The sequence below is a fragment of the Pyrus communis genome, chromosome 17 (genome assembly GCF_963583255.1).
Source record: "Pyrus communis chromosome 17, drPyrComm1.1, whole genome shotgun sequence".
Classification (NCBI taxonomy): domain Eukaryota; kingdom Viridiplantae; phylum Streptophyta; class Magnoliopsida; order Rosales; family Rosaceae; genus Pyrus; species Pyrus communis.
Window position 1 is genome coordinate 203706 of NC_084819.1, and position 68358 is coordinate 272063.

A 68358-nucleotide genomic window follows, 5' to 3' on the forward strand; every position below is an offset into this window, starting at 1 on the left:
AACGCCCCTCCCTGAACAAGCGTCGGGTTCGACCCGTTATCCAATTAGGCCTCAAGGTAAGAAGGCTTCAAAGAGAAAAGGGAGTACTTCCAAGAATGATTATGCAAAGTTCATGGAAGAACTTACTCGCCAAGGTGAATTGACTTTGGTGAGGGAAGTGGCGAAATATGAGGCTGATAAGGCTAGAGAAGACGCAAAAGCTGCAGCTATTGAGAGAGAATTTCAGGCTAATGAGAGAGAAAGAGAGCTACTTAGGCAAGAAAGGGAACATGTTAGAGAAGAAAGACGGGCTCAATGTGATCGTGAGATTATGAACACGCCTTTAGAAGGGAAGTCTCCAAATTCTAAATTTTTTTGGAAGTCAGAGAAAGCGGACGTGGTGCAAAGGAGGCGTGCAAGAGAAGCGAGAGCAAGCCAACGAGTACGATTAAAAATTTTATCGGAAATCCATCCCCAATAATTGTCTTTTTGGATTTTATGACAAGTGGCGCAACGATAACGATTAAAAATCTTATCCGAAATTACAAATAAAATTATTTTGTATTATTTAATAATACTTTGGATAATGACACGTGATGCAACGAGAACGATTAAAAATCTTATCCGAAATTACAATTAAAATTATTTTGTATTATTTTATAAATAAAAAAAATACTAATATTTTATTGCCTATTGCCAGGGTTATTGAAGTGTAACGGTGGAGATGCAAGGGGCGATTACTGTTCATTAAGGGCAGTTACTGTTCATTAAGTGGATTGAATAGTGAATAGCCTGGAAGGAGGGCTCCAACGCTGGAGTTGCTCTTAAGGGATAGAGTGTGAGTTTTAATAGTTTTTTAATATTCAGCTTTTGTTAGTTTCTTTCTCCAATTCTTAAAATTTAATTTAAGAAGTTACTATTCATTTTGTTTAGTTATAGTGTCCATAAAGTTAAGTTAAAGAGTCTCTTGGAGATGACTTTTATGAGTTTGGCCCTTTAAACTAGCATTTCAAGAGATTTAAGGAGTCTCCCAGAGATGTTCTAATCACTTATTAAGTGAATGCTCAGGCTAGTTTTTCAAGAGATTTAAGGAGTCTCCCAGAGATGTTCTAATCACTTATTAAGTGAATGCTCAGGCTAGTTTTGAAGTCCATGCAAAACTTGTTTAGACTGAAAGAAGGAACAAATGCTATTAGAGTATCTCCAAGAGAAACTCTAAATTTTGCTAAAGCAACAAGTAAACAGTATCAAAAAATTATTTTAGTTACTTAGTTTAGTTTTTCATCTTCAATAACACTCACTATATTAACAAATTTTGAATATTTTATAATTAACAATTCAAATCCAAGCCACTTATTTTTTAAAATAACCTTCTCTCTCTTCTTTTTCTCTGTGCTCAAGGTTCCAAGGTTGAGTTTAATTATTTGTTTAATATTTAGCAAGTGAATAGTTGCTCTCTAAATTTAAAATGACGGTTCATTTTGCTATAATAGAGACTTCTCCTACTGCATCTCTTGGAGATGAATTTTTTGAGTTCTGACGCTTTAAAATAGAGTTTTGGTTGTTTTAAATCATCTCTTGGAAATGCTCTCAGAATAGAAATTGTATTGGATTTGCAAAGGTACCTTTAGTTAAATTTATCACACCGATTATTTCTAAGGAAAAAAAAATTAGATCAGAAAGTCATGAATGAATATGAAAGGAAATGAGTATAAACGCTTAAAACTTGCAGGCTAACAAACTAAAACAATTAGCCATTTAGGTGCTTGGAATTGAAACTATAATAAAATAGACTTAGAATTTAAGCGGTTCACTCATCAATGCTAGACTATCTCCAATATGTTGCTCAAAATATATTGATTTCAAATGTTACAAAAAGAGCTCAGCTAAAACATGAATTTACTCTCGTTCCCCTGAAGAAGGGTTCCCACCTCTTTATTTAGGCCCATGTGAACACAACAATCCTTAGGCTCGCCTGCTTTTACTTTTCTATATTTAATGCGTCACTTACTTAGCCTAGCGTGCTGAAAATCTTTTTCATCATTAGTCGGTATTTGACGATAAAGTGACATTTTATCAGTCGGAATTGCATGTCCTTCTACCTAAATATTATCGATCGATTATTGTATTCCGCAGCACACCGACTTTGACCTGGTTACGCTCAAGTTAAGCGAGTACACCTACCACCATGTGTATATAATAAATATGTTGACGATTTGGCATATCTTTTGATTACCCCCAAAAAGGTTATGTAGCACTTTATAAATTGACGTATTCGTTTGTTGAATTGTTTATCATATTTAATTCATTGAAATGTTATGTTTAATTTTAGGATTGATTAGTCGTGCACATTTTCATATAATGAGAAGTTTTTTAATTGATTCGAAACACAAGTTGATTCATCACATGTATGTGATTATAGATTTTAGACTTTTGATACGTGGCACTTTGAGCTGCGAGAATGACCGAAATGTCTATAGCCAATAGTACTTAGGCGATTGAACCAGTCAGGTTTTCCCGTTAGAATTTGAATAAGCTATTCCGACAGACTGACTAGCCGAAATGCATGATCAGACAACCATAGTCCGATAGGCTAGGATTAAAAAATATTACTTGTCTAACGAATAAGGAGACTCTAATTCATGTCATATTAAGATCTCTTGGAGATTAGACAACATAATCATAATCATATGATAATTGAATATCTTATTCTAGATTCCCTTCTAGATAGTTTCCAATTAAATGTGGACTACTAACTCTAGCATGGGTATTTATCTCGGGACAAATATCTATGGGATCTCCGATTACTTCTCTTAGATCATCTAATCAACACATATATTCTCTATACACCGTCTATGAGTAGACATGGATGGTTCATGATGTTATCACACCACTCATTCTCTAGAACTACTCATGTGACTTGATTTTCCAAATTCAGAGATATGTAGGCAGCCTGAATCCTGATCATGGATTTAATCACACCCCTCAATCAAACCCCATTCATCCCTCTCTGGAGATCATCTTGATTATGATCAATACTACCTTGGTATGAGGATATGCACAAATTTAGTTCTAACAAATAAAAATTATTTTTATTTAAATTATAACCATTTCTAAAACGCGGTCTAGGCGACCGCTTTGGCGGGCTCAGTGGACGCTAGGCGGTCTGGGAGGCCTGGAAAAGAAACTTCTATTGCGAGATTCACAACCTTCTTGTCTCCCCAAGTCTCATTGTCTGCCTCTCTGTTTGCTAGAAGAGAAGTCGAATATGGTGAGAGAGAGAGAGGTAGATGAAATTTGTGCAATTGCAGGGATGGGTGAGAGAGAGGTAGATGAAATTTGTGCAATTGCAGGGATGGGTGATGGTGACAGGTTGTAGAAGGTTTGCATAAATGGGTGTGGCGACAAGTTGTAGAAGATGCGTGTAATTGCAAAAAGCTGCAAGTTAGGGTTTTAAGCAATTTGCAACTTTTTGCTTTAGTTTGTGAAGGATTAATTAAAAAAAGAATGCAGGGCCAACGTTTTATTTTATTGAGAGGCCCAACAATATGGGCTTACAAAATGATACAATTTTTGAGCTTTACATGTATCCTCATATTTAACATATATACCTATATATATTCTTTTTCTATTTTTAATAACATAGCATCAATGTTTATTTATATATATATATATATTTTTTTTTTATGTCGTAAATTTGATTAATTTATATGTGGTTTGAATTGTGAACTTGTTGTACATGTGTCATCCTATAATACTCCTCACTAGTGTTATATGACACATATGCTTAATGTGTTTAAAATTTTGGACTTGTTGGATACTCTTTTTGCATTTTATCATTTTTTTATTATCTTATCTATAGATTTGATACAAATATAATTTTTTATAAGTGTCAATATGCATTTATTTATAAGATATACAAAAAATTTATCTAAATATGCCTAGGCGCCCACCTAGACCCCCACCTAGCTGCCTAGGCGCTAGGCTCTATGCCGCCGTCCTAATAACGCCTAACATTTTTAGGAACCTTGACTATAACACATGATGTATCTACTTGTGTTTCATATATATAAAAAAAAATATCTCATGGTATAATATGTACTGAGGGGACGAAGTGACCATATATAATATCCAAGCGTACAGTGAAATATCGAGGAAGAGGCATTAGGAATTTAGAAAGCTGCGCTAACAATATATTATTTGATTGAGATTTCCATTATACATTTTCATATCTTGAAACATGATCATCAAGTGGCCACGTACAACGGTACAAGATTTTGTTACAGAAGAAGTGATTGCATTGAAAAAAAAAAAAAAAAGGACGTACGGAGAGCTCGAAGAACGAATACAATAACCAAGAAAAAAAAAAATACAAAGCCTTGTTTGATGGTTTTTTACTTTCAAGTATAAGCTTAGCTAGATAATTAAGCTGCGGCGGTCTTAGGGTGAGGAAAAAGGCGGACAGGGAGTCCCTTGGCGGGCACGGGCATTGGGTCAACTACCATCTGCTCGTTGGGAATGACTTTCTCCCATTTGAACCTCTTCACCAAGTTGTGCATGAACACTAGGATCTCCAATCGGGCGTACTCTTTGCCGGGGCACATCCTAGGACCTCCTCCAAAGGGCACAAACGTGTATGGTGCTGGACCTTTTCCTTCGAATCTTGAAGGGTCGAATTTGAATGGTTCCGGGAAGTAAGCTGCGTTCTTGTGTGTTGAGTTTGCGCTCCAATATAACTGCAATATACCACACAAAATTAAATACTAAATTCCAGCTCAAATCTCACAAACGAAAGTTGTTGAATTAGAAAAAAGAAAAAAAGAAAAAAAGAAAAAAAAAAGGAGAGGTTATTAGATGCTATATCTGTGTGTTGTGTGTATATGTACCTTCCAGCCCTTTGGAATGCTGAAACCATTGAAGACAAAGTCAGACAAGGCTTCCCTGAAAGCTCCTTGAAGAGGTGGAGCCAATCTGAGAACTTCCTGAGCTACGTTCCATGAGTATTTCATCTTCTGTAGGTCATCCCAATTCAACAACTCCCCTGGGGCTTTTGCGCTTAGGACCTCCATTTGCTCTGTTCATTATATTAATTAATATTATCGTAAGTAATCAATCAGTGCCAGATAAATAAATAATCTAATATTAAGTTATTAAAATAAAAATATGTTAAATATGTAATTGCAGGAGAAGAATCAGCAAGGCCAGCCTGGCTGATCTTTTTTTACTACTATGTGTCTTAGCCTCTGCCTGCCTACCTGCCGTGCCGACTCAACCAAAGTTCAAAGAAAATAGAATATATATATATATATATATAGAGAGAGAGAGAGAGAGAGAGAGAGAGCGCCTCTATTTTTTTAACATTAAAAAAATGTATTCATAATTGAGTTTGATCTTAAAATTGGGATTAAAACGCTAAAATTACGCCTATTAAATTTTCACTTTTAATAAATTTAAAGGATAAATGACCATCTATTTTGATAATTACCCTTGTAGACTTCGTCATAAATATGAGGAAGTTCGGCAAGATACTTGACAATAAAAGTGCACGTAGCGCTGGCTGTGTCATGGCCGCCAATCAGCAGCCCCAAAATCTTATCGGCGATATCGTGTTCCTTCATGTGACTTCCGTGCTCGTCGCACAACAACAACATGTGTGACAATATGTCTTGCGTCGGCGACGCCTTGCCCTCCGCCAAGTCTATCTTCCTCTGCTTGATGATCTTCGTCAGCTCCTCCCTGATGAAGTTGGATGCCTTGATCGCTTTGTAAAACGGAGTTCCCGGGAAATCCAGAGGCATCGATAGGAGTCCAGCGGCCAAAACTGCGAACGGGTCGCCTAGCTTGGCGATTTCAACCGAGTCGTCCAGGCTCACAAACAACCGTGCAGCAAGCCAAAAGGTGTAGCTGTTTGTTCAAACATGCATAACATCCATGATCAGATATTAATATTACATAGTGATACATTATGTGATTGTTATGTTATTAGATTGTTAACATAAATCACTTTCTAATAATAAAATACTAGACGAAGACTTACTTCTTGGCGAGGGGGAAAACTTCAACTTCCTTCTTGTTTTCCCAGCCGTCGGCGAAGTGGCGTCGGGCGACGGTGTCCATGATGCCGATGTATCGCTGGAGAGCTTCGGGCTTCATGAAGTTGGGAAGCATCTTTCTCATCTTCTTGGCCTCCTCCTTGGCGGAAGTCTCCATAGAAGAAGGGAAGATTTTGTTGACGGAGCTGGGCCACCATGCAGTGACGAGCTTGTTCTCGTTGGAGAACAAGAACTTGTTGCAGGCTGCGCCGCAGAAGATGGCGGCCTTCTCGCCCATGAGGGAGGTCTTAAACACTTCGGAAGAGTACTTGGTCATGCGGTCGAAGATGAACTTCTCTGGGTGACCTTTCCATCCTGTGGCCAGGAACTGGTAGGTCTCACCGATCATCGGGTAGCCAACTTTGCCAGGCGGCAGGTTGGTGCCGACGAACTGGGCTCTGTGCCGGTAAAAGAGTACGGAGAGAGAAAGAGTAATGAAGGAGACAAACCCTAAGAGGAGGGTCAGATAGAAGTGCTCCATTTTGTTGTTTAAGAAGTGAGGAACGTGCTTTGAGTTTGTTTGTTTGATGGAGGTGGATGTGTTGTGAGCCGTTTATATAGGCAGATTTTCTGTAATGTGTAAATGGGGTGGAGAGAGAGTGTCTGGGAGTGGCTATATCAAAGTCAAATTAAGCTGGCTCTTACTTGTTGAATTATATTCTGGTGAGCTAGCAGGGGCATTCTCGCATGACGATGAATGTGAAAGTCGCACTGCCAATTATTATTATAAATTTATTTATTTTGTCATGTGCCAACATGAACAAGAACAAGTCCAGTCCCAATTGCACACCTGTACGAGTGTATAAGTAAAGTTAGGCAGACTAGGTTTTAGATCATATTGGTAAATTATATGATGTGGAACTAATAAGAAATAAAGATAATAAATATTAAATAATAATTCAATCATCAACAAACATGTCATGTAAAATACAAATATAAATTAAATTAATGGTCTCCATGTGGAGCGTATATATTTCCTAATCTAATATGTCAACGTGTTTTATCCTAATTTCTATCTTCTTTTTATATACCAAACAAGCAAGAGAATCAGTATATACATATATATATATGCTAGGGTTTGTTGTTTCATGTATGTTTGGGAGCTTTTAGAGTACAACTGTACCGACCTTATACCTTATGAGTCATATGATAAATTCCCTCCTAAATTTGTAGTCTACATCGATGGTTCAGTGGGCAAAATCGTAATTTTCAAAATAAAATCGCAATATTTTCTGTGTTCTTTAAAGACATGGAAATTTAGCCATAAGTAAAGTTTGGGGAGTAATTAGGTAAAATCAAAGTTTAAGGAACAAATTAGCAACGAGTTACAAGTTTAGGGGAGATTTTGGCAAATTACACTTAATTTATTTGTTTCCTAATTTCTCATGCAAGTGTGTTACACGCTCTTGATTTTGGATGTTTACACTGACAAAATAAAAAAGCGCACGCCAATAAATAGTCATTTTATTAGGTCGGCTAATAATTACTATATTATTAGAGGTGGATGATTATAATATATTCGAGGGAAGCGGAAGGCACTGTGAAAGCTTCGAATGATATTTAACTCGTGCAAGTAGTGTCTAAGGAGTCAAATAAATGAAATGAATATTGGTTGCCTTGTGAGTCCACAGTCTCCTCGCTCCTTCCCCTCTATAGGTTTGACAAATAGTTTACAGACCTGCGCACACCACACTCATCGACCATCCATGCTGAGGCCACGGTTTTCCACCCACTTCTCTTAATTTAGAATTCAAACTAACAGGGTATCTTTTCAAACCTAGTATAATCTCTTCAGCTCATATAATTTACGAACTAAATATTTTTATGGTTAAGTAAGAATAACCATTCGACTTTTAAGGGTGATTCTAATTAATTCTAGTCTACTTTTAATATATTTCAAATAGTTACCTAACATGTTAACAATTGGACATTTAATGGTGACTTAACGTATGTTTAATTTTCAAAATGTCCAGTACAAGTAGTTATTTAGAACGTTGTTTTATAATCTTGCGACTAATTTGAAATCACCCCTAAAAATGGAATACTTATATTTAGTTTTAACTTTATTTAAAGATCAAATAGAATTGTCACGTAGTACTACGGTTTAGTAGCATTCCTCTTCACTTGTAAGTGAAAGGTCTTAAGTTCGATTCTCCCTAAAGGCGAATTTGAATCACATTATTACTAACACATTATGAGGCTAAGCTCACTCCCCTCCCTTTTAGTATTAGATAATATCGTTTGTTGAAAAAAAAAAAATCAAATAGAATTGATAATGGTTTTCAGAAGATGCTTACCTCACCTCGAATTTTTATTTTTATCTCAGTTTCATTGAATAATGTCAAATGTTGTGAGTTTGGAATCTCGAGGTGTATAGATTATTGGGCTTTCTTGTTCATCTTCTAAGACCGTCTCTAACCGAATGAGGACTAGATGGCTCGTTTTAGCCATTTGGCTCTCCAATAAATTAATATTTTAATGAACAGTGCAGAGCTATATTTCTTATCATCTCAAACCGAGGGCCCAAGAGCTATAGTATGGAATGTGAAAAATTAAAATAGTAAAATAGTATGGAATAGTGAAAAATATGTGAGAAATGGTGTAGGAAAATTAAAAATTAAAAAAAAAAGAAAAAAAAAAACGTCCAAAAAAAAAAAAAGTGGGATGGGGCATGAAAAATAAAAAGTGGGTTGGGACAAAAAAAATAAAAAAAAACCTAAGCCTTAAACCCTAAAGTGGGCTAGGCAAATGGAGGAAAAAACCAAAAAAAAAAAAAAAACCAAAAACAAACAAAATGGGTTGGCCAGTGGGTTGGCCCTTTTTTGTTATGTGGGACCCACTAGTCCTCTGTTGTAGACGATTTTTAAGCTATTTTCGGCCCTCTGGACCCTTCGATTGGAGATGGTCTAACACGACGTCAACGTCTACTCATACGTTGTTAACAATATATTCCTTTTCTTTTTCTAATGTATATTCTCATATTCATATTTTTGTCATTATAGCTTTCCTATTTTTGTTAACGACGTGAGTTTATGTTAAAATTGATTTAACAGCAGCTCAAACATCTGCATAGCAGATATCAGGAGAGGAGGGTGCATAACATGTGTAATTAAGGTTCTTTAATAGCTGCTGGTATGGAAGTTAGACTTGTCATCAGTTGTCCCAATTTTTTTTTTAAAGGTTCTCTAATATAAATTATTTATATCAATTTAACACTGAGTGAATATATCTAAATGCAAATTATTTCTTGATTTATACGTGTCATCCTTTAAAAATCGTGAAATGATTTGCATTTAGTCCAATATCTTCATAAATATGATGTTGTATTTTTATTCATGCATTTCAAATTCGAAACTCCTTTTCTTTTCTATTATTATAATAATTTCGAAACCTTCTCAAAAAATAAAAATTCAACTTATATATATAACTAGTCAAACCTTGACCATGGAGGAGATTATAGAGAACAATATATGATTTTTCAATATAATTTGATTGATGACCAGGTTACGTCTAACTGTTCTTTAAAATGGTCCACTGTGGTTGGCTGACCATTATTCAGATTTGGTGGGCTACTATATGCATGTCATTCAGATATCATATTGCATAAAAGTATAATTTCTTTACAAATATTTTGGCCGTAGAATATATCAATATAACACATAAAAGTTAGCATTCCAAGAAACAGATATTTTACTTTCCTGTGTTCTTTCTTTTGCTGTTTTCAGTAATCCCTTCATCTTGGATCAAATACACTTCAGTTTTGTGCAATTGTTATTATAAGTTGTCTTTGAATTTCGACAATTTTTTGGAATTGGAACATTGATCAGCTTAGTTTTTAATTAAAACTTGTGGCACAGATCCACAGTTAAAATTTGCTATGCTAGAGAATTTGGCTAAGTTTTCTACAAAAAATGATTTTTGCTTGAATTCTTAAAACATATATTGTTAGAAATTTAATAATTTAAATATTAATATTATTAATATTTAAAATATTAAATATTCAAGTGAATGAAAATTAAAGTAAACATTTGATCGGCAGATTTTCAAGGGTTGTATATGTTTCCTTTTAATTTTATTTTATTATGAAAATGGTATTGGAAAGTTTTGACCTGCAACTTTTCCTAAGAGGTTATGTATAGATGCAACTTTTGGAGCTTTTGGAAACAAATGCACCTTTGCTCAAAGGTTGCATCTTTTTCTTTTGGAAAAGCAGACAAATTGTTTCGGTGGCAGATTTCCAAAGGTTGCATACTTTCTGCCTTAGAAGCAGACACATCTTTTGTGCAGACAGAACCTTTGTCCTTTGGGAGCAGACGCATCCTTCGAAAATGGGGCATATCAATGCCTATAAATAGACTACCAAGTCAAGCATTTTAGATATAATTTTGCATCCAGAAATCATATAGAAATTAGAGTAGTTTAGTGTTCATTAAAGAGAGAGTTTTAAACACTTTTGGTTCGCTGTTCTTTGTGGATTGAAGTGCTACTTCTGTGAAGAGAAAGATCATTGTATCCTGGGAGACATTTGCCAACGCAAACCTTGAGGCACCACTGAGGGGCAATCTTGTCTTAAGGTTATAGAATCAAATTCTAGCCTCGATCTCTTAAGGTTCTTCTATTCCTTGTTCTTCTTGCATTTGTAGAAATTTTATTGTGTATTATTTAATAATATATATAAATAAAATATATATAGCAGTTTTCCATGACTTTTCCAACATATATCATCCCTTATAAGCTCGTCATCGGCTTTGGAACTCGTTTCATGTACTAAACGTTGGTGGATTTTTACTATTGAAAATTTCATTTCAATTTTTGTTTTTATTATTATTACTATTCTTTGTGAAAATTAATTAGTTTTTATATTTTTGTAAGTGGTGGATTGCTCTGGTGCTTATAATTATTTTTTTCAACTCATTGCGTCATGGGTTTATACATTCCCCTTATCTCTTAGGTTGATTACATATTTTGGATTCTATTATTGTTTGGTCACATAATCAAAATAATGGTTAAAAGTTTAATATAATGAGTATTCCTAGAATATTACATCATATGATTAGCTTTTAGGACATACTACAACCTAATATTCTTGACTAATTACAGAAAATCAAACTTAGTAAATAAACTAAAACCCTAAAATTAACAAAATAAAAAAAAAATCACATAGTTTCGAAATACAAAAATTAAATAGTGAAATCCGATGACATAATTTCTTCAGCCAATCCAAGTTTGTGATGACATGCAGTGGTTAAAATTTTGGTTAAGTGCAATTGTTAAAATTTCCCAGGATGGCATATTGTTTGAAAGATGGCTCACAACTTAAGTAATAATAGTCCTCCAGACTACTCCAATTCAACTACCCAAGTCGTGTTGAGATTGAGCTTCAATCACACATCTTGCTATATCATGAATTCTCCATATGATATTAACCCAAAAGAACCCCTACACGATAACACAGTAACTCAACCTAAAACCTTCTAATTCTTTCAAAAAGGTAGTGGGACATTGGGAAAAGGAAGGACATTGCAGGTGCTTATAAGTAATTCAGTCACTTTCCATATTACTAATTGGTTTCATGATAAAACCTCAATTTTTTTCATTGTATCAGACCATGTTGGCCCACGTGTAAAGCCCAACAACCACATCTGCTTTATGCCACCTCAACTTTCTTTTTGTATCAAAGTTGTCCCGCACATGTTCCATGTCACATTATTTGTGTTGTTCACATGTTAGGCTCAAAATTTATCACACATGAGGGGGCGTGTTAAGAGTAAATCTCATATTGGGAAAATAAGGGACTTTGCATGTACGTATAAGTAGTTGGGCTACTCCTCACATTGCCAATTGATTTTAAGGCGAAACCTCAACTTTCTTCAGGTCCTAACTTGTCTCCACGTTGACCTAACAAAATGGTACCGTAAAATTCCATTTAGGATGAAATTACTAAATTACCCTTCAACATCAACACATTAGGCGGAATAACAGAATATAGGCAAAGTGGATTAAATTCGAGTTCCATGGAGCATGCCAAAAGGTAAACATGGCTTGATCTTGCTTTATTTCATTTTCCTTTTATGCTTTCAAGTGTATTTTCTTAAAGTTTATTATTAGGGTCAGTATGGGTTGGTTTGGTTCTATTAGAGCACTTCGAAGGCCCCCTTGGCAATAGGCAACTCAATCCCCTTAAATAAATAGTAACTGTCTGCAATGAACAGTAACTGCTCAAGTGCATCCCCACCCCTAAAGTGAATAGCCCAGACAATTCGTATTAAAATATTAGTATTTTTATAATATAAAATAATAAAGATAACTTAATTTTTAATTTTGGATAATAATAAAAGATTTGTTGAAAGCATTTGAAAATATTGAAATGAAGTGTAAAGTGGAAGAACATGGTTAGGTATTTATAGAAAAAATTATATATTTTAATTAGTTTTATTTATTTATGATTTTTAGTAATTTCTATAATTTTTTAATAATTTAAATTGTGGTTGACGTTAGCCTTACATTACAAATGGGCGCTGGGTTAGACAATTATTGTCTGACTTCTCCATCGGGCTCACCTTGGTTCCAATTGCCCGAATGGGCTGGAGTGTTTTGGGGAGGGGAGAGAGTGGATTGGGTTAAATGGGTAATGCTAGGAAGATTGAATTTGTAAACTAAATTTTGTGAACTTAATGACATGATGAAAGTTGATTATTAAATTATTACTTAATTGTCGATTAAGCGTTTTTTATTTATTTGTAACATATTATTTAATTTATAAATTTAGTCTACTGAACATTTCTCTTTTCAAATCGATAGAAACCAGTTTATTTTTCTTCGGATGGGTTTTAAATCGAAGTTGAGAATTAATTAAAACTGCACCGAACCAGAGTAGTTTGGTCAAATTTTCCGTCTAGAATGCCCAGCTCTATTTGTTAGTTTTGAACAATGTTAGTTCTTAAAATTAAGATTTCTATTATTTTACGTTTCCGTTTAAGGATTGTGCTCTTGCTCTAAAAATAGAATACTTAAAACTAGTTTTATATATCTCTTCGTCTATATAGTTATGAGCATATAAACTGCGAAAATGTAATGTCTTTAGCATGATAGACATATAAAAGAATTTAGGTGCACAATCATCTAATTTAGAGGTCATGAAACCTTCTTTGTCAATCAAAAGAGGGTGAAAAGACAAGTTAATCTTCTATCACACAAAAAAATTGATGAGCAATAATGTAATTTTACATGTCCAAATTTTATTTATTTATTTTTTTATAGAAGCCTCACCTACAAGTGATGTTAAAATACCTCCAATATTATAAATAAATAATAAAAAAAACTAAAAACAAAAATCTCCCACTCCCCCCCCCCCACTGTTCTCTCTCTCTCTCTCTCTCATTTTCTAAAAAAATGTGTTCATGTAGGCAAATGCTAGTTTAGAGGTTAGGAAAGGCACATCTTCACTAACACACTACAAGTCTTTTGGCAACCTCCAGTCCGATTTTACATTCCTTAAACATTGCTTATGTATAAAATAAAATAAAAGAAAAAAACTAACCCCTACTTATTTCGCTTGTATAATAATGGAAAAGGGCTTTAATTATATGTAACTTTTACTTGCATATTGATAGGATTTTTAGATACATGTGCAAATAGGTTAAAATCACACAAAATATTTACAAGAGAACAAGGTAGTTGTAGTATAAACGGCTCAAGTAAAGTAGGTTTCCACAGGGATTATTTAAACAATTTATGAAAAATCCTAATCTTAGTTAATTATCTTAAAGTAAAGATTGGAAAAGGTTGATTTTGAATTTAAAAGTATTAAAAACGAATTTTAATAAAAGTAATTTAGGGAAAGCAACTAATAACCAATTAAAAAGGAAACAAATCAAAGAGAGAAGATTTTGAGAAACAAACGTGGAAAAGCACTAGGGTTCCGCCGTCACCCTAACAATCCTATGTAGTTCTTCTAATTCCTCATGAATTACACATGCATATTTTGAAGATTAGGTTTTCCTAAAGTATGCCCTACTTAGAACCCCCAACATAGAACATATATCTAACATGCAACCCGTTCGTGGCATCTAGATCGAATGTGAACATGTAAGACTCATTAAGTTTTGTGAAAACTTTTTGAAAACCATATAACTTCTAAGACGTGTCGTCCATCCTAAATAGTTACACATGTTAACCACAAGAAACCTTAGTCAATTTTAGGGACAGCCCTCCGCCAAAATTGCATCAAATTACTTTTCTAAATATCCTAATGGTTGCGAATCACTAAGACAAATAGATAGTTTAAAGCACAGTGATTAACAATTCAAAACTTGCATGCATAAATTCATAAGAAAATTAAAAAGAAACTACATATTCTTACTAAGGATCATGGCCGCACCCTAGCAAAGAAAATTAGCTACGCATATTCATAATTAAAATCAACATAATTATATTAAACTAGAAAAAGAATGAAAACACATGAAAGTTTAAGTCTTGAAATCTCTAAGTTTTAGCTAAAATCTTCTTCTCAAATCCTGCGTGCGTTATAGAGAGGAGCCCCTAGGTCTGCGAAAAGGCTTATTTATACTACTCTAAATAAAATCCTCCTAGTGAAAGGTCTTAGAATGAGACTAGGAAACTAATAAATTGAAATAAAATAGGAAACATAAACCTAAATTGACTTGGTAGATTCGCCAAAAAATCTGCATAGCCACGTTTTGGATCCATATTAGCCCCAAAACTGGCCCAAAATAGCTGGATTCAAAATTTGGACTACTCTGAACACTTCTTCAAAAGGCCATGAACCCATCTGAGGTCATCTTGCAAAAAAAACAATTAATTTATTATAGCTAGCCTATTATTAGACTTAGTCCATTCTCCTACCTTTAATGTAAATAATATTGTATGTATTAAATGTTTTGCTCTTTTACTGTCTATGTATGTTGTTTTATTTGTTCCATTTTCAAACTTTAAGTTGTCGAAAAAAAGTTGTGACATATTAACAATAGTGTCGACTAATTTGATGTAGACATGCGAACGTTCAGCCTAATTATACAAGATATCAAAACAAATCTTTGGATGTAAAATATATATAAGTATATACATGCGCTAGGACTTGGGGTACACAATTTTGACGCATATTTTGATACACATTTTTATGAACATCAATTTATAATGTCTTTCAATTATCCAACTATCTCTATTTTATGTCTTACCTCAAAGATCATATTTACAAAAAATCATCCAAATTCGAAACTATATAACCGCGAGATTAAATTTAGTATTTATTTGTAGAACTATATTTGTTCATTTTCTTCACTGCAAGGATAATTTATGAATATGTACTAAAATTTAGATCATTCCAATTGTTGAAATACATTACAAAATAGACTCTACAAAATGTGTGTCAAAAGCGTGTATTCTCGAATTCTAATTATATATATATATATATATATATATATATATGTGTGTGTGTGTGTGTGTGTGTGTGTGAGATTAAATTTAGTATTTCTTTGTAGAACCATATTCGTTCATTTTCTTCACTGCAAGGATAATCTATGAATATGTACTAAAATGTAGATAATTCGAATTGTTGAAATACATTACGAAATAGACTCTACAAAATGTGTGTCAAAAGCGTGTGTTCTCGAATTCTAATTATATATTATATATATGTGAAATTAAATTTAGGATTTCTTTGTAGAACCATATTCGTTCATTTTCTTCACTGCAAGGATAATCTATGAATATGTACTAAAATATAGATCATTCGGATTGTTGAAATACATTACGAAATAGACTCAACAAAATGTGTGTCAAAAACGTGTATTCTCGAATTCTAATTATGTATGTATGTATGTATGACTGACAGGTTAGTCCGTATAAGTATATAAGTTTTAATTAATGTGGTTTCAAATAATGCAAATGCTTGACTTAGTCTACTTTGTTACAATTGAGGTAGGGGGTTCCAAGGCATTTGACTTAGTCTACTTTGTCACACTTGAGGTAGGGGGTTCTAAGGCATTTGATTCTTTGATTGCATCTATTGTTTGACATCGGATTTCGGACGTGATTGAATCCATTGATGCGAACGTGGATATTGGCCGGTTGCAGACATGATTGAAAAAACGAAATAGCTTCAGAAACTGATGTAATTTTAATAAGAGTAGTGCTTATCATTTAAACTATTTATATTTTTAAATTATGTGGGGCAATTTGTCGATGGTTATATTATTACTTAAATATTAATTAACGTGTTTATTATTTATTGGTGAAACATCATTTATATATAGTCTAATAACATTATTGTTTTGGTAAAGATAACAAATTTTTATATGATATAAGAATATGAATCAAAACCGTTTTTAAGCTTTTTTCTTTTAAAAAAAATTAATGTTCTCCAGTAAAATCCTTTGAATTAAGTAATTAAACGAATCCACAGTTCAACCAATCATGATTATGTTAGTTGAACAATTCAATAATTTAATTAGATTATGAGGGAGAACGCATTGGTGACTACATGAATGCTCTTCTAAGGTCCTCTTTTTAAGGACCTGTGAGGACCTCTTTTTAATGTTTCTCAAATCTTTGTCAATACATCCATCATTTGCAATTCCACCTGCCTCATTTTTCATTATTCTAAATTGTTGACTTGTAGGTACATTTGCACTACTTAGTGTTTCCATGTAAAGCTTGTTTGCCTTCGAAACTTTTCAGTGTGCAGGTAATAGGTGTACCTTTGTAGGTGTTGAAAATATATGATTATGACACTCTTCAAAGTTACAAATACACCACTTCTTCTTTGACTTGTCACAAGAAATGCTTAACTTTGCCTTACAACCCACACGTATTGATCCAACATTCCTTTCTTCCTTGGTTGATGTATTCTTCTTTGTTTTCTGATAAGTCTCATCCAGTTCACCTTCCTCTGAGCAAACAAATTGTTTCCAAGTGATTTCATTGGTTCCTTTTTTCTTCTTACTTGAACCCATTCTGACACTAAATCCAACTTCTTGAGCATATTGATTGTAAAAATCATATGCTTCCGTTATTGATCCGAATTATTGGCCAACTATGGGATTACATGCACCTGCAACTTGTTTGAGGTGAGGTCCCTGGGGAGATTGTTCTTCCATCGTAAAGCAATTTGCAATTAAAATTAAAAGTGAAGAAAAAAAAAATGGGGCTAAAGGTTGAACCACCACCACAAACGCAAATGCAATATAATCAATTTTTTCACGCACTAAACATAACATATAGTTATTAATTAATCATAAGAATCTGTTGGTTTGGAGACAAAAATTGAGCAGTGAAACGGAAAGGAAAATTACCTCGGAGGCGATCCAGCGCGAAGATCTCGAACTCTTCAAACTGCAACAGTTGTTGGTTCTTGAGCGTGAATCCTATTTTTAATTTTGGCGTGTTTTGATTTTGTTTAGGTGGTAAAAGATTATATAAACTCATTAATTTTTGTACCATTAGATTAATCATGTGGCTTTAATAAAAGAGGTCCTCACAAAACCGCAATTAAGAAAAAGTTAATTAGTATGCTAGACTACTAGTTACTTGGTAATCGTGCACTTAATTTTGACAAGCGTAACTCTTTTTTTTTTTTTTTGACAAGAAATGATAGAGTGGTATTTCATTAATCATCATAGATAAATACAAGGGTATCAATGGGTACATAACTATAGTGACTAAAAAATTGATTTGGAGTGAATTTGCACAATTAAAACAAGAATAAATCCCTAGCAATCTACCATAAGCACAAACGCACAATTGCCAAGCGCGTAATTGCACCAATACAAATATGTTTCAATAAACGATAAACACAACAAAGATATATTGGCATCCACATTAGTCATCGCTGAATAGCGAGGCCATATAAAATCATTGCATTAAGGTTAGACCACGTCAAGTCATCATTGACAAACTAGAATACATAACTCATTGCTCAAAGGTGAAGACCAATTTAGCCAAAATAATAGCACGACCACGGCCCTCGCAAGGCGAGTGAAGCACAACTACACTACTCCGGGAAAGGAACCACAAGCCAACTGCAATTTCACTGGTTAAGTGAGATTCCGGTATCCAAAAAATCAAGTAGCACAACCAAGTCGCATAAGGCAGTGGAGCCGCCTACGCACAACAACCGAGAGTTGCCAGATATGTGCGCACAAGTCGGTGCGGCCACGAAATTAGTCAAGGAAAGTACCACTGTCATGGAAAACGAGTTGACGATAGTGAATCCAACCACCTGCAGCCATGAATCCAATCCACACCAAGAAAACGAATGCCAAATCGAAGGAGAACCTTGAAAGGGTGTGACTCGGATCTGGGTATGAGATTGAAATTCATGGAAAATTGCTCACAAAATGATGGGAGAGAGATGGGAGGGGAAGATGACATACATGAAGATTGGAAAAAGGGTGGTCGGTGTGAGGCCAGGGGGCTGGGTCGTGGATGGGAGGGGAGGGGAGAGAATTCTGGGGAGGGAGAATAGGAAGAGAGGATGAGAAGAAGGGCTAGGAGGAGAAATAGGGAAGCTGCCACCGACCCCTAAATAGCTAGAGGTTGGGGGCTATGGAGAAGAGAGATGGTTCTGTAAAAGAGAGTTCATTGACAAGCATAACTTTCCTTGGTACAAAATTACAAATTCATCATAAACAAATTTGTTTAAACAAAAATGTTTGATTGATTCATCATCTAAATAGGGAGTAAAGGGGTAGGGTTTGAACTCTGAACACAATGGTTTGAAAAAGAAAACCCTAATATATATATATATATATATATATATAGGTGAATTGTCAATTTAGTCTCTGAATTATCACTTCAGTGAAAATTAGGTCACTAAACTTTTTTTTTCCTTCAGAAAAATTAGTCATTGAATTATAAAAATCTGCCAATTACATCCCTATTATTATATTCGAAACTACTATATTCAATTTTTCGTCAATTTGTGACGTTACTTGCATGTGATACACATTGGAAGGTAGATTAGTAGTTTTTCATAAAAAAATAGTGTATGGAGTTAACTTTGAAGGGTAAATTGGTAATTTTTCATAAGAAATAGTATAAGTTAACTTCGGAGGGTAAATTAGACATTAAATTCACAACCTACATGAAATGTTAAGGGCTTATAGACGAGAAAATGATGGTATTACATTCTAAAGTGTGTCAAGTGATTTAAGTTAACGAAAAATTGGTAAAATAGTTTTGGATATAATAGTAGGGATGAAATTAATAATTTTTAATGAATTTAGGGACTTATTTTATCAAAAAAAAAAAAATTTATGAACCTAATTTTCACAAAGGTGATAGTTCATGACTAAATCGATAGTTCATCCTATATATATATATATATATATCAAATGATAACTTAATAGCTAAATGATGTAGATTAATTACTCGAAAAGAAAAAAACGCGTGAAGTCAAATGATAACTTAATAGCTAAATGATGTAGATTAATTACTCGAAAAGAAAAAAACGCGTGAAGTCAATAGTACATATTTGACTCACCAGATGTAGACTCATTTTATTTGTAAGTTGGCAATGATATATGTAGTGTGAAACTAACTTAATCAGTAAAAAGTACAAAGTAGTTAGAGCTAAACGACATGCAAGAGGTTGGTGCAATGCAATAAGCCATACAAGACAGCCATTTGGGATTATTTCGACTGGTTTGGAAGATCCACGGTTGGCATCTTGAGAATTTGGAAGATCTACATCTATATATATATATATATATATATCAAATGATAACTTAATAGCTAAATGATGTAGATTAATTACTCGAAAAGAAAGAAACGCATGAAGTCAAGAGTACATATTTGACTCACTAGATGTAGACTCCTTTGATATATATATAACCGAATCATTTAGATTGTGCCATCTGTCGTTAATACAGTGACTAGATTGAAGGATATGATTGTGATATCCTAGCTGTAATAAGATCAAGACAGTATATAGCTAAGATTCTGTAAGAAGATTGTATGTGGAAAAAGTAATAAAGAAAATGAGATTTCTTTTTCTCTCTAAAGTCTTCTCTCGTCCTTTCTCTTCTCTCTCAAGCTTTCTTTCTTCTTGTGTTCTATGTTAATGGCTTCTGTGTGATATGGTTAACATGGTGTGTGTGTGTGTGTGTGTATATATCAAACGATAACTTAATAGCTAAATGATGTAGATTAATTACTCGAAAAGAAAGAAACGCGTGAAGTCAAGAGTACATATTTGACTCACTAGATGTAGATTCATTTCATTTGTAAGTTGGCAATGATATATGTAGTGTGAAACTAACTTAATCAGTAAAAAGTACAAAGTAGGTAGTGTAAACGACATGCAAGAGATTGGTGCAATGCAATAAGTCAAACATACAAATTTTGTACAACAAAGCTTCCTTCATGTCATGCATGGTTGGCATTGCGTACACGCGAGACAGCCATTTGGGATTATTTCGATTGGTTTGGAAGATCCACGGTTGGCATCTTGAGAATTTGGCTAACCTTGAGAACTTGAAATTTAGGAACTTCAAACTACTTTCGCTTACAAGCAAGGAAAATTCTATTTGACACTCAAAAATATCTCTGGACACTAGATTTCTTTGAACATGCCCTACTCTTTATTTGGAAAGTCTTTGGTATCCCATAAATTACTATTCATATTACCTGTTACATCCCGATCTCGACATACGTTCAGAATCGACATGTGACGTCATCCAAATACTCGTATAACTCACATACCCCATCTCAGGAATATGACAATCACAATTCAAGAATCAAATTGCAAAGAAATCTTTCGTTTACCTTCTGGCTGCATCTAACCTCCTCATTAGACTGCCTACGTACCCTCAAATAGGGATCAAGCCATTCGTAGTTCATTTCCACAAAACTAGATGTTTATTCTACTAAGTTTAAGCAGAGAAGCATAGCATTCCTCAATAATTTATTATAACCTGACAACATGTAATTCCTGGACTCAGGCTACATAACCAACCTCCATGAAAACATGATTTCTCTCCCATCCAACATATAAATCATTATGTCTCATCGTGATATCACAATTCACAACATATATCATATTTAAGAACCAATGAAACACAAAACCATTCTCTAGCCACATTAATTAATTAATTTGATCAAAGTAATAACAATCATTCACATATCTTGTAAATTCATACCTTATGAAATCATAATCGAATCATGAAAAATCCCGAAGGAGTCACTCAAACGTCCAACATCTTTTCTAACTCAATTCACAAGACTCTTGAAACCATTGACACAAATATATATATAACTAAGGCTAGAGTTACATAGTTAGGCCAAGCCTACTTCTCCAAACAATGGGATTTTAGGCCACTCCACGAAATTCAACAATCTCAGGTTTCAGACCACTCAACGGAACCAAACCAAATATGATCGCCTAAACATGTACCATTTACAACCAATCATTAGCACCTCTAGAATGTGTATGGTCCCCCATCGCGGATATACCAAGCAAGACCATCCATGTACCACAACTACGTGGTGCAATCTCATCATCACATATTAAACATAATTATACGCATACCTGTTATTGATTCCACATATCAACCAGCATCCAACTATATGGAACACAACACAAGGAATTCCCTTAATTACTAATTCTACTAAAAATCTAATAAAGTACCCAACTCATCTCCTGACTTCCATCTTCATCTCATGCTAGGTAGTAATGCCAAGTTCACATAGGTATTTAGTTGGCAAGCATATCCAAATAATTATCAAACAATATTTAGATCCCATAATTGTCATAACATTCATCATAATTATCATTCACATTATTAAAAAGTAAATCAAACATATATATATATATATATATATATATCACAACATATATATATATATATATATATATATATATATATATCACAACATCAATACACAAGCCAAATCATAGTTAATTAGCATAGGTCTATGGCTAAATATATAAAATTCACATTTCAATAGAAATCATAATTATAATACCAATTCATCGCAAATGATACTAATATAAGAAATTAAGATAATAGCCATATCACATATGTTAAAGTTTGGTGATGTTCCAACGGTCGGATCGTCGATTCACACTTTTACCAATTAACGTATCGTAGAGAATTTAGGTTCCAACCATCAACTTATGTCATACAATTACCAAAACTGAGCTCAAGGCATCTAATTTAGCTTAAGAGTGACATCAACGGCCCCCTGGCCACGCGCCGCCACACACACTGCCGCCACACGCACTGCCGTGGGTGGCGGTCGGCCGCACCGACTCGTCAGAAAAATCCAACTATTTCAAAAAATTACTAAAATTTACAGGAATGAAGATCTCAATGAGTAGAGTAAACTTTATACCTGTGGCCAAGGCCAATTTGGCCGGAAAACACTCCAAACTGGCCACGAACCACCGAAACCCTAAGGTGGGTGTGCTTCGAATTCGACTTCCAATCGACTCCGACACCTCCAACAGCGCTTGGGCTTTGTTCCTGGGGTTGAGGGGAGTCTTTTGGTGGTGGTCATGGACGGTGAAACTTGCCGGAGCCACCGGGAAAAAGGGATAAAGCCGCCGGAACACGCGTGGGTTTGTGGCTTCGAACTGGAAAAATGGGAAAGAAATTGGGAAATCTAACACTACAAAGATGTAGGGCTCGTCAAGGGCTTTCCATGAACACCAAGATCACCCAAAATGGAGTTCGGATGAAGGAGATATGGTCGGGTCAAAATTGGAGTTTCGCAGGTAAAAAATGACCCAACTCGGGTCTCTCTTTTTCCCCCTCCTTGCCCTTCTCTGATTGGGCTGTTTCCCCTTCCATAAAAATCTGATTGGTTCCCTTTTTCCATTCCCTTTAACCCACAATCTATAGTTCACAATTTCAAACGTCCGTAACTATACCGTTATAATTTGGACTTGCAAACGGTTTTCGCCTATGCGTTTGTGGGTTCGAGATCTATTCGAAAACATTACTTGTGACTTCAAAAGGTCCACGAGTAAATAATAATTTTCCAAACTTCACTCTTCGTAACTAGTTTAATTGAAGTCTAGTTTCAAATAAATTAGTATACTTTCTCGAAAAATAATACAAAATCTCAATAATACAAGTACGTAGATTATAACAGTGTAATTCGGGAACGGGATTTCACATTCTTTCCCCCTTAAAAAAATTTCGTTCTCGAAATTTCAGTATCAATTCCATATTCACCAATGCCACATATTTAACAAATAACGATGCTAGAATGACATTCACACTTTCATTATACTTGAATTTGACTACCATCAAATTCGTCAACATCGAACCACAACTCACAATTTCAATTATCTTCGTTTCAAGATGATCTCAACACCAAATATTGGTACAAGCACAAAGAGTGTCACATTTAATAAGAATTCATCAATATACTCATGATTCTGCCAACCAACCAACCAAATTTATAATTACAAACTTTCCCCATCCTTCCATTTATAGTGAATAAAATCATAACCTTAGTCTACAAGTTTATTCAAGCTCAAAATCAATAAATTAACGGATAGATCATCATAATTCTCACACATATACTCAGATTCCCAGCAACATTTATTGGCAGAATAAATATTAGAAATTCTAGCCATACACTTTGACAAAATATGTATCAAACATCAAGCCGCAATCCGAATCGGCTAAATAAATACCAGATTATCAAACCACATCTACCATTGGCTAGAAAAATACTATCATAATGACCACACGCATTGGTAAAACCACTTACACTCATTGACTATACATAGCCTTTATCACGATTCTTCCTCAAAATTTTTAGCCACACCCACTAGTGATACCAATATCAGAAAATTTTCACCATACTCATCATTAGCCAAACAAATATCATAAATTCCAGCCATAATCCTCATTGGTCAAATAAATATTAGAATTTCAAGACAAACTATCAGAATTGGCAAATCACATATCAAAATTTCCAGCCAAATTCATTCGAATTCCAAATCACAAATATTCACCACTATATATTAAACCAATCATAGCCTCGGTTTGCGATTTCATTCCCGCTCATAAAATCATCATACACATCACACATATTTATCACTTCGATAATTTATTCTCGCAGCCCACACATGGCGCTTCCCCCCATAACATTGGGTCTTAGTGCCCACTCATCCAATTCTCACATTCCACAGCCTTTTCGCCCAATTCAACATTTCTCAATTGCACAGATATAATACAACCTTTCTATTTACTTATCACAATTGCACAATCATCTTAACGTTCAAAATTTTAATATCGCATAACATAGTATCAACCAAGAGCAATGTCACATAAGCAACACAAGCCTTCAAACCAACAAGATCAAACTGTTAAGTAGCGTCCCGTCAAAGTTACACATTACCTTACCCCAAAAACAGTTGCAAGCCGATTAATGAATCTCACGTTTAGTCAAACCCTGTAACTCAATTAAATTCTTTCGTCCTACCAGTACAAGAATATATCAACTTTAAATTTGTTAGTCAATCTAATATCATGTCATCAATCCCCAGAACTCAAAACCATTGGCTATCTAACAAGAAACACATAGTTGCAGAAACACTTCATGGAATTCAACAAGTGTGAATCATTAGATTTCAGGGCTACACACAAACCACACGACATTCAAAATTTCCATTTCATCGTTAAGATAATTCACTATGGTTCAACATAATACCATGATTCATAGAATGTAACATATTAAAGAACCAACGAAGCATAGTCTTATTCTCAAGCCACATTGATCCACCAATCTATTCACAATAATAACAATCACAACATCTCATAACCATATTCTCATACAACACAATGAAAAGTTGGGTTAGAGCGACACAGTTTGGCCGAAACCTACATATTTGAAGCTATCTCAATCCAAACTCAATGAAACCCAAGGTGGATACGATCCCAGACCATCACTCAATGGAATCGCATAGTAGAGTATGAGGGATTCTGGACCATCACTCAACGGAACCCAAACCAAGATACGATTTCAGACCATCACTCAACAGAATCGCATAGTAGAGTAGGAGGGATTCCGGACCATCACTCAACAGAACCCAAACCAAGACACGATTCCGGACCATCACTCAACGGAATCGCAGAGTACAATGCATAACAACCAATCAATGAAATAACACATGAATCAAGTTACTCAAGTTATAAAGGCTCAACGAAACAAGAAACGAAATAATGAAACGAGGGGTGAAACACGCTTTGAAGCAACAAACCCTATGACAATGGGTTAACGGTCCACTACTAGCTCTCACCCTTCATCAAATCGAGCCAATCATGCAAAACAAACCATACTTCAATATATACACGTCAAATCTCATTTCATAAACCTAAATCAATGGCTAAGCATTAAAAATAACAATTCAATAGAAAACATATTTATAAAACCAGGGTGATCACCAATATCACATATATTAAAGTCACTCACCGAGACAAGTCCGCAAAACTTCACTAAGTCTCTAGTAATACTAATTTTAGTAATTCAAATGGTTCAAGACCCATTGACCAAAGTAATACCAATGCAAATCATAATTCCCATATATATAAACATATATCACATGAATGCATTTTTATGCAAAAAAAATTATGAAATCATGTAACCACATGCATATCGTAGTTCACGCCAGCGAGACTCAAGAGGGTTGCATATCATAGAGTAGGATCATTTGCTCTGATACCATTAAAGTTGTTAAGCCCCGATCCTGACATACGTCTAGGATCGACACGTGACGTCATCCAAATACTCGTATAACTCACATACCCCGTCTCAGGAATATGGCAATCACAATTCGAGAATCAAATTGCAAAGAAATCTTTCGTTTACCTTATGGCTGCATCTAACCTCCTTGTTAGACTGCCTACGTACCCTCAAATAGGGATCAAGCCATTCGTAGTTCATTTCCACAAAACTAGACGTTTATTCTACTAAGTTCAAGCAGAGAAGCTTATCATTCCTCAATCATTTATTATAACCTGACAACATGTAATTCTTGGACTCAGACTACATAATCAACCTCCATGAAAACATGATTTCTCTCCCATCCAACATATAAATCATTATGTCTCATCATGATATCACAATTCACAACATACATCATTTTTAAGAACCGACGAAATACAAAACCATTCTCTAGCCACATTAATTAATTAATTTGATCAAAGTAATAACAATCATTCCCATATCTTCTAAATTCATACCATATAAAATCATAATCGAATCATGAAAAATCCCGAATGAGTCACTAAGACGTCCAACATTTTCTAACTCAATTCACAAGACTCTCAAAACCATTGACACAAATATATATATATATATATATATATATATATATATATATATATATATATATATATATATATATAAAACTCAGGCTTGAGTTACATAGTTAGGCCAAGCCTACTTCTCCAAACAATGGGATTTTAGGCCACTCCACGAAATTCAACAATCTCGGGTTCCGGACCACTCAACGGAACCAAACCAAATATGATTGCCTAAAAATGTACCATGTACAACCAATCATCAGCACCTCTAGAATGCGTATGGTCCCCCATCGCGGATATACCAAGCAAGACCATCCATGTACCACAACTACGTGGTGCAATCTCATCATCACATATTAAACATAATTATACGCATACCTGCTATTGATTCCATATATCAACCAGCATCTAACTATATGGAACACAACACAAGGAATTCCCTTAATTACCAATTCTACTAAAAATCTAATAAAGTACCCAACTCATCTCCTGACTTCCATCTTCATCTCATGCTAGGTAGTAATGCCAAGTTCACATAGGTATTCATTTGGCAAGCATATCCAAATAATTATCAGACAATATTTAGATCCCATAATTGTCATAACATTCATCATAATTATCATTCACATTATTTAAAAGTTAATCAAACACACACACACACACATATATATATATATATATATATATATATCACAACATCAATACACAAGCCAAATCATAGTTAATTAGCATAGGTATATGGCTAAATATATAAAATTCACATTTCAATAGAAATCATAATTATAATACCAATTCATATTCGCAAGTGATACTAATATAAGAAATTAAGATAATAACCATATCACATATGTTAAAGTTTGGTGACGTTCCAACGGTCGGATCGTCGATTCACACTTTTACCAATTAACGTATCGTAGAGAATTTAGGTTCCAACCATCAACTTATGTCATACAAATACCAAAAATGAGCTCAAGGCATCTAATTTAGCCTAAGAGTGACATCGACGGCCCCCTGGCCATGCGTTGCCGCACGCACTACCGCAGGTGGCGGTCGGCCGCACCGACTCGCTAGAAAAATCCAACTATTTCCAAAAATTACCAAAATTTACAGAAATGAAGATCTTAATGAGTAGAGTAAACTTTATACCTACGGCCAAGGCCAATTTGGCCGGAAAACACCCTAAACTGGCCACGAACCGCCGGAACCCTAAGGTGGGTGTGTTTCGAATTCGGTTTCCAATCAACTCCGACGCCTCCAACACCACTTGGGCTTTGTTCCTGGGGTTGAGGGGAGTCTTTTGGTGGTGGTCATGGGCAGTGAAACTTGCTGGAGCCATTGGGAAAAGGGATAAAGCTGCCGGAACACCCGTGGGTTTGTGGCTTCGAACTGGAAAAATGGGAAAGAAATTGGGAAATCTAACACTACAAAGATGTAGGGCTCATCAAGGGCTTTCCATGAACACCAAGATCACCCAAAACGAAGTTCGGATGAAAGAGATATGATCGGGTCAAAATTGGAGTTTCGCGGGTCAAAAATGACCCAACTCGGGTCTCTCTCATTCCCCTCCTTGCCTTCCTCTGACTAGGTTGTTTCCCCTTCCATAAAAATCTGATTGGTTCACTTTTTTCCTGATTCCACAAACCTTAAGAAAAAACTTCAACCTACAAAATGAGGGCTCGAGGCATAAGTTGTTTGTTTTGCCACTAGATTTGAAACATGTAGGTGTTGGATAAGTACCAAAGCTGTTTGTGTCTCCACCTCAAACGTGAGCCCCATTTCCAGTGATTGTGCAGCCACCTAAGGAGCACTTCATGTTGGTCTATCAGTCTTCATTATGGAAAACCCTAAATCTGAGCTAAAACATTGTGCCAAAATGTAGACGGAAGCACAAGCTAGGGTTATGGCACGCTTGAGGGTAGCTATAAATGTGAAAACAGGGCTCATGTGGCTACCCGATAAACCGTCATAAGGAGAAAAAGGAAGGCTATGATGAAGACAACAATGGGAACAAGCAACTTGGTGCCATAAAACTGAAAGCAATTGTTGGATTTGAAATTCTAGGGGTGATGTATAATTCTTTTTGGTCTTGGTTATATATACTTGTTGACACGCTTGACCCTGATATTCTCTAAACACTAGGGTAGGCACGTGCTGGCCAACATCCGAAAGTGACGAAGCCGTATTAGGATGCATGAGAATTAGAAACAATTAACCGACTAACTAAAACTTGTAAATTTAATTATAATGAATATGCACTTATGGAAAGTGTTTAGAGCATACAACTAAAATGAGACACTAAAAAGGATTAATATAAAATTGAATGAACAAAAGATGGGTCCTACACCGAAAGGACTTGAATATGCCGATGCGGGAGTGTCTTGACACCGAGATTGTACACCTCGATTCTAAGTCCTGAGGGGGGCAAAACAAAACATGAGTGGACCAAGTTATATATAAGTAATATTGAAACAGTTATTCATCAACGTACTAACCCCTAAAGTTTATGAAAACTCAATAGTTTAATATGTAATAGGTTTTCCAAAAACCCTAGCATGCCATAAAACCTTTCATAAAACATATATCATATATAGAGTGCTTAGTAGTGGCGTATATATAAGGCATATACATATATATAATATTTCATTCGTCTGAAGGCATATATAGAAATATCATTTGCCCGTAGGCAGTATCATTCATTTGCCTGTAGGCAGTATTATTCGCCCGTAGGCAACACCGTTTGCCCCTAGGTAGTATCATCACCTGTAGGCAGGACATTCGAATAACCACCAAGTACGTTATATATATATCTATCTATCTATCTATCTATCTATCTTAACTGGAGTTTAGTAGGTAAAACGTCATATCGTAAAACCTATTCGTAGTATATAGTCATCAATCATATATACTACTAAGAACATAAAATTGATAAAGCATGAATATCATAAAGCGTAAATCCAATTTACTTATAAACGTTTCAGAAAACGTAACCATCAAATCATGTTTTTCATGTATGCATTTCTAATAGAAAAATATGCATTTTAGAAGGGTTCCACTCACAGATACTTTGCCGTCGAAGAGCCACGCAAACTAACGAAGATGGAAACGCCACAATAAATGCACCTAAGCACATAAAGGTACCAATCAATAAAACTCTATCATAACTATTGAATATGGGAAAACAGACATCAGAAATGGATTCAAGACGTCAAATGATCCTAAGAGAGGTCCTCGGCAAACTTCGTAAAAGTCAACAAAAAGAATATTCCAGAGAATGTTCCCTAACGGAATATTTCACAAAATATTTCCTAACAGAATATTCCCTAACATAATATTCCATCTGGGTTGGGCCGGTTCTACTTGGGTTTTTGGGTAATGGGTTTGGGTTTGCCAAAAGGGCCGGTTCCATGGCCCAAAGGCCTGGGTTGGGGTTTGGGTTACCTCGGGCTAGGTTTGGCTCGTTACACTTGTGGGTCACCGAACCCTATTGAAGAAAAAGGCCGGATTTCGGCCGGAATTTTCCGAGCTCCGACAGAGATCAAATCTCAACTAAAAGTCACCATATAATATACCAAAATGAAACCTGTGAAGCAAGGAATCGAACCATACCTTCCTCGTGGCCAACCATGGCTGGAAGATGGTTGGAAGACGCCTGCAAACCTTCCATCTTTGTCGAAAAATTGGGGAGAGTCTCCTCGAGTTGGTTTCTTGGTCGAAGTCGGTAAAGCTCACCGAGAAGTCCAAGCACAGTCACTGTGTTACCATAACTAGAGGGAGAGAGAAATATGGGAGAAAAGATGGTGGTGATCTAGGGGTGTGGTTCGAGGGCTTGCTAGAGATGGTGAGGTTGTGTGGGTGGTGGTGCCGTCTGTGTGTGTAATTTGGGAGGGAAAAGAAGAGTGTAGAGATGAGGAGAGAGATGAAGTGAGATGGATAGTGAAACTCACGGAAGGGAGATGAGTAAGGAGAGTGGGACGAGGGACAACCCCAAAAGCAAGTGGGCCCCCCTTGGGCACGCCTATTAAGACCCAAAAACAATATTTTAAACAAATATCCCATAATCCAAATGAATTTACCAAAATACCCTTCTGTTCCGTAAAATCTGGGCCAGGTTGTTACACTTGTTGCTCTCAAATCCATCAAAATTCATCTTCCAATAAAATCTTAGCAAATCTTTGAAATTTTCACTACACCTAGACTTGTGTGGACTAATTTAAAATCATAATCGACTACCTATGGATTTGGATATATTTTTTAAAATCCATTAATATCCTAATATGACTACACGATGATTTCAAAATATTTTAAAGTCTATCATTTAAAATCTTAATTGACCATAACCCAATTTTAAACTGTATTGAAATCCTATCAAATCATAATTTGACTACACCCTTCTTAGAATATATATATATATATATTTTTTTTTTTTTTATCAAAAACATCATAGAATAGTGCAATTGATGGCCAAAAATGACGATTTAAAATACAATGTGAATATCGGAAATAAAGGTTGCATCTTACAAAAAAAAAAAAAAAAAAACGCGGCCGAAACAAACAACCGAAAAACAAGTGGGCCTATAGAATAAACTTCCAAAAAAAGACACACGAAACAAAACTTTAGGGTATATGCATGACACAAACTAGACATCAAAAGAAACGCCCAACGGTTTTTCTATCTCCACCACACAACTCTGCTTACCAACGGCAAGAGCCTATGGCCCATCAGACCAGGGCACCAAATTGTTTGAGTTGGGCCATATGCATGTGAATATGTAGGCCCATCAGACCAGGGATTGCACAAACTCTTTGTAGAATGAAATAAAGCTTTTGAACACCAAGTTTCTGTTTATATGGATACATTTCATGTACGTTTTTACCATATTTATGAGGCACTGTATACTAAATTACGGAGTTTATCGAAATGTCTTTTCCCATATGGGCTCTCGGACAATATCATCGACGAATTCTACTTGATAAATCTTTAGCTAACTGATCGAGGAATAAAGAGCATAGTTTGTAAAATAATGTTTTCCTTTGTCAACAAGAAAATAAATAAGGTTTCCCTTCACTGGATTATTTTGAAAATGAATTTCCACTCCAATTAAGCATGCATGTTGAATACTTTGAAGGTGCAATTTATGTCCCCACTCTTTAATTGCAACTTTCGTCTTCCAATATTACGGTCTCGTGATATTCCTTTATATTTGTAAGTAAGTGATCTTAGGTTCGATACTGAATTTGAACCACATCACACATTATTATGATGTGAGGTTTAGCTCACTCTCCTACCCCTTAGTGTAGATAATATTATTTATTTAAATTTTTTTTTTTTTGCAACTTTGACCCTTCGAATTAGGGCTAGTTTGGTATTGCTGTGCTTTGAAAAAAAGCTGCTTTTGCTGTGCTGTGAGAATAAGCAGCTGTGAAATAAAGCAGCAGAGTGTTTGGTAAACTTTTTTTTAAAAGTGCTTTTGAAAGAAAAAAAAAAGCAGTATTACAGTGTTTGATAAACTTTTATGTAAAACAGATGTGAAAAAAAGCTGGTTTTTTAAAACTAGGTTTTGTAGCTTCTTGTTTTTGGCTTTTTTTCATCCAAAACTGTGAAAAAAAGCTGAAGCTGAGTGTTTACCAAACACAAAAACAGATCCCAGCTTTTTTTTATAGCAGTTTTTTTCAGAATCACCTCAGTACCAAACCAGGTCTTAGTAGTCGTTGAAAAATCATCCATACATAGTTTCTCTCTCTTTCCAAACGATTGTGCAGTGGACCGCTCCGACGACGACCTTCGGATCGGTTGTATCTAGGTTTTTCTCTCTCTTTCCAAACGATTGTGCAGTGGACCGCTCCGACGACAACCTTCGGATCGGTTGTATCTAGGTTTTATAACCTCTGAATTCAAAAGGTAGCATGGCATCTATAGACCTTAACCAATTACTTTAGTCTAAAGAAGGAGGGGAAATTGCACCGTACAAATGAACAGTGTTTTGGACGATATTTCAGTTTATTTACAAGATTGCCACTAAGGTGCTTTTAGCTTTCTTCCTAAAACCCTTCATTTCTGTAACTCGAGAGCTTCGGTGAGATGAAGGAAAGGAGCAGGGAGGTGGGCTCGAGTCCGCGAACGGCGGAAGAGATCTTCAGGGATTGCAGTGGTCGGAGAACCGACGCCGTCCACGCTTTAACTAACGGTACTCGGATCTCTCTCTCTCTCCCCTCCGTTTCTCTCTTAATTTCCTTTTGGTTTTGGAAATCTTTGACCTTTTGGGTGATGTTGTTTTCTCATGTGGACAGAGAGAGAGAGAGAGAGGTCGAGCAAGGTTTCGTCGATTTCGGTCAACTTGGGCTACCCCCAACGTCCGGTAAGGTATCAATCTCTTCCTATCCTCACACATCTCTGGTTTTCGCTTTGATTTTTTATGGAAGGTATGAGATTTCTTTAATCATACAATCAGTTTGCCCTTAATTATTCTTTCACTATATTTGACTGTTGTAGTCCTCTTTTAGTTACTCAAATGACACAATAAAAATCCCAAGAAATATTTTCTCACTCTGTAATTTCCTTCAGATCCCTCGCCGATCCCTACTTTCGCCTATGTCGTCTTACTCCACCGTTTGCGTCAGGAAGGCCCGTGCGTGGTTTTTTGGGTGGGGATTACAGATTTGAAGGGGGAAAGAGGTTTCTATCGTGCCGAGCCTCTATCTGCAAATTGAGGCCCCGGTGAAGCATAAGCATTACAGGCTTGCGGTAAGTTCTAGGTCACATCCTCCGTCTCTGATGAGCTCTCCTATATACATCAGTATTAAAAGAACAATTTCCAATATTTAATTTCACCATTTTCTCACACTTCCCATTGATTATCCCTCGAATTTGCAGGGAAAGAAGAGGAAGGAAATGCCGCGAGGTACGTCACCAGGTCACAAGCTGTCAAGCAACTTCAAGTCAGTCTTCCTTCAGGTCTGCCTCTGGTATTCAAGTTGTAATTTCTGTATTTTCACATGATTTACGTAATTTATGTTTATCTAGGGTTTAGGGTTTGTGCATTATTCGGATTTATCGGTTAAATTATTGTATGATTGCTTAATACATGTGCATGCTGTTGGAAATTATAGGAAATTGTGTATTCTAAAGGGCGTGTTCCCTCGGGAGCCGAAGAAAAAGGTGAAAGGAAATCACCATACCTATTATCACTTGAAAGATGTTTCTTTCATTCAGCATGAACCACTACTCGAGCGGTTGAGAGAGATAAGAGCATACGAAAGAAAAGTAAAGAAAGCCGATGAGAAGAAGAACAAGGAACGGGCTGCTTTCCTGAAAGAGAGAAGACCCACTTACAAATTAGATAGAATTATTTTGCAGAGGTTTTCTTACCGTGAAAAAGTTAGAGTGGCAATAGAGAATAATGTGAAAAGATTTGTTACGGGTTAAAGGTGAATCCGAGGTAAGTTGCTGTCCAGTTTTTTTGACGAGGTTTTCTGAGTTTCCGGTGAGTTTCATATTTAATTTTCGTTGTTTTTGCAAGGAACCAGAGCAGGTCCAGCGACAGGAAAGGCCATGAGGCAGCAGAGCAAAATCCTTCCCGCCTTTTCCATACTCTTAAGTTCGCAACCTCCGCCACTTTCAGCTCCAGACTCAGATCTGAAGCCCTTATGTGTAGATTCGCTCACACTTCTCCTCTCATTTCCATGCTAATCATTCCAATTTTCATTTTTTTGCCAAATTCTAAATTTTAGAATTAGGGTTTAGATTAGAACCATGTGTTATGCATTTGGGATTTTCAGTACAGTTAGTATTTCATGTTTTCCCTTTTTTTTTTTTTTTTTTTGAGATAATCAACTGTTATTAAGCTGTTTTGGTAGTGATTAGAACTTCCTTTAGAAATAATGAATCAAGTGGAGAGATAAGCTAATCGAAACAGTACAAATATGAAGGAAAAAAGGCTTTGCTTTTTGAAGGTTTCAATTTTTTTGAAGTTTGGAGGCTTATGTCAATCTATAACAATTGTTTGAATGGTTGTATCTAAGTATGCATTATACATTCAATTGAGCCGATGATGCATGTGTGCCAACGAATTTTGAAGAGTTCAGCTTGGTTTTCTCTCTTTGGTCTTTAACACGAAAGGTGAGGCACCTGTTCGTTGACTAATTGAGTCCCTTCTCCAAGTTTTTAGTATATATTGGGTTGCTGTAATTTGCTTTTATGAGCACATTTGTGACTAAAGAAAATTTAAGCTATCAAGTTCCCAAAATGTCTAAGGATTTATCAAGTTTAACAAGTCACGAACTGTGATCAATCAAAATGCAATGAAATTAGGGATTTTACACTAAAAAACTTAGTTAACTTTAGACCGTAGGATTAGCATTTTACACATGTGAGTATCATTAACCTGCTCATTTTGTTTTTCTGGATAAGAAACAAACTGTCATTGAAGGGAGAAGACACTGTACAAAAACAAAGTTTATGTAAGATTTATATACGTGAGATCTTTTTGCTGCTATAGTTTTTACTTGCTATGTATACTGGGTCATAGTGGATAGCTGAGATAACCTCACAATAAGTACATATTCTTCTTCTGTATAATCAATTCTATAGCCGTTGTTTTTTCCTGATCCATATTTGCATTATACATGTTATTTTTGTGACTGACTTATCAAGTCACTAAGCAGCAAGCGGATGTGCTGTTTTTTATTTTAGTCAAAGGGAACAAACTAATGGTCTAAGAGATTGCCTAAATGGATCCTAGAATAGTAAAAGGGGGTGTGCTATCCACACACCCCATTTTACTTCTCACACACCCCTTGATAATTTCTATCCGTTGATCTTCTTCAATTCATCTGATCCGACGGCCGAAAATTAAAAAGGTGTGTGAGAAGTAAAATGGGGTGTGTGGATATCACACCCCTAGTAAAAAATGCATAAAAGTTTGAAATAAATTGAGATCCGATATTATGAGTTGATTATCAGTACCATACATAAAACAAAGGTGCTCTTCTTGATTCAAAGGTGAACCATTTCATGAAATTATGATATTCTGAACAATGAATTTGTGTTTTCAGGTAAACAAGAAGCCAAAGCGTAATCAAAGGATTTGTCGACCTATTGTGGAAGGTGAGATGTCAACTTTGTTTCCCAATACTTATCTTTTATGGAAATTTTAATATTTAATATTTTGAAACTCTAAACTGATTGTCCTTCACATGTTTTATGTAAATAGTTTCACATCTATGCACAAATGCTTACAATCAGTTCATCCAAATCTTGGTTATTTAAATTCTTAAGAGATGCCTATGTTGATTTGTGATTTTGTTGGATTTATTCTGGTAAAATATGTTTATTTGGATTGGTGCATTTAAGGTTGGGAACTCAATTAGTGCACCAGTAGTTATGCAAATGTCTGAATATTGGTGCTTTTCCAGGAAACAATGCTTTTTGTTTTCTGGAACCATTTGGAGAGTGCACGACTTGAGGATCTCAGACCCAAGGTAAAAGGTAAAAGGTAAAAGGTTAAAATCTCTGGCTTCCTTTACTGATGTAAGGTTGCTTGAAAGAGAGAAACAATAACCAAAAATTTATCTGAACTCGTGTGTTTTTAAGTTTTGCTTGGTGGGTTCAGATTCATTTGGGTTTATATGTGATTTCCAGTCGATTATTTTTTTTATTAGTTGCAGATCATATTTACTGTGGAAGTTTGAATCTTTGTGGTTGTTTCCGTGTAGTTCTTGGGTACACACACATTTATCCAATAAATAACTTAATGACATTGTTTTCAGGGGATGGACAGAAGTCCCAGGCAGCAATCTCTTAGTGATGATCGCCGGGAAAATATCATGGTCATTTTGAGTTCGGATTCAACCAGCATGTGGTAAGTGTTTCTTTTCCGATTACTTTCATTTGTTTATTTGTGAATCAACAACTTTTTTAGGAATAATGAATGTCACAATTGCTGATAAATTGATACTTTGTTCGGAGCTTGAATTGTAGATCTGTGCAACATATCCATATATGGATCAATGCTATGGACATGGACCTCAAATTTCAGTGCGTCTTCCATCATTTATCCTACCTCACTCTGTAATGTATGGAGCTATTACATTTGCAATCATATTAATTCCTTGAAAACAGTATTTATATTTCTCTGTAAACTACAAATTTTGGAATATACTATCGTTTCCTTGCTGGTACATTAAAATGAAAATACTCAATCTCGCCCGTGGGTGTTGCAGGTTGATTTGATGCTACGAGGCTCTTCGTTTAGGGCTATCTGAGGGAGAGGTGTTGGGTGTCTGAGACAAGGGGTTTCAGGATTGGGTTTGGGTAGGATTTCAAGGATTAGGTTTTGGTGGGATTTGAATGATTAGGTTTGGGTTTTTGTTTGTGCGATTGGCACAGAGATGAGGGGGGTTCAAGATAGGATTAGGAGATTTGGTTTAGGGTTTGCAGAGTTAGAGATCGGGGGTGTCCAAGAGAGATGTGGGAGGATTTAGGCGAGGGATTTCAGGGATTTGGTTTAGGGTTTGTTTTCTGCAATTTGCACAGACAGAGAGATGGGACAAGGGTGAGAGAGATGGGAGGATGTTGTGCAAGGGTTGAAGGGAACGGGTAAGGGAGGTATGGGTATGGATTTGTTGTGATGGGGTTTAGTAATTTTCAATATTGTTCGACTCTTTTTAATCTGCAAAATCAAATTACCTGTGGAATTTATAACATGCTATCAGTTTCTTTTTAGTTGAGTTCAAATAATGTTGATTGCGCTGTTATAAAGCTCTTTTTTATAGTTTGGTTGAAAATCATATCGATAGATTCTTTATTTATTGGTCCAGTCAATTATATCTTAGATTCTTCTGGAAATAGGCGTCCTGCATGTTTTTTACTTTGCACGTTTGTGCTTGAAAACTTAGATGCTTGAATAAGAACGAAACAATTTTTATGTTTTTTGTCAACTGCTCAAACATGTGCCTAACCTAGAGGATATATATTTTGCCACATTGACTGCAGGGGCAAGATTTGTGTGAGCTACATGTTACTTCTGTTTATTAGGGAACCAAAATGTTCAGTTTCGTCCTGTTAATTGTACAATGTCTTTTTATGTCAGTTAAGTTGAATGTATATAAAAACGAAACTGCATATCTTATCGACTCCATTTACTCATCTATCCTTCTCTTCATTCATGATTATATTGAATTTATTCAAGTAAAATGTATTTTATTTATGCAGTTCAACGTGATGCATTCAAGTTCCTGCACCATCATGCGGGCATATTTTCTAATGTGTCCTAAAACAAAAAAGATTTACCAAATAAAATGAACTTTTACCTGCGACAATAAAACGAATGCCACTTGCAAAATAATTTTCATGTCTTTATTATTTTTTACAATTTACATTTGAACTTGATTTGTCATTTAGCTCAACAAACCGCCAAATCCACCGTATCCATCGATGATAGGACATGTTGGGTCGGTTTTGATCTTATAATGTAGAGAATTTTCACGAAAAACTTTCAGTATTGTTCACTTTAACGAAAAATCATATTTTTATATTAAAAAGTCAATCATAGTACTATTTACTTTACCTTTATTTTGTCCTTATTATTAAAATTTAAAGTTTTCAAATATTTTTTATTAATTTTCCTTATAATTTATTGTATTACGATTATAATCCACCCACCCAGCTGCCTATAAATATTCAGTGAGCGGTGTTAAAACATTTAACTCGTAGAAAACTGACCTGTCCAAACTCACTCATGTTAAGGGGTGTGCTATCCACACATCTCATTTTACTTGTCACACATCTCTTGATAATTTCTATCCGTAGATCTTCTTCAATTCATCCGATCCGACGGTCAAAAATTAAAAAGAATGTATAAGAAGTAAAATAAAATGTGTGGATGTCACATCCTAATGTTAATATAGTTAATGCGCACAGAATCAATTCATATTTTTATTGGATCGTAAAAATCTGTCCTTTTCCTTTCTCAGATTTTTTTTTTTTTTTTTCCCACAATCTCTCTCCTCTTTCTTTGTTTTAGGTTTTGTTTGTAAAGTTTTGTAAGATGCGATATCTTTACATTAGGTGAAAGGAGAGTTCGGCAGGTCACAAAGTTTAAAACTCTAATTCATTGGTAACGTGCAAATCCGGCCAACTCGAATTGAAAACAAGTTTTCATGGTTGTCCGGTCGGCAATAGATTCCATCAGACGATAATCCAGGCAATCTCTTAGGCTTACGGTCGAAGTGCACAGTGCACACTACCCGTAGCATCGCAGGAAATGAATGGAAAGGAAAGGTTTGCCAACCAAGCAAGCAATAAAAGTTAAAAAACAGCTTCCCTTGGCTTGGCATCCTGCCACGTCTTCCTCCAAAGGCCAGTAATGAGTAGGTCCTTCCAACGCCTCTCAATATTTAATCTGCCAACCCACATTTTCTGAGTCCACTTCTTTCTTTTCTGCTCTGCTTCCACGCACACTGACACAGACACACGCACGCTCTCTCTCTCTCTCTCTCTCTCTCAAGAAAGAAAGAAAGAAAGAAAAAGAAAGCGTCTCAAATCGGCTCCGCCCGATGGGCGCAGCGCCACAGCTGGTCTGCAGCGGAATCGGCATCTCCACCTCCAAACATTCATTTCCAAACACAAACACTAGAATTCGCATTCCCAAACGACTTAACCGTATTTTAGCGGTTGCCACCGACCCCAAACCCGCTGGCTCCGGGTCGCCAGGCTCCTCCAATGGCTCCTCACGCACTCCGCCATCGAAATCTCTCAACAGGGTTTCCAACGGCTCGCTGCCCAAATCTCCGCCTCCAAACTCCGTCAACGGCTCCAAACCTATCAATGGAGTTGGAGTTTCCACGGTATTAATCAGCGGTCAAATCTTGTCTTTGCTTTGTTGTAATTTTCTCTTTCGTTTCTTGATCGAGTTGGTCGGTGATATTCAGTCATTCAAATGTCTGTTTGGTTGATGAGAAAGTGGAAAAGAAAATGAACGAGGCATATAGTTCAATTCAGTCTGGGGGAGTGCAATTTCATGTTTTCTTTAGAAAACTCTGGATTTAATTCTAAAGTTTGGTTAACAGATGATTGATTTTGGAAATTGGCAGAGAATTGGAGATGTTTCAACTGAAATCAAGAGAGTGAGGGCACAGATGGAAGAAAATGAAGACTTGGCAATACTCATGAGAGGTCTTCGGGGACAAAATCTAAGCGACTCACAGTTCGCTCAGGATGACGTTGAGCTTCGCCTTGTTGAGGTATTATTATTCTCAATTTTATTTATTTATTTTTCTGTGTGTTTTATATGAAATTGGTTGAAAATGGTAAGGGTTGATGCCCGTTGTACTTAAACAACATCATACTCTTGAAATGGTGCTGAAAAAAGTCATAAGAATAATACAACAGCTGGATACTTAGTGGAAAACTGCAGGTGTTTTTGAGTCATCACTTGCTATCAATGGATGTAATCACTTTTCTGTTCCTTAATGCTCTTTCCAACTGAAGCCATAAATAACCGAAGCTTTATTTTTCGAAACTTGGTGCAGCTGTTGTATTGCTATATGTTGGTTTTTTATGCTATGTGATTTCTTTTTGGATCTATAGGTAGACGAAAGCAGTGAGTTTTTGCCTTTGGTGTATGATCCTGATAGTATCTCTGCTTATTGGGGAAAACGGCCACGTGCTGTTTTGACACGTGTAACCCAATTACTCTCTGTTGCTGGGGGTTTCCTCTCGCGTCTTGTGTGGGATATTATAAACAAGAAGGTCAAGGAGGTGAGTCTTGCAGCTCTCCTTTCAGATACTGTTACTTGCCCTTTGTAAAATTTTAGTCTGCCTGTGTTGTGAATGTTCAATCTTTACCTTGATTTTTCAATATTTTCTTGATCAGAATGAAGTTGCTAGAGCCATTGAATTAAGGGAAATTGTAACCTCTTTGGGTCCCGCATATATCAAACTTGGGCAAGCTTTGAGCATTCGACCTGATATACTGTCACCTGCTGCAATGACTGAGCTACAAAAGCTTTGTGATAAGGTAAAGGCATTTCTTCTTATACCATTTTAATATTTGGAGTTGGCATTGTTACTTTTCACAAAGTTTCTGTCGGTGCATAGGTGAATGTGAATGCGATACATTTAGCAATGTCATCATATACATAGTTCATGGTATCTTTTTCATAGCTGATATGTCCAATTGATGATACATGAAGGTTCCTTCATTTCCAGATGATATAGCTATGGCTCTCATTGAGGAGGAGCTTGGTCAGCCATGGCCTAACATCTACTCTGAGCTTTCTCCTTCTCCAATTGCTGCTGGTAGGAATCATGATACTATTTAATCATAAGAAAAGACACTTTTTTTTCTTCTTCTTGTGATTATATCTACAACATCTAGCTTCTGAAGTTCCATGCTCTAATAGATTTTATCTTCTTGTGGAATATCTGTTGCAGCATCTCTCGGGCAAGTATACAAGGGACGGCTGAAAGAAAATGGAGATCTCGTGGCTGTTAAAGTGCAACGGCCTTTTGTTCTTGAAACAGTGACTGTTGATTTGTTTGTCATACGCAACTTGGGTTTGGTTCTCAGGAAGTTTCCTCAGGTACATCTCCAACTTATGGTGTTGTTGCTTCTTCTGTTGATTTATAACTTTCTTTCTAAGGCTGTGTGATTTCCTCCTTCCCTTATCTTGCCAGATCTCGATAGATGTGGTTGGATTAGTTGATGAATGGGCTGCTCGTTTTTTTGAAGAGCTGGATTATGTTAATGAGGGTGAAAATGGAACAATCTTTGCCGAATTGATGAGGAAGGACCTTCCACAGGTGAGTCCGATAGCTCTAACTTCGTTTTGTTATACACCCCTCTTCCCCCCATCTCAATACACGCACGCAAACAGACATACGCTACTGTCTTGACTAAATAAATAGCACTTTCTTCCACAGAAGGGTGGAATCATAGTCTCTGTATATTCTTGCACTTGCAGCTTCACTATACATGCTAAGAGATGGCTTTAGAATCCCTTAAAATGTGCAAATGTGTGAGCTGGCTTCCATAAATAGCACTTCAGGACCTTTTCCAAACAAAATTTATCTCCCCTATCTAGTTGTGATTCTTCTTATGTGTAATAGTATCTGCTTAAGAATGTGTAAACTATTATGCATTCATGTTTTTCAGGTAGTTGTACCAAAAACCTACCAGAAATATACTTCAAGAAAGGTTCTTACTACAGGATGGATAGATGGAGAAAAGTTATCTCAGAGTACTGAAAGTGATGTTGGAGAACTGGTTAATGTTGGAGTCATATGTTACTTGAAGCAGGTAAAGTACTATTATTAGATTTGCCGCTTTTGTATTTCTAGAGGCAGATAATTATAAACAGACTTTCAGTTTCGGTTGACCTTTTATACTTCATAGTTAAGCATGGTCATGAAACAGTTGCTTTCTTCCTGCAGATCTGGCAATATTCTTTCCTGCTTGATTAACGTACAATTAACTTTTGTAAATTGGTTTTCTACGTATTTGGCATGTGAAAGTCCGCTTTATTGTGCTGTTTACACAGTGATGATTTTCATAAGTTAAGGTTTTGTTGTTGTATTTGTTTAGAAATACCGCTCCAGTGTGGCTTCGCGTTTCCTTTTTCACTTTTTAGAGTAATTTTTGGGCAAGGAAATGCAATTGCATGCTATTCTTTTTTGGATGGGCTAAATTAATGTAAATGATAATTAGCACCCTTGACGTCTTCTAGCCAAGTTTTTTAAATTGTCATTCTTCACAGTTGCTTGATACTGGAATATTTCATGCTGATCCTCATCCTGGGAATATGATTCGCACTCCAGATGGGAAGCTTGCCATACTTGACTTTGGTAATATTCTACTCATTGCAGTATTTTCCCAAAGGTCATGTTTCCATTTGGTTTGAAACATCACCTGCATACTGTATTAAATTATTTGGTGCAAATTGGTTTCATGTGCTTCTGTGAACTATGTTTAAACTTTTATAAGTAAAAGAAATATATGATTAAAGAATATACCTATGTCACATATCAATAGATAGAAAAAAAAAATTATGGTAAAAGATAGCACGTCAGTTTTCTTCCATCCAGTGGAGTTTCTTCTACTTTGGTTTATCATGATTTCATCTTACTATAATAAAACTCAGATCCAATCTTAAGTCAATGTAGACCGAACCCTACAACTGTTAACCTTAAACTAGGTATCCTATTACAATAAATTTCGAAACTTTGACATGAGAAAAGTCAAAGTATGCTTTGACATGAGAAAAGTCAAAGTATGCTGACTGTGAGGTCCATTAATCTTGCAATTGAAGTCATGAACTAGCAGGAAAATAGACATGGGACCACTGAATAAAAAATTGAATGATAGATTCACAAATTCCCTCATTGCTTATAAAACTCTCTCCTTAAAATGCAGCATGCTGACCTAATATGCGCATACGTTCTATAACAAAGGTTCATTCCAATTTGTGACTGTGATCACCTATTATGTATGCTTTTTCTTCAGTTCATCGTCATTGGTGGGGTATTTATCTTAATATAGAAATGGCACTCCACATGTACAGGTCCGACACATTTTTGTGCCCTATGAGCATAAGTTGCATAACTCTAAGGAAATCCTGTTGGTTCCTTAACATTGCCTATCTTGAACACTCCAAATGAAACGTTGTACAGAAATATTACTAACTTCTAGCTGTCAAGTAGAATTCATGTTTCCTAAATATCACTTTTGTTGTAATAGGTCTCGTCACTAAATTAACTGATGATCAGAAGTATGGAATGATCGAGGCAATTGCTCACCTTATCCATCGTGACTATGCTGCCATAGTTAAAGACTTTGTCAAGCTTGGATTCATTTCAGAGGGGGTTAATCTAGAACCTATTTTGCCAGTTCTGGCCAAGGTTTTTGATCAGGCTCTTGAAGGTGGAGGAGCAAAAAATATCAACTTCCAGGAGTTGGCATCAGATTTGGCTCAAATCACATTCGACTATCCATTTAGGATACCCCCTTATTTTGCTCTTATAATTAGGGCAATTGGGGTCCTGGAAGGCATAGCTTTAGTAGGAAATCCTGATTTTGCCATTGTGGATGAGGCCTATCCGTATATTGCCCAGGTATTGCTCATGTATCTGATTCTTTTTGGCATTTAGCTTTGATATCACGTGGATTAAATATGCTAATGGTGGTGTAAATGGTCTCTTGGTCGGTAATAAAATTATTCGCTCTTCCATATTTTAATTTGCTTTTATGTCATAAATGAGTGTTCGTTGGACCATGCGATTGTATGAAAAACCTCTAGGGATACCTGAGAAATGCTCCATCATTTTATCTTTTGTTGTTTTATGCTAATGAAATGCTCCATCTTTTTCTGATTTTCCGTTCTTTTTGTTTCATTGTTAGAGGCTCCTGACTGATGACTCCCCACGGCTAAGGAGTGCGTTGCGTTATACAATATATGGGAAATCTGGATTGTTTGATGCGGAGAGATTTATTGATGTGATGCAAGCCTTTGAAACTTTCATAACTGCAGCTAAAAGTGGAGGTGGAGAGGAACTGAATGGTGAAATGGCTGAACTTGGTATTCTGCAAGGTCAAACCGAGTCACCCTTTCCCGCATTTATGTCAAATGGCCAACCAATACAAACAAGGACGGCTTTAGCATTTTTACTGTCTGATAAAGGGAGCTTTTTCAGAGAATTTCTTCTGGATGAGGTACTTCTAGAAGATACTTTTAAAACAAACAAGTATTATTTGATTAGCTTACTATCCTATCCTATCCTTAGACTGTGGAAATGGTGGTGTTACTTTCCGACATTGATTGCAGAGTTGTTTCCCTTTTTGCGACAATATGCAATGGAGAAAGTTAACAAATCAAGTCTTAGGGACTGAAATTTGTTATTGTATATATCACCTGATAGTTTAGTGAAATTTTACTGGTACCGCATAAGAAGTATTTCTCTTTTCACTCCCTCGGCTTCTGTCTTGCTGCCCTAAAACATATGGGATTTCACTAATCTGTCTAACTGCATGTATTTCCTTTAGTTAACAGCTATATTGTCCAATGCTCTGACAAACTAGAAGTCTATAGCTGCGGTCTCTTAGTAGTATGCACATCTAATGAGCACTGTGCACGGTTTGATTTAGAATTTAGTTTGCATAAAATGCTTGTAAAGCATACTAAGCATACTATCTGTATAAAGTATTATATTTCACCTGCAATGCAGATCGTGAAAGGCATTGATGCAGTTACGAGGGAACAATTGGTTCGTACGATGGCTATTCTTGGATTGGGGAATCCTACCCCAGTTTTCGGCATGGTTCCTACCTTTGGGCTGTTCAAGCCAGCAGGACTTGTACCAACAATAACCGAAGAGGATAGAGTTATATTGAACAACGTCCAAACAATACTCGAGTTCCTGACTGCGGGAAGTTCCACGTCAAGGATATCAAATCAGGTGCTTAATTACAACCCTTATGCTCAACACCTGTCAATAGCTTGTCGCATATGACGTTCCTTCAGGATACTAATTTTTATTTTGTGCTGTATTTATGTGGTTTTGGGGACGTGTGCAGGGTTTGAATGTGTCCCAGGTTATCCAAGAGCTTCTTCCAATTTTGCCGAGCATCTCTTCCAAAGTGCTCCCTGAAGTGCTCAGTCGATTGTCTTCACGGGTAATAGCACGCGTGATTCGAGATACAATTTGGTAACAAACTTTTTGTAGGCTACCAGCTTGAACACCTCAATTGTGCATATATTAAAATGTATAAGATACAAGTCGAATGTCTAGTCTTAACCTTGTCTTAGGTGCATTTCTTATGCACAACAGTTGCCAAACACCGAAATTGATGTTGTATATAATATTTTTGGAAGAAATGAAGGCATACTAAAAGTCGGGTTGAAGCGAAGGACAAGTTTCTATGTGATAGTTGAAAAGAACAAAGAAAGGTAGAAGTTGAATGCAAAATATTCAAGATTTGTTTTTTCAACCCAAGTCTTTCCATTCGACAGTTGAAATGCCGAAAAAAGGCCGTGATACCTCAAAAAATGAAAAGTAGGAGGTTCTGAGGATGCTTTCCCTCCCATAGACTCGTACAAACACTTGTCCCGTCCGTAACTAGTGATGAACTAATATTGCATCCTCTTCATGTATAACCGAGTGACAGCAACCGCTTTTCTCCTCGTTATTTTTCACGTGAGTCTAGTGTTCAGGTCGTTAATCTATTTGAATAAAGTCTCTAAGCAAAATAAAAAAAGATGGAAGTCAGCCGACTTCAATTGTAAGCTTCTCCTCTCTGTCGAATACACAACGCTCAGCGCCGCCCCACCAACCCAACCCCACCCCCCACAAAAAAAAAATGCTTGGACATGCCAAAATTGGGGCCAGTCTCGGCCCGCCCACTCATCGACGCGGCCCGCCTCCACTTCCTCGAACCCAACGACTCTTTTTCGGATCGAACGGCCAGCATTTAAGGACCGTTGGTTGATCAAACGGTCCATATTCAAAGTTTATTTTTGAAAAATATGTTATTTTCAAATACATTGAATCCAACGGCTGAGATCAAATATAATAAAATCTAACGGTAAAAAAAAAAGATCTAACAGCTCAAATTTAAATCCAACGGCTAAAATAATTAAAAAAATTTATTGAACTCAAAATTCACCCAAAAACTCTATAAATACCTATGTATTTGTTCAAACATCCACACAAAACTCAATTTTCTCCTACAATTCTTCCAATTTATCTTTCTACCATTTCTTTCCATTTCCAAACTGTTCAACATGGCAAGAGAGCATATTGGAGGTCATAATTGGACTTGTGAGGAAGATGTTGCTTTATGCTTGACATGAGTTTCGGTTAGCGAAGATGGTGCATTTGGCACAAATCAAAATAAAAAGGTTTTGTGGGATAAAATCATTACAAAGTTTCAAGAAAACTGCAACGGTGGCGGGCTGGACAGTGGTGGTGTTTATGACCGGTGGAAGACCATCAACAAAGCATGGGCACCACATAAATTGTGAGTTTTTTTCTTGATATTTTATTTGGGGAATTGCTATTAGCACTCCAAAAATCTCATTCTACACTCCAAACTTTCTATATTGGGAAAGAAAAATACACTTGTGAGGAGTGTAGAATGAGATTTTTGGAGTGTCAATAACACTAACCTTTATTTGTCATGTACATAATATTATTTTGCAACTAATTATTTTTATGTATTTTTTTTAATAGGGTGACGAAGCAATGAAAATTTACAAGACAAGAGTAACACAAAAAAAATCAAGTTTTTAAGTTGCAACATGTTTGGGACGTCCTCAAGGATTGTTTGAGGTGGGAAATTGATGCGGACCAACAATGGGGAAGATTATTTCACCGTGAAGCTGCATCGAGAATTGCCGGAGATGAAGGTGTTGATGAGATATTGAGGATTTTTAGGAAATAAAAACTCTTTGAAAGTTAAAAGATTGGTGAATATAGAAGATGATTGAAGGTTGAAAGATTGTGTGATCAACTAATATTTGGACCTGTGTTTATATAGAAGATGATTGATGAAAGTTGAAAGTTTGGTGAAAGTTGAAGACTTGCTTTGTGGAAAATTTAGTGATTTTTCAATATTTATCGGAATTTAAATATTTTTAGATTAAAATGTTCATAAAATTAATTTACGATAGTCTACATATTTATTTATTTTTTTTTAAATTGATTTAAGAAAAAAATTAGCCTAAGTTCATTCTTTAAAAAGTTTAGGCTAGAAGGGTTGGAGCAGAAAAGCTGTTTCTAAGCTAAAAGATAAATTTTCCAGATTAAAAATTTTGGCTTTTAGCCTAAAAATTGGAGATGATCTAATGAGGGTTTTTCTTTTTCTAGGAGAACAATGGCCACTACTTATATAGACAATTGATCCATATAATTCTCCTATTAGAAAGGACGACGACGACCACAGCAATGGCCTTGCCTAACATGGAGTGTTTTTTTCTCCTTACAGTAATGAAATACTATTCTCTCTATTTGGTATCTGCCGAGTTCCTTTTGGTGAGCTAAATCAATCCTCTTTACATTAGATCTCTGTCTCCGCCCTCACTGACCTCATTTTTGGTGACTCTGACTCTTCCCTTTCTTTAATTTGGTAACCCATCTATATTCTGACGGAATGGCAAACGGGTCTTGAATAGGGCGCTGGCAAGGAGCTCTTGTCGAACCTGGGCTCTCCCTGCCAGTGGGGCTTGATGGCGGTGTTGCAAACTCATCCGTTGAAGGCAATTCTTCAAGCTTTACGAAGGTGACAATTAGTCTGACAGTAGGAACCACTGGGATAGCAACCTAGATGTAGACACACACAGAATTAAGCAGAGCCACCGAGTTAGTTCAAGAAAGCATCACTTGATGACTTAAATAAACACGAGTACAAAAATCAACTGGGAATAATAACATAAACCGTAAACCAGACAGGGCAACAAAGTGATAATGGGAGGGTGGCACTGGCATACCTTGACTGGAAATGTACCCCTCGGAAGTTTGGTTGTAAGCAGCTCCCTCAAACGACGAATTGCCTTGATCTTGTTTGATAAAATATCAAGTAACGGTAACAGTTCCTCTGTTTGTAATGGAAAGCTTGGGGAAAGCCACAGTACTGGCCTTAATCCTTTCTTACACTCGTTCTCCTTGCTAGTATCCTTGTGACGATTCTCATTTTCGGGACTTGCGGAAGAAGATGCTTTCATATCCCTTCCTCTCCGGTGATCACCCCCCTTCCTCCGTCCGCCGAACCATCCCTTCTTTTCCTGCTTATTCTCTCCATTTCTATCACTACTAACATCTTCAATAGGAATCTCCCTGTGCTCATAACAACCACCTTCAATACTCCCATCACCATTTTCGTTTGATAATTCTGACGAAAGTGCATTTTCAAGTTGCCTCATCTCATCCTCTGTCAGAATATCCTTAAACTCCTCGCTCTCTGTTTCATTTTCATTGCAGGACGAGACGAGCTTGCCATCTGTCATAGCCCCGGGAACCCTTCTAGATTTCATACTCACAACCACATTACGCATGTCGTATGCCACAGCCTTCCACGGGCCAACCATTTCTGTTTTCTTCTGCCGCTTCCAGGTCATTTGAGGAAAAAGTACTGCCTGAGTCACATCAATCCTACCCCTGGACATCACAGTCCGAGACATTGCAACCACCTTTTGCCGAACCTTTTCTTCAGTTGGTTGAGAACTAAAACCGGCCAAAGCATTCACCACCTCCTTATCCTTGTGTGAGGCCATGCAAAGTGACCCGGGAGGCACCTTACCATCCTCAGACCCATCACCCAGGAAAAGAACACTCTTATCATGACGCTTAATTCGCAAGCCATCATAACCAGCCAACGACATATCTGCTCTCAAATTTGCACCCTTTTTCCAGATCTTGTAAGTATCTGATGGGGCAATCCTCGAAATGAAAGGTACAACAGAACTCTCAAAGTGGAATGTAATTTCCATGTAGAAATCCCTCATCCTCCGCATTGTTCCAACTAAACGAGGTAACCTTCTGCACCATTTTGCCCAAGACAGTGCCCGGGAGTGCCTAACTATGATCATGGCAATTGCTTCTTCTCTATTGCAAATTGCTTCCTGGAGTGCACTCCATCCATCTTTATTTACCAAGTTCACATCTGCCCCGGCAACCATAAGCATTTCGGCCGCTGTCTGGTCACCAAGTTTTACAGCCAAGTGAAGAGGGGTCTCACGGTTTGGGACATCTCGCCGATCAACGACGGCAGCAATGGCATCAGCCTTCTCTTCCTCAGCTAATGAAACTAATTCAGATCGAATCTCTGCAGGCTTACAAAGCCGCGGGAGATCAGATAGAATCCTCCTGAGACCGGCATAATCCCTCGTGACTATGGCCTTGTGCACAGGGCTATGATCATACTTGGACACATGGATTCCAGCCATGCCTCAGGAGTATATAACAGCAATCCGAACTAATACACAGAGCCAGTAACCAATCAATTATCCAATACCGGAAGCACATTCAAAACTTAAAAATACCCTACAGTATAACCATAACCCAGAACCTAATTGTTGATTATAAGCAGTAAATTCTAAAAATGAAGCAGACCCAGTTCAGAGTTGGTCAAGAAATTAACGAATTCGTTGCAGAATGTTTTTTCCAGAAACGAATCGAACCCAAATCACATTAAACTGAGATGGCACAAGAAAATCGAAAGAGATAGTAGACGCCTAAGAAAAAAAATCAGGGGTGGGCGGCCAAAGGCAAAGATGAAAGGAGGGCAAGAAATCTCAACTTCTTATGCTGCTTTTTGGTTCTTCCGTGACAGTGACCCCCCCCCAAATGAGAGAGCCAACAAAACCCACCGCCCACAACTCTCTCTCTTCCTCACTCTTTCTCTCTCTACAATTACGAACACCTTACGAGAGCCATTTATATACCAGCTACTAATGGCTTTCCCTTCTTTGGGGTAAACCATTAACAAATTACTATTAATGAGAAAATCAAGGAATAACTATTAACAAATTGTTGTTAACGAGAAAATTAAGGATTAACCTCATGCATGCAAGCAAGACATCAAGCATGAAAGAATTGAGCGAGATTCATAGTTTCATCTATATTCAGGCACATATGAGCTATGTTCATATTCAAATTTGTGTTTTCGTTAACATATCAACTGGATTATCCACAGTTAGAATTTGTTAAAGAATTTTTTTTTTATTATTATTTTTTTGTTGATGAAATGTCACGAATAAAATGAAACCGAAGATCAATATGTTTTGACCTCGAATGATAAACTTGGTATTTACACAAGTGAATAGCACTTTGACTATCACAATGTAGCTCAACTTGCTTATGATAAATCCCTAATTCTTTATCAACCCATGTATCCAAATTGCCACCTTTAAGGCTTTTGTAATAGTCATATATTTGGGCCTCCGTGACTGACAAAGCGATAGTCAATTGTACCATGGACCTCCAACTAACTGGCTCTTTGACCATAGTAAATAAGTTGCCAATAGCTGATCTTCTTTTATCCAAATCTCCAGCATGGTCTCAACGTATCTAACCACAAAACTCTCAAAACTAATATCACTTGGCTAAAAACATAAGCTGACATCTCTAGTCCCATGTAGATATCTTAGCAACTAACAAAATCAACAGCATGAGCGATACCTAGTCGAGAACATAACATACATCAAGCCACCAACCAAATTAGAATGTGTTCTTCATCTGCAATTGGTTTTCGAAGATAACACATCACTCAACTTAAAATGAAGAGCCAATGGAGTACTTACAAGGTTGGTGTCACCAAGAATATCAAAACATTGAAGTAGTTTACACAAATATTTTATTGTGGGAGATACACCAAGTCTTTCTCTCGATTACAAGTACTTTCCATACCGAGTATCTTTTTTGCTTCACATCTAACACGTGTTATTCATCTATGCTCTCAACTCGTCAATCTTTTTAACATTTTTCAATGCAATTAACATAGCATCAACATACAATAATAAATAAAGGCTTTTTAGCCAAAATGGTCCCTTAGATTTGCATAACTTCTCATTTTGATCCATGAGATTTGAAATCGATAGAATTGGTTCATAAGTTTGTCCACAATTAATCATTTTGGTCATTATGTGAAAATTTCCATAAAATAAGGATAAAATAACAAAAATACCCTCAATTTTTGTCAAATTGTTTTAGCCTATTGTTTATTATATTGAGGGTAATCTTGTCACTTTGATCTTTATTTAACATAATTTTTCACTGAAGGACCAAAATGATTGATGGTGGACAATCTCAGGGACTACTTCTATTGATTTCAAATCTCAGAGACCAAAATGAAGAGTTAGGCAAATCTCAATGACCATTTTAGCTAAAAAGTCATAAATAAATAAAAGACCCATTTTGTAACTCTTGGAAATAAATGCAATAATACTTCTTAAATAGTGTTGACCTCTCATTAATTAATCAAACTTCAAATATCACTATCTTGGAGATTACTTCAATTCATACAATGAATTTTTCAAATTTTCCATTTCTCTTTTCTAGTCAGGTTGAGACATGTTTCTTTGTCAAAATCTCCACGTGAGAAATTTGTTTTAACATAACATCAGGCCATCTCCAACCGACTCGACCAAATGGCTAAAAATAGCTCGGAATGACACAAAAATCGTTTCCAACCAAAGGTTAGGCCAAAGGACTTGTGGGCCCCATCGAGCCAAAACCCCTAAATCAGGCCAACGGATTGGCCATTTCCAGCCAACCCTCCAGCGGCATAATGTCAAGCTTAACTTTGTGGCAAGTGCAACAATATCATGCTTTCTTCATTATTGTGGCAAGTGACACTCAAAATACGTGAGAAAATCTTATTTTAATATAGTAGTTTAATTTAATTAACTATATTAATTCAATTAAAATAAAAAATTATTGAGGAGATTATGTTTAAATTACTAAGGGGGTTATGTTTGCCTATGGTCCTTTGGCCCGTTCGGCTAGAGATGATATAAAATATAGTCTAACACTGTTCATTAAAATATAATTTTTTGCAGGACCATAGAGCTAAACATGGCCTTTTGGCCCTCCTTCGGTTGGAGATGGTGATCTGTTCATTCCAAAATCATGATTTTGAAATGATAAATTTCACAAATTCCCATTTTTTTTTTTCAACGTTTTGGATTCTGAAAATCTGCATAAATTCCATCTGAGTTTTGTTCAAATTGATAAAAAAAAAACCCAACCTTTGTGAAGGAAAGAATTGAAGGAGATGAGCAATCCCCTGACTGTAGGGAAAATGTGGGTAGGCGAGACGAGTGAGGATGACGAGTTAGTAGTGACGATGGCCTTGTCGTGGAGAAGAGTGGGGAGGCATGATACGGGCTTGAAGAAATGGAGGTCGGCGAAGGTGGGGTGTTGCGGAACCACATGGTAGGGTGACGTTGGTTCATTGCGTTGTGTTGTTGAAATCAAATTCGTGCACATTTGCGGACGAAAGATCAAATTTGTCAGAACTGCCCATGAACAACGTGAATGGTTGAATAGGGTTGATTGGGGGTGTGATTGAATCTCGATCCGGCTGCCTACATATCTTCGGGGAGGAGAATCAAATCACTGATGTAGGAGTACGTATGATGTGTGCAACATTGGAATACATCCTTAATGGGTAGTATATGGCGGGGCGTGTGGGGGATGCCTTTTCATGTCTACGCATAGGTTAGAGTAATTATAGGGATCTTAAGAGTTCTTGTAGGAAGAGTAATCCTACTAAATTTGGAGACTATATAGGAGGAAATCTAGGATAAGATATCTAATTCTCGTAGAATTATGGCTACATTGCCCAATCACCAAGATATCCTAATTTAACATGAATTCGAGTTTCCTTACTTGGAGAAATTAATCTTTAATGGGCTTTGAGTCTAGTATGTCATACTAGGGTTGTCGGACTACACTTCTAACCAACCACCCTGTCTGATTAGTCTGATTGTCTAAGCTTCATGAACTATGGACATTCTTGCCACTTAAAGTGCCACATGCTCTGGTGCCAGAAAATTATAGTCCCACAATTGCCCCTAATTATGTTTTTGGGAGTACACTATGTTGAAGAATGAATGCCTACTAATGGACAAAATTGCCCCTAATTATGTTTCTGAGAGTACACTCTGTTGAAGAATGAATGCTTACTAATGGACAATCTTTGCAGAATGACCATTCTAGAATGAGTACCAGAATGACCTTCGAATTTCTTGTCGATCTAGAGCTAGCCTAGTTTGGCTAGTTATATTTGCTTGTCTCTTAAAGATCAGATCTTTTGAAGTTCTGAACCATATTGTAGACCCCTAGGTGGAGTTTCGAATGCATGGCTAAAAAGTGGGATGCATGGCCTTCCCAGATTACTTCTCGTTCTCTTTCTTACAATGGATCATCTTATGATGATGGCTTAACTATGTTTTTAAGTTGCACATACCTCTTGAGAAGAAATTTGACCAAAGTGTAAAAACTGAGAGAAAAAAAGAACAATTGACTAAACCAAAAAAAATGACTCATCAGCTGAATTAATACAAGGTTCTGCTTCCATTCCAAGAGTATAAAGCAGCCACTATTGACTGTTGAGTATGTTCTGAATCAACCCCCATATATGCAAATCAAATGAATAAAGGTAATCAAACCGTATGTAGCAAGAATCACAATATTTTTCCTAAATTTTGTTCCCACCCCCACAATAATTCCAGTACAACTTTTCACTTGTCAAATGACGGCGACGATTCACTTGGATACCAACTCAAAGCCTTCTCTAACATCAGTCTTTTTTCTCTCCTTACAGTATGGCATGAAATACTATTCTCTCTATTTGGTATCTTCTGAGTTCCTTTTGGTGGGCTAAATCAATCCTTTACATTTGGGTCTTAGTCTCCACCTTCATTGACATCATTTTTGGTGACTCTGACTTTTCCCTTTCTTTGACTTGTTCTTCTCCTGCATTTTCTTTTTCTTTGCTTCCACAGAAACCCATGTATATTCTGATGGAATTGCAAACGGGTCTTGAATACTTTCTATCTTACTGAAAGAACCAGTAGGGGACGTGCTAGGGCGCTGGTAAGGAGCTCTTATCCACTGAAACCAAGATGAACTTGACGATTGCATCGAACTTGGGCTTTCCCTGCCAAGGGGGCTTGATGGTGGTGTTGCAAACTCATCCATTGGTGGTAATTCTTCAAGCTTTGTGAAGGTGACAATTACTCTGATAGTAGGAACCACTGGGATAGCAACCTAGATGCAAACACAAAGAGAATGCTCAGAAAATGGATTCAGTAAAGACTTAATGACCAAAATATACGGTTCGATCAAATCCACAAAAATCAACAACCACCACCACAAAAATGAGGTAACCATAAGAGTATAAGATTCATAAGTTATGCAACAAAATTTCTAAATATCGTCCAAAAATAAAGATAAGTGCAGAGTTGAATATAGGTTTATGCAACAAAGCAGGCGGCCAAGAGGCTCCTATCATTTTGCCACATGCTTGAAAACACTGCAGTAAATATCTTTCTTCCAACACATCAAAGCATGTAAATAAAAATTCATCTTCCTTCATATACAAACTACAAGTACCTAAAGTGGTTCCAATCGCTTATCAAAAGCAGTAATTACACAAGGAAGCTTACTACTCTGCATATGCATACATGGCTTGTTCGCGAAGAAGTTCAATAAGACCCATACCATGCTCAAAGTTGTTGGATGAACATCCCTTGGTTAATAGAATAAAACTTAACCGTATGTATTTTTTAATTAAATAAACAATAGAACATCATTGGTGAACAAAATGTCCACTTCAAAGAAAACAACCTAAAACACAAAACTACAGTACAGACGCTTCCCAATTAAACCAAATGATAGAAAAAGAAAAAGAGAATTCTATAATTTCCGAAGCCACTGATACCCACAGAGAAACCCAAAATTTTCCCATAAGCACTTACCTCCTCATCCATAACATTCTAAAAAAACTCTCTTATTCCTCTCTCCCCATAGCACCCAAAAATAGCCACACTGACACACTTTCTAGCACTACCCCCCTCTTCTTTCTACCAGAAAACTTAAGCTTGTCACATAACAGTATGTATGTTAACAGCATGTTTCCTATTAGTTATTCAATTTTCATCCAACGACTTGAGAAACAATACGTTTTTCACTCAACCACTCAGTAATGGATAAACATTACACATATATTCATATGGAACCTACTATTTTAGACCTGTTCATAACTAAAAATGAGAAGAAAACACACTGTAAACTCAACAACTTCATATAACTTAATACTTCTGATAGCACTTATTTGGCCTTTTCCGATGCAAAATGAACAGTTTATGATTTTCACACACTCATATTATTGAGTACAAGAAGCTGCAATGGAGTGGTAGTAAGGTTTGCCTTAAAGGCTTAAACTATCAAACCTTAAATTATTGAGTACAAATATTCTGAGTGTGTTTATTACATATAAGATGATCTCATTATAACACACTAATCTATAAAAATAAGGATCCCTGTTTCCAGCATTAGTCATAGTGCATGCCTCATGCACCCTTCCACAATTTTCAATTACACATATGGTAAATTTCTAGGAGACACTGGTGATTTAACTTTTTAGGTACAGTACATGTTGAGAGTATTCAAAAACTATCAAAAGAGAATTTTCACAAGAAGGATAAGATTTGATAGCCTCATAGAGTTGGGTTCGTTAATTTATTCTTCTCTTGAATATATGGTTACAGCCTTCCAGGATTCTATATGCTATCATTTAATAATTACATTTTGAGTAAAACATTCATGCCTCTGCAAAACATCTGCATTTTACTGAACAATATTTGCATTGTTTTAGATATATTATTATCTTAAAGATGACTCTCTAACTTTATCTTGTCGCAGATAGATCTGGCCAATACAAATTTTGGCCCTGACAAGTCAATTTAGTCTGTTATTGGTTCATTGAAAACTTCAGCTCCGATAAGTTGATTTTTCTGATTGCTCAAATATGAAATTATAGGGAAGTCACTTGCAGTATCATTCTTTAACAATTAAACATTGTCTACCATTATATTGCTCAATCGCAGACCAAATTCAAACCTAAAAGAAATTAATTATGACAAATCCAGCAGAGCCACTGAGTTCATGAAAGCATCAATTGGGGACTTAAATAAACAAGAGTACAAAAATCATACTAGGTTCATTTGGTAAAGGTCAGGTGGTAATCAGACAATAAAGTTCAATTGTCTATGACAACATATAGATATATTAACTAAAGTTTACAACATGCAGATCTCATATTATGCAATAACTACAATGCGACTCCCCATTTCTTCAAAAGTTGACAAATTCTCCTCGGTTAGGTTAACCAAGTAGGTTAAAACATCACCATGTTTCCAAGGTGCCTCAGGCTCAAACAAAAAGCCCTATAAAAGCTAAGCAGTCCAATGTGAGCACATCATACTCTTACAGTTACAACAGAACCAGGCAGGGTAAAAAAGGAAATAACAAAATGTTCTTCAAACAAGTTTGATAAATTTTAAAAGATAACAAAGGCCATCTAGGAAAATAACATAAACCATAAACCAGACAGGGTACAAAGTGACAATGGGAGGGTGACATACCTTGACTGGAAATGTACCCATTGGAAGCTTAGTTGTAAGCAGCTCCCTCAAACGACGAATTGCCTTAACCTTGTTTGCTAAAATATCAAGTAATGGCAACAGTTCCTCTGTTTGTAATGGAAAGCTTGGGGAAAGCCAGAGGATTGGCCTTAATCCTTTCTTATACTCATTCTCCTTGCTAGCATCCTTGTGACGATTCCTGTTATCAGAACTTGTGGAAGAAGACGCCTTCATATCCCTTCCTCTCCGATGATCATCCCCCTTCACAACAATGTCCACACTATTTCTTCCAGGTCTGCTTTGATTTCTTGAAGGAGAATCCCCTAGCAGATCACTCACCTTCTCATCTACACAGAGAGAACTTCTAGGCGGCACAATCTTTTTCTGCCCTTCACTTTTAGTATCCCGTTTCCTCCATCCACCAAACCATCCTTTCTTTTCCTGCTTATTCTCTCCATTTCTATCACTACTAACATTTTCAATGGGAACCTCCCTGTGCTCATAACAACTACGACGATGCTCAATAATCCCATCACCATTTTCGTTTGACAAGTCCGACGAATCCAATTTAAGTGCATTTTCAAGTTGCTTCCTCTCATCCTCTGTCAGAATATCATTAAACTCCTCACTTTCTGTTTCATTTTCATTGCAGGTTGAGAAGAGCTCGTCATCTGTCATAGCCCCGGGGACCCTTCTAGATTTCATACTCACAACCACATTATGCATATCATATACCTTAGCCTTCCATGGGCCAACCATTTCTGTTTTCTCCTGCCGCCTCCAGGTCATTTGAGGTAAAAGTACTGCTTGAGTCACATCAACCCCAGGCCTGAATATATTAGTCTGAGACATTGCAACCACCTCTTGCCGAACCTCCTCTTCAGTTGCTTGGGATCCAGCACCATCCAAAGCATTCATCACCTCCTTATCCTTGTGTGAGATCATGCAAAGTGACCCAGGAGGCACCTTACCATCTTCAGACCCATCACCGAGGAAAAGAACACTCTGATCAGAACGCTGAATTCGCAAACCATCAAAACCTGCCAATGTCATATCTGCTCTCAAATTTGCACCCTTTTTCCAGATCTTGTAAGTATCTGATGGGGCAATCCTCGAAATGAAAGGTATAACAGAACTCTCAAAGCGGAATGTAATTTCCATGTAGAAATCCCTCATCCTCCGCATTGTTCCAATTAAACGAGGTAACCTTCTGCACCATTTTGCCCAAGCCAGGGGCTGGTAGTGCCTAACTATGATCATCGAAATTGCTTCTTCTCTATTGCAAATTGCTTCCTGGAGTGCACTCCATCCATGTTCATTCTGCAAGCTCCAATCCGCGCCGGCAACCATAAGCATTTCGGTTGCTGTCTGGTCACCAAGTTTTACAGCCAAGTGAAGGGGGGTCTCACGGTTTGGGACATCTCGCCGATCAATGACAGCAGCAATGGCATCAGCCTTCTCTTCCTCAGCTAATGAAGCTGATTCAGTTCGAATCTCAGCAGGGTTACAAAGCCGCGGGAGACCAGATAGAATCCTCTTGAGACCGGCATAATCCCTCGTGACTATGGCCTTGTGCACGGGGCTATGATCATACTTGGACACATCGATTCCAGCCATGCCTCAGGAGTATATAACAGCGATCACTAACACACAGAGCCAGTAACCCAATCAATTATACTATACCGGAAACACAATCAGAACTTAAAAACAAAGCCCAAATTAGAACTTAAAAACACCCTGCAGTATAACCAGAGGTCCAGAAGCCAGAACCCAATTGTTAATTATAAGCAGTAAATTCGAGAAACGAAACAGACCCAGTTCAGAATTGGTTAAGAAATTGATGAATTCGCTGCAATATTTTTCCAGAAACGAAGCGAACCCAAATCAGATTAGACAGAGATGGCACAAGAAAACCGAAAGAGAGAGTTGACGCCTAAGAAAAGAATCAGGGGTGGGCGGCCCAAGGAGAAGATGAAAGAAGGGTAAGAAATCTCACCTTGTTGTGCCGATTCTTTATGGTCTTTTGTGACCCCCCAAAGAGACCAAGATTGCACAAAAAGAGACTCGGCCACTAAACCCCACAAACCACAACTCTCTCCCCCTCTCTCTTCCTCAGGCTTTCTCTCTCTTACGAGCTCCACTGCAAGTTAAAGTGTGATCCAATCCAGATCAGAACATGAATGCGTCTGCGTCAAACAAACAAAAATGCTATTAATTTCCCCCAACAAGAAGGAGAAGAATAAAGGGGAGAGAGTAAGAATCTGGGGAAAGGAAAAGGCAAAAGGAATAGAGGAAAGCAGCGAAGCAAAGGAAACAACAAGAAAGGGGAATCAAAGCCAATATTTTAGAGAGAGAGAGAGAGAGAGAGAGAGAGAGAGAGAGTTGAGAGAGTTTACCTGGTAAAAGTATGAGGCTTTTTTCCTTTGCGAAAATTGATTACGATTTAGGAGGAATTGGAGGAGAGAGAGAGCAGGAGCAGCAGCAGCAGCAGCTCTGTCATTTTTCTTTAATTATTTTGTTATTCAATTTGACTGAAACAAACAAAGAAAGATAAGAAGAACGCAGGTGAGAGAGAGAGAGAGAGAGAGAGAGGGTCCAAAATCAAAAGAGGAAGGCAGCATGTGACCAGGAACAAGGGAGGGAACTTGCTTTCCCCTTTCCTCTTATTATTATTTTTCCTCTCTCTTTAGACCAACTTCAATGGTGGGCTAAAAACCAAATTACCTCCCAAAATTTCTCCTCAAACCCACTCCAACCCAAGGGAAAAATTTGGGCTAAATGCTAAACCAATGCCAAATTCTCCCCAAAATTTAGCCCATAAATCGGAGTGAACTCCACCCAATATTTATCAAAATTAAAAATTTTTTTTTAGATTAAAATATTCATAAAATTAATTTACGATAGTTTACATGTTTATTTAAAAAAAATTAATTAATTTAACAAAAAAAAGAGCCTAAGTTTATTCTTTAATAATCCTGGACTAAAATTTTAGGCTAGAACGGTTGGAACAGAAAAACTATTTCTGGTCAAAAAGCTAAATTTTTCGGGCTAAAATATTTAGCTTTTAGCCGAACCATTGGAGATGGTCTTAGTTAAAAAAAAAAAGAATAATATTTATGTTTCTCCATTAATAATATAAATGTTCATTTAGTATTGTTTAATTAATGTTTATAGAGCCCCATCCAACATTAAAAATGTTATAAAGCTCCAAATCTGGGTATTTAGTTAATTCTAATTAAATAGGTTTTTATTTTGATACAGAATTTAATAGTTTTTTGAACGGTAGAATACGGAGTAGTAGGATGAACCTTTTTAAAATAACATCCATATTTAAGCTACTTAGTAACAAAATTCTCTTTGTACAGTGCAATAATGTAATTTTCCACAAATCAATTTGGTCGCCTATCACTAAATAAAATCATTGATAGTAATATAATTTTACACAAACTAAATTTTACTGCTTTTTTTTTTCTTTCACATATCTCTCAAACTTCTCTCTCTTCCGTATGTATATTTAAATTTTTCATATTTACATGTGCACTTCATGTAGTTATTATTATGGGATGAGGAGGTTTGAAACTACTACATCAATTTAGAATAAGAGTTTCAAACACGGGACACATTTTTTGTTTTATTTTAATACAAAATTGAATAGTTTTTAATTTGTAAAAGATATTTGAGAAATTCTATTTGTACCCATATTTTGTTGTTGAACACCTCATCTTTTATTCACACCTTTCTCTAAACATCGGCTTAAATTTACAACTAGTCTTTCTACACATTGCAAAATGCTTTTTTTTTTTTTTTTTTTAATTACAATGTGATATGCGCGATTTAGATATTTAAATATATTTATCAACGTAGATTGTTTCACTTTTTTCATCATTTCATTTCCTTAAACCATCTTCAATGGTTGAGCTAAAAGCCAAATATTTTAGTCTGGAAAATTTAGCTTTTAGCTCAGAAACAACTTTTCTGCTCCAACCGTTCTAACCTAAAATTGTAGCCCGGGATTATTAAAGGATGAACTTAGGCTATTTTTTTTGTTAAATTAATTTTTTTAAAAATAAATATGTAGACTATTTGTAAATTAATTTTATGAACATTTTAATCTAAAAAAATTTAAATTAGATAAATATTGGGTGGAGTCCACTCCGATTTTTGGGCTAAATTTTGGTGGGAGTTTGGTCTTGGTTTAGCATTTAGCATTTAGCCCAAATTTTCCCCTTGGGTTGGAGTGGATTTGGGGAGAAATTTTGGGATGTAATTTGACTTTTAGCCCACTATTGGAGTTGGTCTTAGGAGACAAATAGTTTGTTCATACGCACTCTATGCATGCGAGAGTTCTTTCTTTTTTTTTTTTTTTTTTTTTTTTCAATAGCGCCTTGAAGGACATATTACGTTAGGGTTTTTTTATTCATTATAATTTTAAAGAAATACTTTTTTTATCGTATTCTAAATACAAAATGCCTTATCTTTATCATGCACGGTTTAAAAGTTTTTGAGAATTTGTTTTCTTAATTACAAGCGTTATGTGCATCTTAAAATTAAGAATTTTCATCGATCCCGCATGCTTTGTGCATCATTAAGATTATTTTTGTTATTTCACGCTTAATGCCTCCAAATGGTGTAACTACTATTAAGCCACACTGTTATGTGCATCTTAAAGTGTTTTGTTCATTGTCGCTTCAATAACTTTTTTTTTTTTTTTTTTTTTTTTTTTGAAAATAACGATATTATCTACACTAAAAGGATGAAGTAGGTTTAACCTAACAATGGGTTAGCAACAGATGTGATTTCAATTTGCTTTTAGAGAGAATCAAACCTAAGACTTCTTATTTACAAGTAAAAAATAATATCACTAGACCATAGTACCAAATGGTAGTAACTTGTTATTCTCAATAAACTTTGATACTCGTAATGTTACTGGACAAGTGTTTCAAAGCACGCCACCAAATCTATCAGGGACCAGCTACCCAACAGTAACCCAAGGAACATATTCTGCCTAGAATTCGCTTGCCGCTTGCCGCTTGCCAGTTAGGGAGACTTCTTGCACTCCTCTTGATGCCACAAAAGGAAGAAACTGACCTCCATATTACAAATCGACTCACTTGCAGTCACCGATAGTAAAAAGCAAGCAGAATTGTATAGGTATCTTAAATTCACCATTCGGGGGTAAGAACCTTCAGATATATATACCAGGAATGATTTGCCATTGCCTGAACTCGCCTCTAATACCTCTACATACGCTGCCACTTCTGTAATACATGTAGATAATTGTCCGATATTAGATTAACAAAGATAATAGTCCAATTAATAACTGAGGCAACCTATTATTCACAACATACCCCATCCCTCCAAGTGGAAGTGGAATCCTCTGAGATGCAGATGCCTTGCAACTTCCTGCATGGATTGCAAAAGAAATTGTGGCCAAGTTTCAACAACCTTTGTGATGAGATATATTCACCCAATCGTTGGACATGTTGGTATAAATCATACAAATACCTGTTGTAAAAAAGGGAAAGAAAAAAATAGCAGTTGACTTCTCTAGATATAAAAAGGTTGAGAGAATTCACCCTTCTGTGAGAAGCTTCTTCCCTGCTGTATGACAACAAGCGTATACCTAACCTAAGCTAGGCTAGTATTCAAAATTTCCACGCTACTCAGCGAAAGAAAACCAGTGCAGGGGATACTGAAAAACCGAGCGAAAATGAAAATGTTCCAAAGATCTCGGAATGTACAGGACGAATTTATTATTCACTGAAAGAAAACAACTTGCATACCATTTTTAGCGTGGCTGTTTAACTTCCTCCTCCAGTCATGTGTTAGTGTTTAATTGTTTTTAGCAGAAATAATTTTATTCATTTTTACTTGTTTTAATCAGAGCCATTGGATTACATTCCAAATTGATGCTCTAGATTAAGTTAGAGTTAGTGATTTGAGTGACACATGTAACTATCTCATAGGATAGATGACATGGAGGGCTGAGATCATTTCTTTCTGTTAGAAGAGAGAGGGAGGGATTATTCCCTCTCGGTTGCAATGGTCATATTCCGAGTGCAATTGTAGAGAGAGAAGTGAATCAATGAAATCATTCTTGTTGCTCCCACTACTGTGAATACTCTCTTTGAAATTCTCCATTCTTCTCTCTAAGAAATTTATTCAAATCTCCATTGAATCACACCAAAATTCATATAATCTAACATGGTCTCAGTGCCAAGTTGCATCATCTACAATTGGGCGTGAATATGTGAAGCGTGCATCGAAGAACTCAAATTGATCGTCGAGCTTTGTTGCTGAAAGAAAATTCATAGAAGAAATCTCAGTGATCTTGAATCAAATCTCATATGGCTGGATTAAGTGGTGCTAATCTTTGAGCACCGGTGTTTAATGGAGACAACTTCTATTTCTGGCAGATTCGGATGAAGACCATATTCCGATCTCATGAACTTTGGTATACATCGAGAAAGGTTTCGTTACTCCAGTGAAGAAGGATGAAGAACTCACTGAAGTTGAGAGCAAGCTATTGAAGGAGAACATTGTCAAAGATGCAAAAGCGCTTGGAATCATCCAAGGGGCGGTTTCCGATCAGATCTTCCCGAGAATCGACATCCAAAAGACTGCAAATGCTACTTGAAATGTCCTGAAACAAGAATTTGTGGGAGATAAACATTTAAGAGCTGTGAAACTCCAAGGCTTACGCTGCGATTTTGAATATACTAGAATGGGTGAGAATGAAGCATTCTCTGCATATCTAGTTAAACTGTTTGATTTGATGTAGCATCGCACATCGTCTAGGAGAGCGAATCATGTAAGCCTTATATGTATATTCTCATCTCTACCTAGTACGAGGCATTTTAGGAGCTTACTGGCTTTGGGTTTCATAGGAACTCCAAAGTTAAGTGAGTTCGCGAGAGAGAAATCCCAGGATGGGTGACCCACTGAGAAGTTCTCATATGTGTTCCCATAAACAAAATCGTGAGGGCATGGTTAGGCCCCTAAGTAGACAATATCATGTTACGATGGAGTCGAGTCCGAGATGTGGTGGGGGCTCAAGCCGGGATGTGATAATTTGGTATCAAAACCAATTGTGTTAGTGTTTAATTGTTTTTAGCAGAAATAATTTTATTCATTTTTACTTGTTTTAATCAGAGCCATTGGATTACATTCCAAATTGATGCTCTAGATTAAGTTAGAGTTAGTGATTTGAGTGACACATGTAACTATCTCATAGGATAGATGACATGGAGGGCTGAGATCATTTCTTTCTGTTAGAAGAGAGAGGGAGGGATTATTCCCTCTCGGTTGCAATGGTCATATTCCGAGTGCAATTGTAGAGAGAGAAGTGAATCAATGAAATCATTCTTGTTGCTCCCACTACTGTGAATACTCTCTTTGAAATTCTCCATTCTTCTCTCTAAGAAATTTATTCAAATCTCCATTGAATCACACCAAAATTCATATAATCTAACATGGTCTCAGTGCCAAGTTGCATCATCTACAATTGGGCGTGAATATGTGAAGCGTGCATCGAAGAACTCAAATTGATCGTCGAGCTTTGTTGCTGAAAGAAAATTCATAGAAGAAATCTCAGTGATCTTGAATCAAATCTCATATGGCTGGATTAAGTGGTGCTAATCTTTGAGCACCGGTGTTTAATGGAGACAACTTCTATTTCTGGCAGATTCGGATGAAGACCATATTCCGATCTCATGAACTTTGGTATACATCGAGAAAGGTTTCGTTACTCCAGTGAAGAAGGATGAAGAACTCACTGAAGTTGAGAGCAAGCTATTGAAGGAGAACATTGTCAAAGATGCAAAAGCGCTTGGAATCATCCAAGGGGCGGTTTCCGATCAGATCTTCCCGAGAATCGACATCCAAAAGACTGCAAATGCTACTTGAAATGTCCTGAAACAAGAATTTGTGGGAGATAAACATTTAAGAGCTGTGAAACTCCAAGGCTTACGCTGCGATTTTGAATATACTAGAATGGGTGAGAATGAAGCATTCTCTGCATATCTAGTTAAACTGTTTGATTTGATGTAGCATCGCACATCGTCTAGGAGAGCGAATCATGTAAGCCTTATATGTATATTCTCATCTCTACCTAGTACGAGGCATTTTAGGAGCTTACTGGCTTTGGGTTTCATAGGAACTCCAAAGTTAAGTGAGTTCGCGAGAGAGAAATCCCAGGATGGGTGACCCACTGAGAAGTTCTCATATGTGTTCCCATAAACAAAATCGTGAGGGCATGGTTAGGCCCCTAAGTAGACAATATCATGTTACGATGGAGTCGAGTCCGAGATGTGGTGGGGGCTCAAGCCGGGATGTGATAATTTGGTATCAAAACCAATCCTTGGCCGGAAGTGTGCCGACGAGAACATCGGGGCCATAAGGGGGTGGATTGTAATATCCCACATTGCCCAGGGGAATGGATCATGTAAGCCTTATATGTATATTTTCATCTTTACCTAGTACGAGGCTTTTTGGGAGTTCACTGGCTTCGGGTTCCGTAAGAACTCCAAAGTTAAGCGAGTTCGTGCTAGAGCAATCCTAGGATGGGTGACCCACTGGGAAGTTCTCATGTGAGTTCTCAGAAACAAAACCGTGAGGGCCTCGCAAGTCACCAGAGATAGGGAGACAGAGACGGAGAATTGGCGATGGTTGCTGTGAAGAGTAGATGAAGAAGATTAGACTTGGTGAAGAAGATCCAAATTATCCAATTGAATGGTGGAGAGTGGAGATGGGAATAATCATTAAATTCATCCAATATCCCACGTTAGAAATGGTTTGGGCCGAAAGGCTCATTTGTCTTAATATTTGGATCCATCCTGCCCCATCAATTTATCTACCTCGTCCCGTCCCGTTTCTTCTTCAAAATATTTAGACTCGCCCCGAACCTGCCCCGAACCGCGAGGACCCATCCCGACCTGCGGGTCCAGGTCCCATTTGCCCACCCCTAGGATAGATGAAATGGAGGGCTGGGATCATTTCTTTCTGTTAGAAGAGAGAGGGAGAGATTATTCCCTTTCGGTTGCAACGGTCATATTCCGAGTGCAAATGTAGAAAGAGAAGTGAATCAATGAAATCATTCTTCTTTCTCCCACTACTGTGAATACTCTCTCTGAAATTCTCCATTCTTCTCTCTAAGAAATTATTCAAAGCTCCATTGAATCACACCAAAAATCATAAAATCTAACAGCATGTTCTGGCGGGGCAGCACTGTCAAAATCAGACTATAGAAAAGAAAGTAATCAGTTCGAATCAAAAGTAAAGTTAACAACCCGACCCCTTCCAAAACGTGGAAAGAACGACAAAAGACAATAGCCCAAAGTCAGTTTGCTCTCTAAGACGGTAAGAATTAAGAAAGATGCTCAACAAAATTCACAAAGAACAAGAGAACTAGTTTTCATTTTTAAATAAGGGTTCAAGCAGTTGATGCAATGGATTAGCAACTAATAACCGGAAATCTAACAACGGTAATAAATGATAAACCTAATTATCCTACATGTAATCCGAGTCAGCAATCCAAGCCCAATGGTTGCACAAGTCAGCAATCCACACGCCTGCAGTCTCTACAACCCTAGCTTAAGTTCTTTCAATAAACACAAATGTCAAATTAAGACACAGACGTGGGGTTCCAGGCATGTCATGTTCCCACATTTTAGACAACACTGAAAGCTAAAGACAATTCAAATTAAGCATGGTTGTTAGTAAGAAGTCCTTCAAATGAAGCGTTTGTAGAATTAACACTTGATAGATTGCAGAGATTTGAGTTTCTGGCATAGGTTCTATTCACTCAATCATGCAAGGCAAGATATATCTGATTAAACTGCATTAACAAATCAATGTTTTCTTAGCTAGTTGAAATTCCCCATTGCAAGCTTACCAGCAAAAGATAACGAAACTTGACTAGATGTATTTTACCCCTCGCCACCTTTAGTCTCAAACACACATTTCCTTGCGTTTTTGCGGGGCATCAGCAACCTAGTATTTAATATATATATAAAACAGGCATTACAACTTCAAACGTAAAAGCGTTAATTATAGACCTGCAAATAAGAAGAACATCGTCATGAAAATCATAAAAAAAACTGCATTATACAGTTCTCTCTCTCATACTGATTCATAGAGAGAGTGAGGCAAAGAGTCAATATCTTGCTAAATATTCTCTACAGAAAAAAGTTGTACTGTATATCTACTAAACAAGACCTGTTATTATTGTTAAAAGTTAAATATTATCCCAAGCCTTATCAGCCTGCGAGATATTAAGCGACATATTGCAACATAAAATGCTGCTGTAGCATTCATCCATAGGCATTCATGAACGAACTGTTCACGATGAACAATAAGACAAGCCCTCTCAATTTTCTTTTGAAATACATATCCAACAGCCAAACCATATAAGATGGTCAGCCTGACAACCACATTCGGATATTGGAATCCCGGAGGCATAGTAGTATTACGTCATAGTGATGGATTTTGAGGCAAGTTGGAGGACATGACAAGCTTGTTTCTAGCCTGTTTGAAGATACAAGTCGTGAAACTGTGAAAGGTCCAACATTGGTATGGTTTTGGGCCTAGATTGAAATTTTCTTTTCAGTTAACACAGTTATTTTGGGTTTTCATTTGGAAAATTAGCTATTTTGATTACTTTATTAACAGAACACAACTAATTACACAAATTGAGACCCATATACTGTTCTAATCAAATTTGGGCATGAAAAATGTAACTGGTCTTCATTAATCAGAAACACACAAAACATTGTTACACTAATTACTCGCTAATTACGCCATTATACAGCAACCCCCTTAGGTTCACACGAACAAGACAAATTATTGTTTGCATTTCGATATTGCGGTGTCAAGGCGTAACGAGGGTTAATAGAGGGGGCGCTGTTGTGGTTCAAGGGATTACGAGGGTTAATAGAGGAGCCGTTATTGTGGGGTTACGAAGGTTAATAGGGGGTGCTACTGCGGTGTGAAGGGCTTACAAGGTTAATAGGGGTGGATTGAGGGCTCGAAACTCCGAATCCGAGTCTGGCTATTAATTGTCGCTCAAGTACTGGCTTTATCTTTTTCTTATTTCAGTTGTTTTCTTTTTCCAAAGAGAATGCTAAGTAGAACAATTTTAGATGACTTTGGCAAAGCATGTGCTTGTCCCTAATAGAAAATAAGCACATTAAATAATACTTAAGTAATGGGTAAGAGTAATGCTAGGGAGACTAAATTTATAAACTAAAATTGCAAACTAAATGATGTGTTACCAACAAGAAATGAGCACGTTTATCATCGTTTAAGTAATAATCCAATCATCAACTTCTATGTCATTTAATTTACAAAATTTAGTGATCTACAAATTTAGTCTTTCTAACATTACTCAATAGGTAATTCTAGGGAGACCAAATTTGGAGACGAAATTTGCAAACTAAATGATGCGTCACCATTAAGAATAAATACGTTTATCAATTTGTAAGTAATAAATTAATCATCAACTTCTATGTCCTTTAGTTTTCAAAACTTTTTCTACAAATTTAGTCTCCCTAGCATTACTCTTTAAGTAATAATCCAATTATCAACAACTACGTCATACAATTTACAAAATGATTTAAATTGATAGTCTCCTCAGCTTACCTTTTTCCAAATATTGAAATAAAGCACATAGGAAAAAAGAAAGAAAGACGGAAAATAAAAAATAAATGCAATTATTATTATTAGTTTTAGCATATGCCCACACCCAAAGTGTGTGAAAACATTTTTTATTGTCGTTTTTAAAGTGAAAGGAAGGAGGAAGAGAGTGAGAGTGAGAGTGAATGTGGGAGTGGGTGGGGGGATAAAAGTGAAATTTCCATAATATAAGTGGA

General features: G+C 36.5%; 4 protein-coding genes and 1 long non-coding RNA gene across 19 annotated transcripts; 2 read left to right on the forward strand and 3 right to left on the reverse strand.

The window, feature by feature from the left end:
• Positions 1 to 4160: 4160 nt before the first annotated feature.
• On the reverse strand, positions 4161 to 6611 carry LOC137722355 (beta-amyrin 28-monooxygenase-like). The gene is made up of 4 exons (XM_068461340.1): positions 6017 to 6611; positions 5465 to 5883; positions 4866 to 5053; positions 4161 to 4715 (listed from the first exon to the last, which is right to left on the reverse strand). The coding sequence occupies exons 1-4, from the start codon at positions 6550 to 6552 to the stop codon at positions 4404 to 4406; spliced, it is 1455 nt and encodes a 484-aa protein (XP_068317441.1). The 5' UTR covers positions 6553 to 6611; the 3' UTR covers positions 4161 to 4403.
• A 25586-nt stretch (positions 6612 to 32197) lies between these two features.
• LOC137723532 (uncharacterized) lies at positions 32198 to 37494 on the forward strand. Of its 14 annotated transcripts, none has more exons than XR_011066929.1 (10): positions 32210 to 32538; positions 32648 to 32714; positions 32916 to 33095; positions 33225 to 33305; positions 33461 to 33789; positions 33878 to 34001; positions 35405 to 35456; positions 35765 to 35837; positions 36119 to 36210; positions 36330 to 37494. It is a non-coding gene; the product is annotated as an uncharacterized lncRNA (long non-coding RNA). The 14 variants fall into 14 exon arrangements; XR_011066927.1 differs by having other exon boundaries at positions 32215 to 32538; positions 33871 to 34001; positions 35765 to 35830; XR_011066923.1 differs by having other exon boundaries at positions 32217 to 32538; positions 33871 to 34001.
• A 1281-nt stretch (positions 37495 to 38775) lies between these two features.
• On the forward strand, positions 38776 to 45249 carry LOC137722794 (uncharacterized). Of its 2 annotated transcripts, none has more exons than XM_068461885.1 (13): positions 38776 to 39196; positions 39419 to 39592; positions 39939 to 40109; positions 40225 to 40368; positions 40544 to 40649; positions 40785 to 40933; positions 41028 to 41153; positions 41506 to 41649; positions 42107 to 42194; positions 43087 to 43460; positions 43747 to 44058; positions 44571 to 44801; positions 44920 to 45249. In XM_068461885.1, exons 1-13 carry the CDS (start codon positions 38906 to 38908, stop codon positions 45052 to 45054), a joined length of 2445 nt encoding a protein of 814 aa, XP_068317986.1. In that variant the 5' UTR covers positions 38776 to 38905; the 3' UTR covers positions 45055 to 45249. The 2 variants fall into 2 exon arrangements, with proteins under 2 accessions (XP_068317986.1, XP_068317987.1); XM_068461886.1 differs by having other exon boundaries at positions 38777 to 39196; positions 39443 to 39592.
• Positions 45250 to 47211: 1962 nt separating this feature from the next.
• Positions 47212 to 49414, reverse strand: LOC137723335 (uncharacterized). The gene is made up of 2 exons (XM_068462500.1): positions 47831 to 49414; positions 47212 to 47663 (listed from the first exon to the last, which is right to left on the reverse strand). The coding sequence occupies exons 1-2, from the start codon at positions 49283 to 49285 to the stop codon at positions 47430 to 47432; spliced, it is 1689 nt and encodes a 562-aa protein (XP_068318601.1). The 5' UTR covers positions 49286 to 49414; the 3' UTR covers positions 47212 to 47429.
• Positions 49415 to 53394: 3980 nt separating this feature from the next.
• On the reverse strand, positions 53395 to 59111 carry LOC137723011 (uncharacterized). Its single transcript, XM_068462165.1, has 4 exons — positions 58888 to 59111; positions 58488 to 58677; positions 56492 to 58134; positions 53395 to 54113 (listed from the first exon to the last, which is right to left on the reverse strand). Exons 3-4 carry the CDS (start codon positions 58106 to 58108, stop codon positions 53772 to 53774), a joined length of 1959 nt encoding a protein of 652 aa, XP_068318266.1. The 5' UTR covers positions 58109 to 58134; positions 58488 to 58677; positions 58888 to 59111; the 3' UTR covers positions 53395 to 53771.
• Positions 59112 to 68358: the final 9247 nt, after the last annotated feature.

What these genes read in the sequence shown, in the direction of transcription:
- LOC137722355 (XM_068461340.1), bottom strand. Translation starts at nt 6,552, where the DNA reads ATGGAGCACTTCTATCTGACCCTCCTCTTAGGGTTTGTCTCCTTCATT. An exon ending in GTTTTCCCCCTCGCCAAGAA is followed by an intron (nt 5,884 to 6,016) that starts GTAAGTCTTCGT and finishes TTGAACAAACAG; the next exon opens with CTACACCTTTTGGCTTGCTG. An exon ending in GCATTCCAAAGGGCTGGAAG is followed by an intron (nt 4,716 to 4,865) that starts GTACATATACAC and finishes GGTATATTGCAG; the next exon opens with TTATATTGGAGCGCAAACTC.
- LOC137722794 (XM_068461885.1), top strand. Translation starts at nt 38,906, where the DNA reads ATGGGCGCAGCGCCACAGCTGGTCTGCAGCGGAATCGGCATCTCCACC. An exon ending in ATGGAGTTGGAGTTTCCACG is followed by an intron (nt 39,197 to 39,418) that starts GTATTAATCAGC and finishes TTTGGTTAACAG; the next exon opens with ATGATTGATTTTGGAAATTG. An exon ending in GCTTGCCATACTTGACTTTG is followed by an intron (nt 42,195 to 43,086) that starts GTAATATTCTAC and finishes TTGTTGTAATAG; the next exon opens with GTCTCGTCACTAAATTAACT.
- LOC137723335 (XM_068462500.1), bottom strand. Translation starts at nt 49,285, where the DNA reads ATGGCTGGAATCCATGTGTCCAAGTATGATCATAGCCCTGTGCACAAG. An exon ending in GGGGTACATTTCCAGTCAAG is followed by an intron (nt 47,664 to 47,830) that starts GTATGCCAGTGC and finishes GTCTACATCTAG; the next exon opens with GTTGCTATCCCAGTGGTTCC.
- LOC137723011 (XM_068462165.1), bottom strand. Translation starts at nt 58,108, where the DNA reads ATGGCTGGAATCGATGTGTCCAAGTATGATCATAGCCCCGTGCACAAG. An exon ending in TGGGTACATTTCCAGTCAAG is followed by an intron (nt 54,114 to 56,491) that starts GTATGTCACCCT and finishes GTTTGCATCTAG; the next exon opens with GTTGCTATCCCAGTGGTTCC.